We start from the raw sequence: 72,089 nt of genomic DNA, 5'->3' as shown, positions 1-72,089 counted from the left end.
GGCGTTAAACGATAGCGCTTGTTGGGAGGCAACCCAATTTTATTTTTATTCCTTGCTTTTTGCTCCTGTTTAGTAATAAATAATTTATCTAGCCTCTGTTTTGGTTTTGTTTTTTGTGTTTAATTAGTGTTTGTGCCAAGTATAACCGTTGGGAAGACTTGGGGAAAGTCTTTTTAATCTTGCTGTAAAAAACAGAAACTTTAGCGCTCACGAGAATTGCTGTCATTTTTAATTTGAAAGTGATATTTAGTTAATTATTTTTGCAGATGATTAATAGATAAATTCCTCACGTCCAGAAATTTATTTTAGAATTTTTGGAGTTCCAGATCTTGCGTTAGCTACAGATTACTACAGACTATTCTGTTTTTGACAGATTCTGTTTTTCGTGTGTTGTTTGCTTGTTTTAATGAATCTATGGCTAGTAAAATAGTTTATAAACTATAGAGAAGTTGGAAAACAGTAGTTTTAACACCAATATAAATAAAGAATGAGTTCATTACAGTACCTTGAAGTGGTGTTTTGTTTCCTTTCGCTAACGGAGCTCACGAGATTTTCTACTTTAAGTTTTGTGTTGTGAAGTTTTCAAGTTTTGGGTAAAGATTTGATGGATTATGGAACAAGGAGTGGCAAGAGACTAAGCTTGGGGATGCCCATGGCACCCCCAATATAATCTAAGGACACCTAAAAGCCAAAGCCTGGGGATGCCCCGGAAGGCATCCCCTCTTTCGTCTACTTCCATCGGTAACTTTACTTGGAGCTATATTTTTATTTACCACAATGTATGTGTTTTGCTTGGAGCATATTGTATTATTTGAGTCTTTATTTGTTAGTTTTCCACAATAATCCTTGCTGTACACACCTTTTGAGAGAGACAGACATGATTCGGAAATTGTTAGAATACTCTATGTGCTTCACTTATATCTTTTGAGTTATATAGTTTTTGCTCTAGTGCTTCACTTATATCTTTTAGAGCACGTTGGTGGATTTGTTTTATAGAAACCATTGTTCTCTCATGCTTCACTTAGATTATTTTGAGAGTCCTACAAAACAGCATGGTAAATTGCTTTAATTATGTTAGGCATTCAAGATTAATAATAAAATTTTCTTATGAGTGTGTTGAATACTATGAGAAGTTTGATACTTGATAATTGTTTTGAGATATGGATATGGTGATATTAGAGTCATGCTAGTTGAGTAGTTGTGAATTTGAGAAATACTTGTGTTAAAGTTTGTGATTCCCGTAGCATGCACGTATGGTGAACCGTTATGTGATGAAGTCGGAGCATGATTTATTTATTGATTGTCTTCCTTATGAGTGGCAGTCGGGGACGAGCGATGGACTTTTCCTACCAATCTACCCCTAGGAGCATGTGCGTAATACTTTGCTTTGATAACTTGTAGATTTTTTGCAATAAGTATATGAGTTCTTTATGACTAATGTTGAGTCCATGGATCATACGCACTCTCACCCTTCCACCATTGCTAGCCTCTCTAATACTGCACACCTTTCGCCGGTATCATACACCCACCATATACCTTCCTCAAAACAGCCACCATACCTACCTATCATGGCATTTCTATAGCCATTCCGAGATATATTGCCATGCAACTTACCACCGTTCCGTTTACTATGACACGCTCCATCATTGTCATATTGCTTTGCGTGATCATGTAGTTGACGTTGTATTCATGGCAAAGCCACCATTCATAATTCTTTCATACATGTCACTCTTGATTCATTGCACATCCCGGTACACCACCGAAGGCATTCACATAGAGTCATATTTTGTTCTAAGTATTGAGTTGTAATTGTTGAGTTGTAAGTAAATAAAAAAGTGTGATGACCATCAGTTTTAGAGCATTATCCAAGTGAGGAAAGGATGATGGAGACTATGATTCCCCCACAAGTCGAGGTGAGACTCTGGACTAAAAAAAGAGGCCTTAAAAAAAGAGAAAAGGCCCAAATAAAAAAATGAGAGAAAAAGAGAGAAGGGACAATGCTACTATCCTTTTACCACATTTGTGCTTCAAAGTAGCACCAAGATCTTCATGGAGAGTCTCTTATGTTATCACTTTCATATACTAGTGGGAATTTTTCATTATAGAACTTGGCTTGTATATTCCAATGATGGTCCTCCTTAAAATGCCCTAGGTCTTCGTGAGCAAGCGAGTTGGATGCACACCCACTTAGTTCTTTTTTGTTGAGCTTTCATATACTTATAGCTCTAGTGCATCCGTTGCATGGCAATCCCTACTCACTCACATTGATATCTATTAATGAGCATCTCCATAGCCCGTTGATATGCCTAGTTGATGTGAGACTATCTTCCCCCTTTTTTGTCTTCTCCACAACCACCATTCTATTCCACCTATTGTGCTATGTCCATGGCTCGCGCTCATGTATTGCGTGAAGATTGAAAAAGTTTGAGAACACTAAAAGTATGAAACAATTGCTTGGCTTGTCATCGGGGTTGTGCATGATTTAAATATTTTGTGTGGTGAAGATGGAGCATAGCGAGACTATATGATTTTGTAGGGATAACTTTCTTCAGCCATGTTATTTTGAAGAGACATAATTGCTTAAGTTAGTATGCTTGAACTATTATTATTTGTATGTCAATATTGAACTTTTATCTTGAATCTTTCAGATCTGAATATTCATACCACAATTAAGAAGAATTACATTGAAATTATGCCAAGTAGCATTCCACATCAAAAATTCTGTTTTTATCATTTACCTACTCGAGGATGAGCAGGAATTAAGCTTAGGGATGCTTGATATGTCTCCAACGTATCTATAATTTTTGATTGTTCCATGCTATATTATATCCTGTTTTGGACATTATTGGGCTTTATTATACACTTTTATATTATTTTTGGGACTAACCTATTAACCGGAGGCCCAACCCAGAATTGCTGTTTTTTGCCTGTTTCAGAGTTTCACAGAAAAAGAATATCAAACGGAGTCCAAACGGAATGAAACCTTCGGGAACGTGATTTTCGAAACAAACGTGATCCAGAGGACTTGGACCCTACGTCAAGACATCAAACAGGAAGGCATGAGGTAGGGGGCACGCCTACCCCCCCAGGCACGCCCTCCACCCTCGTGGGGCCCACGTTGCTCCATCGACGTACTTCTTCCGCCTATATATATATACCTACGTACCCCCAAACTACTAGAGACGGAGCCAAAACCCTAATTCCACCGCCATAACTTTCTGTATCCATGAGATCCCATCTTGGGGCCTTTTCCGGAGCTCCGCCGGAGGGGGTATCGATTATGGAGGGCTTCTACATCAACACCATAGCCTCTCCGATGAAGTGTGAGTAGTTTACTTCAGACCTTCGGGTCCATAGTTATTAGCTAGATGGCTTCTTCTCTCTCTTTGGATCTCAATACAAAGTTCCCCCCTCTCTTGTGGAGATCTATTCGATGTAATGTTCTTTTGCGGTGTGTTTGTTGAGACCGATGAATTGTGGGTTTACGATCAAGTTTATCTTTGAACAATATTTGAATCTTCTCTGAATTCTTTTATGTATGATTGGTTATCTTTGCAAGTCTCTTCGAATTATCAGTTTGGTTCGGCCTACTAGATTGATCTTTCTTGCAATGGGAGAAGTGCTTAGCTTTTGGTTCAATCTTGCGGTGTCCTTTCCCAGTGACAGTAGGGGCAGCAAGGCACGTATTGTATTGTTGCCATCGAGGATAACAAGATGGGGTTTATATCATATTGCATGAGTTTATCCCTCTACATCATGTCATCTTGCTTAAAGCGTTACTCTGTTCTCTTGAACTTAATACTCTAGATGCATGCTGGATAGCGGTCGATGTGTGGAGTAATAGTAGTAGATGCATGCAGGAGTCGGTCTACTTGTCTCGGACGTGATGCATATATACATGATCATACCTAGATATTCTCATAACTATGCTCAATTCTGTCAATTGCTCAACAGTAATTTGTTCACCCACTGTAATACTTATGCTCTCGAGAGAAGCCACTAGTGAAACCTATGGCCCCCGGGTCTATTTTCCATCATATTAATCTTCCAATACTTAGTTATTTCCTTTGCCATTTATTTTACTTGCATCTTTATTTCTCTATATCATAAAAATACCAAAAATATTGTCTTATCATATCTATCAGATCTCACTTTCGTAAGTGACCGTGAAGGGATTGACAACCCCTTTATCGCCTTGGTTGCGAGGAGTTTATTTGTTTGTGTAGGTGCGAGCGACTCATGCATGGCCTCCTACTGTATTGATACCTTGGTTCTCAAAAACTGAGGGAAATACTTACGCTGCTTTGCTGCATCACCCTTTCCTCTTCAAGGGAAAACCAACGCAGTGCTCAAGAGGTAGCATGCTTCAAAGTAGCACCATGATCTTCATGATAGAGAGTCCCCTATGTTGTCACTTTCATATACTAGTGGGAATCTTTCATTATAGAACTTGGCTTGTATATTCCAATGATGGGCTTCCTCAAAATTGCCCTAGGTCTTCATGAGCAAGAAAGTTGGATGCACACCCACTTAGTTTCTTTTGTTGAGCCTTCATACACCTATATTTCTAGTGCATCCGTTGCATGGGAATCCCTACTCATTCACGTTGATATCTATTCATGGGCAACTCCATGGCCCGTTGATACACCTAGTTGATGTGAGACTTTCTTCTCCTTTTTGTCTTCTCCACAACCACCTTTCTATTCCGCCTATAGTGCTATGTCCATGGCTCACGCTCATGTATTGCGTGAAGATTGAAAAAGTTTGAGGACATAAGAAGTATGAAACAATTGCTTGGCTTGTCATCGGGGTTGTGCATGATTTAAATATTTTGTGTGATGAAGATAGAGCATAGCCAGACTATATGATTTTATAGGGATAGCTTTCTTTGGCCATGCTATTTTGAGAAGACATGATTTCTTTGTTAGTATGCTTGAAGTAATATTATTTTTATGTCAATATTTAACTTTTGTCCTGAATCTTTCGGATCTGAATATTCTTGCCACAATAAAGAGAATTACATGGATAAATATGTTAGGTAGCATTCCACATCAAAAATTCTATTTTTATCATCTACCTACTCGAGGACGAGCATGAATTAAGCTTGGAGATGCTTGATACGTCTCCAACGTATCTATAATATTTTTATTGTTCCATGCTATTATATTATCCATCTTGGATATTTTATATGCATTTATATGCTATTTTACATGATTTTTGGGACTAACCTATTAACCTAGAGCCCAGTGCCAGTTTCTGTTTTTTCCTTGTTTTTGAGTTTTACAGAAAAGGAATACCAAATGGAGTCCACTTGATGTGCCAATTTTTGATGATTTTTTATGGACCAAAAGAAGCTTCCAGAGTAAAAGAGTTGGGCCAGTAGAGTCCCGGGCCGTCCACGAGGGTGGGGGCGCGCCCTACCCCCCGGGCGCGCTGCCCTATCTCGTGGACGACTCAGGGACCCCCATGACTTGTTCCCGACGTAAAAAATTCCTATAAATACAGAAACCTCCAGAAAATAACCTAGATCAGGAGTTCCGCTGCCGCAAGCCTCCGTATCCATCGAGACTAATCTAGACCCGTTCCGGCACCCTGCCAGAGGGGGGATCCCTCACCGGTGGCCATCTTCATCATCCCAGTGCTCTCCATGATGAGGAGGGAGTAGTTCACCCTCGGGGCTGAGGGTATGTACCAGTAGCTATGTGTTTGATCTCTCTCTCTCTCTCTCGTGTTCTTGATTCGGCACGATCTTGACGTATCGTGAGCTTTGCTATTATAGTTGGATCTTATGATGTTTCTACCCCTCTATCCCCTTGTGATGAATTGAGTTTTCCCTTTGAAGTTATCTTATCGGATTGAGTCTTTAAAGATTTGAAAACACTTGATGTATGTCTTGCATGTGCTTATTTGTGGTGACAATGGGGTATTCACGTGATCCACTTGATGTATGTTTTGGTGATCAACCTGCGAGTTCCGTGACCTCGTGAGCTTATGCATAGGTTTTGTCAAACGTTTTCATCTTGACTCTCCAGTAGAAACTTTGGGGCACTCTTTGAAGTTCTTTCTGTTGGTTGAATAGATGAATCTAAGATTGTGTGATGCATATTGTATAATCATACCCACGGATACTTGAGGTGACATTGGAGTATCTAGGTGACATTAGGGTTTTGGTTCATTTGTGTCTTAAGGTGTTATTCTAGTATGAACTCTAGGATAGATCGAATGGAAAGAATAGCTTAGTGTTATTTTACTACGGACTCTTGAATAGATCGGTCAGAAAGAATAACTTTGAGGTGGTTTCATACCCTACAATAATATCTTCATTTGGTCTCCTCTATTAGTGACTTTGGAGTGACTCTTTGTTGCATGTTGAGGGTTAGTTATATGATCCAATTATATCATTATTGTTGAGAGAACTTGCACTAGTGAAAGTATGAACCCTAGGCCTTGTTTCAACGCATTGCAATACCGTTTGTGCTCACTTTTATCATTAGTTATCTTGCTGTTTTTGTATTTTCACATTACAAAAACCTTTATCTACCATCCATATTGCACTTGTATCACCATCTCTTCGCCGAACTAGTGCACCTATACAATTTACCATTGTATTGGGTGTGTTGGGGACACAAGATACTCTTTGTTATTTGGTTGCAGGGTTGCTTGAGAGAGACCATCTTCATCCTATGCCTCCCATGAATTGATAAACCTTAGGTCATCCACTTGAGGGAAATTTGCTACTGTCCTACAAACCTCTGCACTTGGAGGCCCAACAACGTCTACAAGAATAAGGTGGTGTAGTAGACATCATCGACCCAGCCGCTCCAACATCTTCATCACCGGAGAGCGATTAGACACTCTATGTCTTCAAACTTTTTGGTCCTTACTGACAAAAGGGGGAGAAGCATATGAGTTGATAGTCTTCAAGCGGGTCCATATGGGTTGCTTATTTTTGCTAAGTTCTGTTGGGGAACATAGTAATTTCAAAAAAATCCTACGCACACGCAAGATCATGGTGATGCATAGCAACGAGAGGGGAGAGTGTCGTCCACGTACCCTCGTAGACTGTTAAGTGGAATTGTTAAGACAACACGGTTGATGTAGTCGTACGTCTTCATGATCGACCGATCCTCAGTACCGAACATACATCACCTCCGCGTTCAACACACGTTCAGCTCGGTGACGTCCCGCGAACTCACGATCCAGTAGAGCTCGAGGGAGAGTTTCTTCAGCACGACGGCGTGGTGACGATGTTGATGAAGCTACTGTCGTAGGGCTTCGCCTAAGCACCGCTACAGTATGAACGAGGTGGATTATGGTGGAGGGGGGCACCGCACACGGCTGGGAGAGATCAATGATCAACTTGTGTGTTCTAGGGTGCCCCCCTGCCCCCGTATATAAAGGAGAAAGGGGGAGGCCGGCTGGCCCTGTAGGGTGCGCCAGGAGGAGGAGTCCTCCTCCTAGTAGGAGTAGGACTCCCCTTTCCTACTCCTACTAGGGGGGAGGAAAGGAAGGGAGAAGCGGAGAAGGAAGGAGAGGGAGGAAAAGGAGAAAAGGGGGGCCGGCCCCCTAGTCCAATTCAGTTTGGGCTAGGGGGCCCGCGCGCCCTACCTCCTCTCTTCCACCACTTGGCCCATTGAGGCCCAATACTTCTTCCCGTATTCCCGTAACTCCCCGTTACTCCGAAAAATACTAGAATCACTCGGAACATTTTCGATGCCGAATATAGTCATCCAATATATCGATCTTTACGTCTCGACCATTTCGAGACTCCTCGTCATGTCCCCGATCTCATCCGGGACTCCGAACTACCTTTGGTACATCAAATCACATAAACTCATAATACCGATCGTCACAGAACTTTAAGCGTGCGGACCCTACGGGTTCGAGAACTATGTAGACATGACCGAGACACGTCTCCATTCAATAACCAATAGCGGAGCCTGGATGCTCATATTGGTTCCTACATATTCTACGAAGATCTTTATCGGTCAAACCGCATAACAATATACGTTGTTCCCTTTGTCATCGATAAGTTACTTGCCCGAGATTCGATCATCGGTATCTTAATACCTAGCTCAATCTCGTTACGGGCAAGTCTCCTTACTCGTTCTGTAATGCATCATCCCGCAACTAACTCATTAGTTGCATTGCTTGCAAGGCTTATAGTGATGTGCATTACCGAGAAGGCCCAGAGATACCTCTCCAACAATCGGAGTGACGAATCCTATTCTTGATCTATGCCAACTCAACAAGTACCATCGGAGACACCTGTAGAGCACCTTTATAATCACCCAGTTACGTTGTGACGTTTGGTAGCACATAAAGTGTTCCTCCGGTAATCGGGAGTTGCATAATCTCATAGTCATAGGAACATGTATAAGCATGAAGAAAGCAATAGCGGTAAACTAAAACGATCAAGTGCTAAGCTAACAAAATGGGTCAAGTCAATCACATCATTCTACTAATGATGTGATCCCGTTAATCAAATGACAACTCATGTCTATGGCTAGGAAACTCAACCATCTTTGATCAACGATCTAGTCTAGTAGAGGCATACTAGTGACACTATGTTTGTCTATGTATTCACACATATACTAAGTTTCCGGTTAATACAATTCTAGGATGAATAATAAACATTTATCATGATATAAGGAAATAAATAATAACTTTATTATTGCCTCTAGGGCATATTTCCTTCAGTCTCCCACTTGCACTAGAGTCAATAATCTAGTTCACATCGTCATGTGATTTAACACCAATAGTTCACATCTTTATGTGATTAGTTCACATCTCTATGTGACTAATACCCAAAAGGTTTACTAGAGTCAATAATCTAGTTCACATTGCTATGTGATTAACACACAAAGAGTGATCATGTTTTGCTTGTGAGGGAAGTTTAGCCTACGGGTCTGCAACATTCAGATCCGTATGTATTTCGCAAATTTCTATGTCTACAATTCTCTGCACGGAGCTACTCTAGCTAAAGCTCCCACTTTTAATATGCATCCAGATCGAGACTTAGAGTCATCTAGATTGATGTAAAAAGCTTGCATTGATGTAACTCTTTACGACGAACTCTTTTATCACCTCCATAACCGAGAAATATTTCCTTAGTCCTCTAAGGATAATTTTGACCGCTGTCCAGTGATCTACTCCTAGATCACTATTGTACTCCCTTGCCAGAAAGATGCTAATGTATACAATAGGACTGGTAAACAGCATAGCATACTTTATAGAACCGATGACTGAGGCATAGGGAATGACCTTTCATTCTCTTTCTATTTTCTGTTGTGGTCGGGTTTTGAGTCTTTACTCAACTTCACACCTTGCAACACAGACAAGAACTCCTTCTTTGACTGTTCCATTTTGAACTACTTCGAAATCTTGTCAAGGTATGTACTCATTGAAAAATTTTATCAAGCGTCTTGATCTATCTCTATAGATCTTGATGCTGAATGTGTAAGCAGCTTCATCGAGGTCTTTGATACGTCTCCAACGTATCTATAATTTTTGATAGCTCCATGCAATATTATCTACTGTTATGGGCAATATTGGGCTTTATTATCCACTTTTATATTATTTTTGGGACTAACCTATTAACCGGAGGCCCAACCCAGATTTGTTGTTTTATGCCTATTTCAGTGTTTTGAAGAAAAGGAATATCAGACAGAATCGAAATGGAACGAAATCAACTAGAGAAGCTATTTTTGGAAGGAAACACACCTGATGGACTTGGACCCCACGTCAGAAGATACGGGAGCTGCCCACGAGGGTGGGGGGCGCGCCCACCACCCTAGGGCGCGCCCCCTGCCTCGTGGGGCCCCTGTGGCTCCCCTGACGTGCTTCTTCTGCCTATATAACTCCATATACTCTAAAACTTCCAGAACAGAAAATAGATCGGGAGTTCCGCCGCCAGAAGCCTCCGTAGCCACCGAAAGCCAATCTAGACCCATTCCGGCACCCTGCCGGAGGGGGCAATCCTTCCCCGGTGGCCATCTTCATCATCCCGGTGCTCTCCATGACAAGGAGGGAGTAGTTCTCCCTCGGGGCTGAGGGTATGTACCAGTAGCTATGTGTTTGATCTCTCTCTCTCTCTCTCTCTCTCTCTCTCGTGTTCTTGAGACGATACGATCTTGATGTATCGCGAGCTTTGCTATTATAGTTGGATCCTATGTTTCTCCTCCCCCTCTTCTCTCTTGTAATGAATTGAGTTTCCCCTTTGAAGTAATCTTATCAGATTGAGTCTTTAAAGATTTGAGAACACTTGATGTATGTCTTGGTGATCAACTTGCGGGTTTCGTGACATTGGGAACCTATGCATATGGGTTGGCACACGTTTTCGTCGTGATTCTCCGGTAGGAACTTTGGGGCACTCTTTGAGGTCCTTTGTGTTGGTTGAATAGATGAATCTGAGATTGTGTGACGCATATCGTATAATCATACCCACGGATACTTGAGGTGACATTGGAGTATCTAGGTGACATTAGGGTTTTGGTTGATTTGTGTCTTAAGGTGTTATTCTAGTACGAACTCTAGGGCTGTTTGTGACACTTATAGGAATAGCCCAACGGATTGATTGGAAAGAATAACTTTGAGGTGGTTTCGTACCCTACCATAATCTCTTCGTTCGTTCTCCGCTATTAGTGACTTTGGAGTGACTCTTTGTTGCATGTTGAGGGATAGTTTTATGATCCAATTGCGTTAGTATTGTTGAGGGAACTTACACTAGCGAAAGTATGAACCCTAGGCCTTGTTTCCTAGCATTGCAATACCGTTTACGCTCACTTTTATCATTAGTTACCTTGCTGTTTTTATAATTTCAGATTACAAATACCTTTATCTACTATCCATATACCACTTGTTTCACCATCTCTTCGCCGAACTAGTGCACCTATACAATTTACCATTGTATTGGGTGTGTTGGGGACACAAGAGACTCTTTGTTACTTGATTGCAGGATTGCTTGAGAGAGACCATCTTCATCCTACGCCTCCTATGGATTGATAAACCTTAGGTCATCCACTTGAGGGAAATTTGCTACTGTCCTACAAACCTCTGCACTTGGAGGCCCAACAACGTCTACAAGAAGAAGGTTGTGTAGTAGACATCAAGCTCTTTTATGGCACCGTTGCCGGGGAGGTGAGTGCTTGAAGGTATATCTTTAGATCTTGCAATCGAGTCTTTTAGTTTCTTGTTTTATCACTAGTTTAGTTTATAAAAAAAATTACAAAAAATGGAATTGAGTTTGTCTCATACGCTTCACCTTTTTAATATCTTTCATGAGTATGATGGAAAGGATAATTGTGCTCAAGTGCTAGAAGAAGAAATCTCTAAAATGTTTGGCACTAAATATTTGAATGATGAGCATGATTGCAATGTTGTTAGTATGAATTCTTTGAATATCCATGATGCTAATGATGATTGCACTAGTTATGATGAAAATGCCTCCTATAAACATGTCAATTTTTGTGGAGTGCATGTTTGCAAGTACACACCAAATAGGGAAGATAGATATTGCAAGAGGCATAAATACTTAGAAACCAAATTGTTGCAAGAAGAGCTAGATGAATGTGCTGAAAATTTATTGTTTCTTAGTCCTACATGTGAACTTTGCAATGAACGAGATCATTTTAGTGCCCAATGCAATTTGTTTCATGATCGTATCGTGTCCAAAAATTGTGATGACTTGATTTCCCTTGCACATCATAATGAACTTAGTTTGCTTTTGGTTTATGAAGAAATTAAACGTAGAATTAAGGATATTCCAAAATTTGCCCTTGATAAAGTTCTTCATTTTGATATAGAGAAAATTTATATGTATTGTGTGGTGAATTGCATTGATAATCCTTATATTGCCAATTACATAAAGAAAAGAAAACAAATAGAGGATGAAGAGAATACTAATGAAAGGGAAGAGACTTCCCAATATCCTCCTATTATTTCTTATGATGAATCAGGTAACGAAGAGGAGCCTTCTATTCAACAAATCTCAATAATAAGGAGCTCCAAAAAGAGGATTGAACCCCCACATGATGTGGTGAAGAGGAAGAAAAGAAAAAGGAAGAGAGGTAAAAAGGTATCTCTCCCAAATAAAGTTGCTCCTATTATTATTGTGCCTCATGAAAATGAAGATGATACACTTTATGATGATCTCGTTATGCCTATTGCTTGTTGTGATGATTATGATTGGGAAGATAATGATACTTCTTATGATCTTGAAAATCTTTTTGGTACTTGCTTGGAAGAATATGATAATAATGTTTGCTATACTATTGGTGCTATCCATACTATTAACGATGAGAGTGATTATGCTTATGATACGAAAAGGCCCAAGGTTGGGGAAGCTATGTTTGATGAGGATGACATATTTGAGAATATATTTGCTGCAATTAATGTTTGTCCCAAGCTTGGGGATGCTACGCTTAATGAAGATGATATTTTTAGTATCCCAAGTTTTGTTATGCAAATTTATAATGATAATGACATGCCTCCTACTTATGATAATTATTGTGATGAGACTTATGCTATAAAAAGTACTGATTATATTTATAAAACTTGTCATGATTATGATTACCCCTTCTTTGAACATTACTCTTTTAATGTGGAAACAATTTATAGTATTCAAGTTTCTTATGATACTTCCATTATCCCGAATGAGAAGAATTTTGCTTATGTGGAGAGTAATAAATTTTCTATGCTTGTAGATCATGAAAAGAATGATTTAGGTGCTGGTTATATTGTTTAATTAATTCGTGATGCTACTGAAAATTATTATGAGGGAGGAATATATGCTTTTAGGAATTGCAATAATATCAAGTTTCCTCTCCATGTGCTTAAAGTTTTGAAGTTATGCTTGTTTTACCTTCCTATGCAAGTTGATTCTTGTTCCCACAAGTTGTTTGCTCACAAAATCCCTATGCATAGGAAGTGGGTTAGACTTAAATGTGCTAGTCATATTCTTCAAGATACTCTATTTATGTTTCAATTCTTATCCTTCATGTGAGCATCATTGAAATCATCATGCCCAGCTAGGGGCATTAAACGATAGCGCTTGTTGGGAGGCAGCCCAATTTTATTTTTGTTCCTTACTTTTTTCTCCTGTTTATTAATAAATAATTCATCTAGCCTCTGTTTATATGTGGTTTTATGCTTTTAATTAGTGTTTGTGCCAAGTAGAACCTTTGGGAAGACTTTGGGAAAGTCTTGTTGATCATGCTGTAAAAAACAGAAACTTTAGCGCTCACAAGAATTGCTGCCATTTTTATTTTGAGAGTAATATTTAGTTAATTATTTTTGAAGATGATTAATAGATAAATTCCTCAGGTCCAGAAATTTATTTGAGAATTTTATGAGTTCTAGAAGTATACGTTTGATCCAGATTACTACAGACTGTTCTGTTTTTGACAGACTCTGTTTTTCATGTGTTGTTTACTTATTTTGATGAATCTATGGCTAGTAAAATAGTTTATAAACCATAGAGAAGTTGGAATATAGTAGGTTTAACACCAATATAAATAAAGAATGAGTTCATTACAGTACCTTGAAGTGGTGATTTATTTTCTTATACTAACGGAGCTTACGAGTTTTCTGTTAAGTTTTGTGTTGTGAAGTTTTCAAGTTTTGGGTAAGGATTCGATGGACTATGGAATAAGGAGTGGAAAGAGCCTAAGATTGGGGATGCACATGGCACCCCAAGGTAATACTCAAGGATAGCCAAGATCCTAAGCTTGGGGATGCCCCGGAAGGCATCCCCTCTTTCGTCTTCGTTCATCGGTAACTTTACTTGGAGCTATATTTTTATTCGCCACATGATATGTGTTTTGCTTGGAGCGTCAATTTATTTTCTTAGGATTTGCTTGATATTATTTATAACAATGTTTTGCATCTTTTATTTCAATAAAATTGGCATTGATAGCCTTTACTATGCCTATGTTACAAGCATACATGTTGCTGTTTGAAAACAGAAAGTTTACTGTTGTTGCAATAATTCCCTAGAAAAGTCAGAATGTGATAAAATGTTGAAACCTTTTGAATATTAAGCTCTGATAAATTTACTACAGTGGGAATTTTATTTCATAATTTTTGGAGGAAGGGAAGTATGGATGTTGCAGCATTCTTTACAGACTATCCTGTTTAGGCAGATTGCTGTTATGTTTGCATTGTTTGCATATGGTTGCTTCTTTAATGATTCTATTTGAGGATAGGACTATTAAATATGCAGAGGCATTTAGTATGCAATGTTGAAAAATAATTTTAGTGATTTTCTACAGTAGAGTATGATAAGGTTTTTGCAATGGTTTATACTAACTTATCTCACGAGTCCTTGTTGAGTTTTGTGTGGATGAAGCTTTTGAGATTTAGGGAGACCGTGATATGAGAGGAATTAAGGAGACACAAAAGCTCAAGCTTGGGGATGCCCAAGGCATCCCAAGATAATATTTCAAGAAGTCTCAAGCATCTAAGCTTGGGGATGCCCCAGTTGGCATCCCACCTTTCTTCTTCAACAATTATCGGTTAGTATCGGTTGATCCTAAGTTTTTGCTTCTTCACATGATGTTTTCTATTCTTAGATGTCATTTTATTTTGCTTTGCTTTCTGTTTGAATAAAATAACAAGATCTGAAATTATTAAATGTTAGAGAGTCTTCACATAGTTGCATAATTATTCGACTACTCATTGATCTTCACTTATATCTTTCGGAGTAGTTTGTCATTTGCTCTAGTGCTCCACTTATATCTTTTAGAGCATGGTGGTAGTTTTATTTTGAAGAAATAGATGAACTCTCATGCTTCACTTAGATTATTTTGAGAGTCTTAAATAGCATGGTAATTTGCTTAAAATCCTAATATGCTAGGTATTCAGGAATAATAAAGTTCTCTTATGAGTGTGTTGAATACTAAGAGAAGTTTGATACTTGATGATTGTTTTGAGATATGGAGATGGTGATATTAGAGTCATGCTAGTTGAGTGGTTATGAATTTGAGAAATACTTGTGTTGAGGTTTGTGATTCCCGTAGCATGCACGTATGGTGAACCGTTATGTGATGAAGTCGGAGCATGATTTATTTATTTATTGTCTTCCTTATGAGTGGCGGTCGGGGACGAGCAATGGTCTTTTCCTACCAATCTATCCCCATAGGAGCATGCGTGTAATACTTTGCTTTGATAACTTCTAGATTTTTGCAATAAGTATATGAGTTCTCTATGACTAATGTTGAGTCCATGGATTATACGCACTCTCACCCTTCCACCATTGCTAGCCTCTCCAATACCGCGCACCTTTCACCGGTATCTTAAACCTCCTTATATCTTCCTCAAAACAGCCACCATACCTACCTATTATGGCATTTCCATAGCCATTCTGAGATATATTGCCATGCAACTTTCCACCATTCCGTTTATCATGACACATTCATCATTGTCATATTGCTTAGCATGATCATGTAGTTGACATTGTATTTGTGGCAAAGCCACCATTCATAATTCTTTCATACATGTCACTCTTGATTCATTGCATATCCTGGTACACCGCCGGAGGCATTCATATAGAGTCATCTTTGTTCTAGTATCGAGTTGTATCATTGAGTTGTAAATAAATAGAAGTGTGATGATCATCATTAATAGAGCATTGTCCCAAAAAAAGGGGGCCAAAAAAAAGAAAGGCCAAATAAAAAAAGAGGAAAGGCCAAATAAAAAAAGAAAGGCCAAACAAAAAAAATTAAAAAAATAAATAAATAAAAGGGACAATGCTACTATCCTTTTTCCACACTTGTGCTTCAAAGTAGCACCATGATCTTTATGATAGAGAGTCTCTTGTTCTGTCACTTTCATATACTAGTGGGAATTTTTCATTATAGAACTTGGCTTGTATATTCCAATGATGGGCTTCCTCAAAATGCCCTAGGTCTTCGTGAGCAAGCAAGTTGGATGCACACCCACTTAGTTTCTTTTTGAGCTTTCATATACTTATAGCTCTAGTGCATCCGTTGCATGGCAATCCCTACTCACTCACATTGATATCTATTAATGGGCATCTCCATAGCTCGTTGATATGCCTAGTTGATGTGAGACTATCTTCTCCCTTTTTGTCTTCTCCACAACCACCACTCTATTCCACCTATAGTGCTATGTCCATGGCTCACGCTCATGTATTGCGTGAAGATTGAAAAAGTTTGAGAACATCAAAAGTATGAAACAATTGCTTGGCTTGTCATCGGGGTTGTGCATGATTTAAATATGTTGTGTGGTGAATATGGAGCATAGCCAGACTATATGATTTTGTAGGGATAGCTTTCTTTGGCCATGTTATTTTGAGAAGACATAATTGCTTAGTTGGTATGCTTGAAGTATTATCATTTTTATGTCAATATGAACTTTTGTCTTGAATCTTTCAGATCTTAATGTTCATGCCTTAATTAAGAAGAATTACATTGAAATTATGCCAACTAGCATTCCACATCAAAAATTATCTTTTTATCATTTACCTACTTGAGGACGAGCAGGAATTAAGCTTGGGGATGCCTGATACGTCTCCAATGTATCTATAATTTTCGATTGCTCCATGCTATATTATCTACTGTTATGGGCAATATTGGGCTTTATTATCCACTTTTATATTATTTTTGGGACTAACCTATTAACTGAAGGCCCAGCCCAGATTTGCTGTTTGATGCCTATTTCAGTGTTTTGAAGAAAGGAATATCAGACGGAGTCGAAACAGAACGAAATCAACTGGAGAAGTTATATTTGGAAGGAAACACACCTGATGGACTTGGACCCCACGTCAGAAGATACGGGAGCTACCCACGAGGGTGGGGGGCGCGCCCACCCTGCCTCGTGGGGCCCCCGTGGCTCCCCTGGCGTGCTTCTTCTACCTATATAACTCCATATACCCTAAGACTTCCAGAACAGAAAATAGATCAGGAGTTCCGCCGCCAGAAGCCTCCATAGCCACCGAAAACCAATCTAGACCCGTTCCGGCACCCTACCGGAGGGGGAAATCCTTCCCCGGTAGCCATCTTCATCATCCCAGTGCTCTCCATGACGAGGAGGGAGTAGTTCTCCCTCGGGGCTGAGGGTATGTACCAGTAGCTATGTGTTTGATCTCTCTCTCTCTCTCGTGTTCTTGAGACGATACGATCTTGATGTATCGCGAGCTTTGCTATTATAGTTGGATCCTATGTTTCTCCTCCCCCTCTTCTCTCTTGTAATGAATTAAGTTTCCCCTTTGAAGTAATCTTATCCAATTGAGTCTTTAAAGATTTGAGAACACTTGATGTATGTCTTGGTGATCAACTTGCGGGTTTCGTGACATTGGGAACCTATGCATAGGGGTTGGCACACGTTTTCGTCGTGATTCTCCGGTAGGAACTTTGGGGCACTCTTTGAGGTCCTTTGTGTTGGTTGAATAGATGAATCTGAGATTGTGTGACGCATATCGTATAATCATACCCACGGATACTTGAGGTGACATTGGAGTATCTAGGTGACATTAGGGTTTTGGTTGATTTGTGTCTTAAGGTGTTATTCTAGTACGAACTCTAGGGCTATTTGTGACACTTATAGGAATAGCCCAACGGATTGATTGGAAAGAATAACTTTGAGGTGGTTTCGTACCCTACCATAATCTCTTCGTTCGTTCTCCGCTATTAGTGACTTTGGAGTGACTCTTTGTTGCATGTTGAGGGATAGTTTTATGATTCAATTATGTTAGTATTGTTGAGGGAACTTACACTAGCGAAAGTATGAACCCTAGGCCTTGTTTCTTAGCATTGCAATACCGTTTACGCTCACTTTTATCATTAGTTACCTTGTTGTTTTTATAATTTCAGATTACAAATACCTTTATCTACTATCCATATACCACTTGTTTCACCATCTCTTCGCCGAACTAGTGCACCTATACAATTTACCATTGTATTGGGTGTGTTGGGGACACAAGAGACTCTTTGTTACTTGGTTGCAGGGTTGCTTGAGAGAGACCATCTTCATCCTACGCCTCCTACAGATTGATAAACCTTAGGTCATCCACTTGAGGGAAATTTGCTACTGTCCTACAAACCTCTGCACTTGGAGGCCCAACAACGTCTACAAGAAGAAGGTTGTGTAGTAGACATTAGTCTTTCCTTGAAAAACTCTTTTCAAACACTCCTTTATGCTTTCCAGAAAATTCTACATTATTTCTGATCAACAATATGTCATTCACATATACTTATCAGAAATGTTGTAGTGCTCCCACTCACTTTTTTGTAAATACAGGCTTCACCGCAAGTCTGTATAAAACCATATGCTTTGATCACTTTATCAAAGCATATATTCCAACTCCGAGATGCTTGCACCAGCCCATAGATGGATCGCTGGAGCTTGCTCTCTTTGTTAGCGCCTCTAGGATCGACAAAACCTTCTGGTTGCATCATATACAACTCTTCTTTAAGAAATCCATTAAGGAATATAGTTTTGACATCCATTTGCCAGATTTCATAAAATGCGGCAACTGCTAACATGATTCGGACAGACTTTTAAGAATCGATACGAGTGAGAAAATCTCATCGTAGTCAACACCTTGAACTTGTCGAAAACATTTTGCGACAATTCGAGCTTTGTAGATGGTAACACTGCTATCAGCATCCATCTTCCTCTTGAAGATCCATTTATTCTTAATGACTCACCGATCATCGGGCAAGTCAATCAAAGTCCATACTTTCTTCTCATACATGGATCACATCTCAGATTTCATGGCCTCAAGCCATTTCGCGGAATCTGGGCTCATCATCGCTTCCTCATAGTTCGTAGGTTCGTCATGGTCAAGTAACATGACATCCAGAACAGGATTACCGTACCACTCTGGTGCAGATCTCACTCTGGTTGACCTACGAGGTTCGGTAGTAACTTGATCTGAAGTTACATGATCATCATCATTAGCTTCCTCACTAATTGATGTAGGAGTCACAGGAACAGATTTCTGTGATGAACTACTTTCCAATAAGGGAGCAGGTATAGTTACCTCATCAAGTTCTACTTTCCTCCCACTCACTTATTTCGAGAGAAACTCCTTCTCTAGAAAGGATCCATTCTTAGCAACGAATGTCTTGCCTTCAGATCTGTGATAGAAGGTGTACCAAACTGTCTCCTTTGGGTATCCTATGAAGACACATTTCTCCGATTTGGGTTTGAGCTTATCAGGATGAAACTTCTTCACATAAGCATCGCAACCCCAAACTTTAATAAACAACAACTTTGGTTTCTTGCCAAACCATAGTTCATAAGGCGTCGTCTCAACAGATTTCGATGGTGCCCTATTTAACGTGAATGCAGCTGTCTCTAATGCATAACCCAAAATGATAGTGGTAAAAATCGGTAAGAAACATCATAGATTGCACCATATCTAATAAAGTACGGTTGCGATGTTTGGACACACCATTACGCTGTGGTGTTCCAGGTGGCGTGAGTTGCGAAACTATTCCGCATTGTTTCAAATGAAGACCAAACTTGTAACTCAAATATTCTCCTCCACGATCAGATCATAGAAACTTTATTTTCTTGTTACAATGATTTTCCACTTCACTCCGAAATTATTTGAACTTTTCATATGTTTCAGACTTATGTTTCATCAAGAAGATATACCCATATCTTACTCAAATCATCTGTGAAGGTCAGAAAATAACAATACCTGCCGCGAGCCTCAACACTCATTGGACTGCATACATCAGTATGTATTATTTCCAACAAGTCTGTTGCTCGCTCCATTGTTCCGGAGAACAGAGTCTCAGTCATCTTGCCCATGAGGCATGGTTCGCAAGCATCAACTGATTCATAATCAAGTGATTCCAAAAGCCTATCAACATGGATTTTCTTCATGCGCTTTACACCAATATGACCTAAATGACAGTGCCACGAATAAGTTGCACTATCATTATTAACTTTGCATCTTTTTGGCTTCAATATTATGAATATGTGTATCACTACGATCAAGATTCAATAAACCATTTATATTGAGTGTATGACTACAGAAGGTTTTATTCATGTAAATAGAGCAACAATTATTCTTTGACTTAAATGAATAACCGTATTGCAATAAACATGATCCAATCATATTCATGCTTAACGCAAACACCAAATAACAGTTATTTTAGGTTCAACACTAATCCCGAAAGTATAGAGAGTGTGCGATGATGATCATATCAATCTTGGAACCACTTCCAATACACATCTTCACTTCACCCTTAACTAGTCTCTGTTTATTCTGCAATTCCTGTTTCGAGTTACTAATCTTTAGCAACTGAACTAGTATCAAATACTAAGGGGTTGCTATAAACACTAGTAAAGTACACATCAATAACATGTATATCAAATATACCTTTGTTCACTTTGCCATCCTTCTTATCCGCCAAATACTTGGGGCAGTTCTGCTTCCAGTGACCAGTCCCTTTGCAGTAGAAGCACTTAGTCTCAGGCTTAGGTCTAGACTTGGGCTTCTTCACTTGAGCAGCAACTTGATTGTCGTTCTTATTGAAGTTCCCCTTCTTCCCTTTGCCCTTTTCTTGAAACTAGTGGTCTTGTCAACCATCAACATTTGATGCTTTTCTTGATTTCTACCTTCGTCGATTTCAACATCATGAAGAGCTTCGGAACCGTTTCTGTTATCCCTTGCATATTATAGTTCATCACGAAGTTCCAGTAACTTGGTGATAGTGACTAGAGAACTCTGTCAATCACTATCTTATCTGGAAGATTAACTCCCACTTGATTCAAGTGATTGTAGTACTCAGACATTCTGAGCACATGCTCACTAGCTGAGCTATTCTCCTCCATCTTGTAGGCCAAGTGCTTGTTAAAGGTCTCATACCTTTCGACATGGGCATGAGACTGAAATACTAATTTCAACTCTTGGAACATCTCATATGCTCCGTGGCGTTCAAAACGTCTTTGAAGCCCCGATTCTAAGCCGTAAAGCATGGTGCACTAAACTATCAAGTAGTCATCATATCGAGCTTGCTAAACATTCATAACGTCTGCATCTGCTCCTGCAATCGGTCTGTCACCTAGTGGTGCATCAAGGACATAATTCTTCTGTACAACAATGAGGATAATCCTCAGATCACGGATCCAATCCGCATAATTGCTACTAACATTTTTCAACTTAGTTTTTCTCTAGGAACATATCAAAATAAACGGGGAGCTACATCGCGAGCTATTGATCTACAACATAGTTCTGCAAATACTATCAGGACTAAGTTCATGATAAATTTAAGTTCAATTAATCATATTACTTAAGAACTCCCACTTAGATAGACATCCCTCTAATCATCTAATGATCACGTGATCCATATCAACTAAACCATAACCGATCATCGCGTGAGATGGAGTAATTTTCAATGGTGAACATCTCTATGTTGATCATATCTACTATATGATTCACGCTCGACCTTTCGGTCTCAGTGTTCCAAGGCCATATCTGCATATGCTAGGCTCGTCAAGTTTAACCCGAGTATTCTGCGTGTGCAAAACTGTCTTACACCCGTTGTAGATGAACGTTGAGCTTATCACACCCGATCATCACGTGGTGTCTCGGCACGACGAACTTTGGCAATGGTGCATACTTAGGGTGAACACTTTTACCTTGAAATTTAGTGAGAGATCATCTTATAATGCTACCGTCAATCAACGCAAAATAAGATGCATAAAGGATAAACATCACATGCAATCAAAATATGTGACATGATATGGCCATGATCATCTTGCGCCTTTGATCTCCATTTCCAAAGTACCGTCATGATCTCTATCGTCACCGGCATGACACCATGATCTCCATCATCTTGATATCTATCAATGTGTCGTCACATGGTCATCTCGCCAACCATTGCTTTTGCAACTATTGCTATCGCATAGCGATAAAGTAAAGCAATTGTATGGTGCTTGCATCTTATGCAATAAAGAGACAACCATAAGGCTTCTGCCAGTTGCCGATTACTTTAACAAAACATGATCATCTCATACAACAATTTATATCTCATCATGTCTTGACCATATCACATCACAACATGCCCTGCAAAAACAAGTTAGACTTCCTCTACTTTGTTGTTGCAAGTTTTACGTGGCTGCTACGGGCTGAGCAAAAACCGTTCTTACCTACGCATCAAAACCACAATGATATTTCATCAAATTAGTGTTGTTTTAACCTTCAACAAGGACCAGGCGTAGTTACACTCGGTTCAACTAAAGTTGGAGAAACTGACACCCGCCAGCCACCTATGTGCAAAGCACGTCAGTAGAACCACTCTCTTGTAAGCATACGCGTAATGTCGGTCCGGGCCGCTTCATCCAACAATATCGCCGAACCAAAGTATGACATGCTGGTAAGCAGTATGACTTGTATCGCCCACAACTCACTTGTGTTCTACTCATGCATATACCATCTATGCATAAACCTGGCTCGAATGCCACTGTTGGGGAACGTAGTAATTTCAAAAAAATTCCTACGCACACGCAAGATCATGGTGATGCATAGCAACGAGAGGGGAGAGTGTTGTCCACGTACCCTCATAGACCGTTAAGCGGAAGCGTTAAGACAACGTGGTTGATGTAGTCGTACGTCTTCATGATCGACCGATCCTCAGTACCGAACGTACGGCACCTCCACGTTCAGCACATGTTCAGCTCGGTGACGTCCCGCGAACTCACGATCCAGTAGAGCTCGAGGGAGAGTTTTGTTAGCACGACAGCGTGGTGACGATGTTGATGAAGCTACTGTCGCAGGGCTTCGCCTAAGCACCGCTATAGTATGAGCGAGGTGGATTATGGTGGAGGGGGCACCGCACACGGCTGGGAGAGATCAATGATCAACTTGTGTGTTCTAGGGTGCCCCCTGCCCCCGTATATAAAGGAGCAAGGGGGGAGGCCGGCCGGCCCTGTAGGGCGCGCCAGCAGGAGGAGTCCTCCTCCTAGTAGGAGTTTCGTTAGCTCGAAGGAAAGGAAGGGGAGGGGGAGAAGGAAGGAGAGGGAGGAAAAGAGGAAAGGGGGCCGACCCCCTAGTCCAATTCGGTTTGGGCTAGGGGGGCGCGCGCCCTGCCTCCTCTCTTCCACCACTTGGCCCATTGAGGCCCAATACTTCTTCCCGTATTCCCGTAACTCCCCGGTACTCCGAAAAATACCCGAATCACTTGAAACCTTTCCGATGTCCGAATATAGTCGTCCAATATATCGATTTTATGTCTCGACCATTTCGAGACTCCTCGTCATGTCCCCGATCTCATCCGGGACTCCGAACTACCTTCGGTACATCAAATCACATAAACTCATAATACCGATCGTCACAGAACTTTAAGCGTGCGGACCCTACGGGTTCGAGAACTATGTAGACATGACCAAGACACGTCTCCAGTCAATAACCAATAGCGGAACCTGGATGCTCATATTGGTTCCTACATATTCTACGAAGATCTTTATCGGTCAAACCGCATAACAATATATGTTGTTCCCTTTTCATCGGTAAGTTACTTGCCCGAGATTCGATCGTCGGTATTTTAATACCTAGCTCAATCTCGTTATTGGCAAGTCTCTTTACTTTTTCCGTAATACATCATCCCGCAACTAACTCATTAGTTGCATTGCTTGCAAGGCTTATAGTGATGTGCATTACCGAGAGGGCCCAGAGATACCTCTCCGACAATCGGAGTGACCAATCCTATTCTTGATCTATGCCAACTCAACAAGTACCATCGGAGACACCTGTAGAACACCTTTATAATCACCCAGTTATGTTGTGACATTTGGTAGCACACAAAGTGTTCCTCCGGTAATCGGGAGTTGCATAATCTCATAGTCATAGGAACATGTATAAGTCATGAAGAAAGCAATAGCAGTAAACTAAAACGATCAAGTGCTAAGCTAAAAAAATGGGTCAAGTCAATCACATCATTCTACTAATGATGTAATCCCATTAATCAAATGACAACTCATGTCTATGGCTAGGAAACTCAACCATCTTTGATCAACGAGCTAGTCTGGTAGAGGCATACTAGTGACACTATGTTTGTCTATGTATTCACACATGTATTAAATTTCCGGTTAATACAATTCTAGCATGAATAATAAACATTTATCATGATATAAGGAAATAAATAATAACTTTATTATTGCCTCTAGGGAATACTTCCTTCAAGTTCTTACAACTCTCGTTCTTGAAACAATTTGGCTTTTGAGTTGTAACACTTAAACTTGATGGTTGTCTGCCACTTTTGCTGCTACCTTGTGATGCGATGATAAATTCTGCATTAAGTCATTCTACAGACACCCATTTCTCATTTTGCATGTCATTATCTTTATTATTCTTATGTATGCACAATGAATTGTCTTCATATGTTGAAGAGGATCTCCACAAAGTAAAACCTGCCATGTGCATTTGCATTCAAAAGCAAACTACTTATATGCACATCTTTAGGGGGAGCCTTTTCCAACTCATGAAGACAATGCCCATGTACTTTAACTTTCACATACTTTTATCCCCGTTGAAAACTTTAATGAGTTTGTCATCAATCACCAAAAAGGGGGAGATTGTAAGTGCATCTAGTGCCACCCCTAGTTGGTTTTGGAGTATTGACGACAAATGTGGTTGAGGGACTAATGTGTTTGTGGGAATTGCAGGACAACACAGGTAATAGTCCCTCATTGGTTCGGTTTGTCTGCCAAAGATGACCCCTAAAATGTATGAAGACATTGAAGACAATGATGGTTCGTGAAGACATTCACGGTGAAGATAATGACTTGTGAAGACATTCACTTGAAGACGATGGAGTGCGAAGACATAGTTTCTTTCGTAGTTTCCTTTTCTTCTTTCTTGAGTCATAGGAACCACCGTACTGTTAAGTGGGGTCCAAGTGAACAAAGTCAGATGACTGATTTGATGCTGAACCAAAATCCTATGTCTTCGAGCGAAGATAATGAGAGCAAATATTATCCAGAGTTGGATGAGTCAGATTTTCTTGTAGCCCAAGCCAGGCTGCCACGTGTGTTTAAAATCCGACTGTTGGACACGTGTCGGTTCCTTAGTGACCCACGGTCATTTCAGACTTATCTTGTCAGGTTGCCTCCAGGCTATAAATAGCCCACCCGCTACACCATAAATTGGTGCCTGCTTAGAGTTAGTGCACGGCTTTTTTCGTTTAAGAGCAACCCACCTCCAAAGTCTTCGTGAGAAAGATACTTGTGAGGACAAAGCCCAAAACACCGAGAGCCAAAGAGTGTTAGGCATCACTGAAGTATTTTTGTCCGCGTGACCTGAAGACTTGTTACACTTGAGGACTGTGCATCCTCCAGCCGGTTAGGCGTCATGTTCTGAGCATCCAAGAGTCATTGTGGATTGCCGGTGAACGGAGTCTGTGAAGGTTTGGTAGTCTACCTTGAAGACTTACCAGAGTGATTGGGCGAGGGCTGGGTGTCCTTAGCTCAAGGGGAATAAGGCGAAGACACGACCTTCTGAGTTCAATCTCAGCCTCCCTAACCAGACGTACGGTTGTCACAGCAACTGGAACTGGTCTACCAAATCCCTGTCTTCTCCAAGCAACTGGTTCTATCCCCTACTTCGTTTACATTTCAGTTTGTCTTCGTGAAGTTGTTGCTTGTCTCCCTGATCTGTTTGACTTCACTATGTGAAGACTATTATATGTTTGGCTTCATACTGTCTTCCATTCTGATCCATACTACCTAGCTGCTATTAGTCTTTGTACTTTCATCATACTGCTTACTTGAGTATGGCTTTTCTAGTGTAGTTCATCTTCCGCTACATATCATATAGGTTCATTTCAACTGTCTGTCTCCAAAGGCCTCATGTTTTGAAGACTTTCATAAAAATCGCCTATCCCCCCCCCTCTAGTCAATAACTAGCACTTTGAAATTATATCTACACTTTGGCTATATGGGTAAGTTAATTTTCTGATGGTTCATTCTTTTATCAAGATCCATGCTAATTTTTTTCTTGTGTTATTTCATGGCTTCTTAGGCTGATTTTTGACTTGCTCTTGTTTGTGACAAGTTGATCATTTTTCTTAGGATGAAATTTTGACTTGCCCCTGTTTGGGGTAAGTCAATTTTTCTATTGGTCTTTGAAGCCCGTTACACATTGCCTAAGTTTTTGTTTGTATGTCCTTTTGTTTTTTGCTTTTTTTAGTCGCTTTCTCTTTTATATATATGGTTATTTTTGACATGTTGGATGAGTAAAAATGTACACACGCGGCGTGAGTACTATACAATATGTGTGTAAATTCAATTCTTCTTAAAGGGTAATACCAATGCCACTAGTCCATCTATTCTTAGAAAACTTATTTTATTTTATTTTTGAAATTTTATTTCATTTTCCTTCTTCTTTAAGGTAATACCAATGTCACTAGTTCATTCATTCTTAGTAAACTTCCTTTTGCGAAATTTCACTATTATATGATATGTTCATTCTTACATAATATATATAAAAAATTCTATGTAAATTATATGCAAAGTTTCTTATTATTTTATTTTATTTTTTATTTTTTTATAAAGGGTAATACCAACACCATTAATTCGTTCTTCCTTAAAAACTTCATCATTTTGATTTTAGTTTTAATTTTTATTTCTTTTTTACTTAAAGATTAATGCCAATGCCACTAATTCATTTCTTCTTATTAAACTTCTTTCTGTGAAAATTTCACTATTATATGCTTGCACTTACCTATGATAAAAGGGTGCAATGTCTATGTAAATTGTGTGTAAATTTTGTCGTTATTTGTTTTATTTTTATTATAATTTTTCTTAAAGGGCAATACCAATGCCAATAATTCATTCTTCATTAAAAACTTTATTTTAGTTTATATTTCATTTTATTTCTTCCTTTAGGCGCAATACCAATGCCATTAATTCATTTCTTCTTAGGATACTTCTTTCTGTGAAAATTTACTATTATATGTGTATTTGAATATTACAAAAAGCATATTTTCTTTATAAATTATGCAAATTTCGTCATTCTTTGTGTTTCTAATTTTTTTTAATTCTTCTTAAATGGTAATACCAATGCTATTAACTCATTATCCCTTAGGAAATATCATTATTTTGTTTTAGTTTCTTTCTTCTTTAAGGGTAATACTACCAATGCCACTAGTTATTTACTCCTTTGAAACTCTTTTTTTTGTGAAAACTACATCATTTTATGCTTATTCTCGCGTCTTTTAAAAAAGCACAATTTCTGTGTATTATGTGAAAATTTTGCCCTTTTAGATTTTTTTTCTAGCTGCTTTTTCTTCTAGGGCAATAGCAATGCCACAAATTCATTCTTCCTAGAATTTTTTTTAGGTTTAAAAAATTTCCTTTCTTCTTAAAGGGTAATACCACAGCCACTAATTCTTTCTTTCTTAGAAAACTTCTTTATTTTGATTTTGATTTAGTTTTTATTTCATTTCCCTTCTTCTTTAATGGTAATTGCAATGTCACTAATCCAACTTCTTATTTGTGAAATTCCACTATTATCTGCTTGTCCTTGCATATGATAAGAAGGCAAGTTCTGTGTAAATTGTGTGCAGATTTTTTTTGTTATTTGTTTTATTATTTTTCATTTTTAAATGGTAATACTAATGATATTAATTCATTATTTTTAGGAACTTTTTTATTTTTGTTTTCTTTCTTTCTTCTTAAATGGTAATACAAAAATCACTAATTCATTCTTTTCTAGAAAACTTCATTACTTTGATTTTTTAAATGGTGGTACCAATGCCACTAATTCCTTCCTTTTTAGAAAACTTCATTTTGTGAAAACTCCACTATTATATGTTTATTTTTGCATACTATGATAAGGCGCAATTTAGGTGCAAACAATGCGCAATTTTTTCACTATTATATGCTTATTTTTGGGTGTATTATAAAAAAGGCACAATTTCTATGTAAAATATGTGCTAATTTTTATTATATGATTTTTTTCTGAAACGAGCTTCTATCGCAATTTTCTATGTGCTTGACTGAAACTATTTTGGGATCAATCAACTGAAATTCATTTTGAGCCGATTGAACTGTAGCCGATCCCTTATAGATTGCTCGCACGTGGAAATGCCTGCCCTTAGATTAGTGGATTTCCACGATACGGGCAGTCTGCCGCACACGCCAGAAAAGTGGTGACCTAGCAGTATGTCTGAAGGCCGAAAAGTAGAAAGGAAGAAATGGAATCCGATCGAGAGCGAGAGGGCGTCAACAATTCGAAGATACCAAAAGCAGAGTCGGCTGGTAGTGCGGAGCACTGGAATGGTGATGCGAGCAGACGATGCCCACTGAACTGATACGACGACGACGACGGCGATGAAGTTGCGTGTGTTTTCCATGTGTTTGCAGGCATGTGATCCAGATCGTATATCCCGCTCCCTCCTGTCCCGACGGCATTTGTTCGTGAATGGTCAGGAATCGGAGCAGAGACGGGCCCTGATAGACTCCTGACACCCCCCCCCCCACATTTGAACAACATGCCCTGGTGGATGCTCAGAGAGAGAAAGCCAGATTGACCTATCGTCGAGCTTGAGGCTAATTTTTTTTTTTAAATAATACATTTTTAATTAATTTTCAGAAATAATACACGGTTTTGATATTTTTCGAAAATAATACGGCCTCGTCTTCCTGGAGGACGACTGGACCTAATCGTCCTTCAGGAAGATGATTAGTTCCAGTCGTTGTAGCGACCTGACCTCAAACGGTCAAGCATCTGTGTATCTGTGCCATCCCTGGTTCGGTATGCTGGCACACACAGTACATCAATGTATATATCAAAGTGCAATCACATGTATAAATAACGTAAAACTGATATATATAGCTCAAAAGTCTCAACGGAAACAACATAAGGGTGTGGAGTCCATCAACGCCAACGGCAAGTTGAGTGTAGACCGTAACCCTACAACGTAACTCCTACTCGTCGTAGAAAATTCCTGCAACATAAGACGTTGCAGCCCTGTAGGTCAGTACATTGAATGTACTGGCAAGTCACATCATAAGATTAATGAACCTATTTGTACATGCAATTTGGCTGGTGGAAAACTCTAGGTTTAGTTTTTGCATAAAGCTAGTTTTCCCTAGCATAAAAGATATTATTCTACCACTACTGTATAGCATAGGATGAGTTGGTAAACCCAACTCAATCCATTCCCAAAGTTTCATTTAAAACCCAACTGTTTATTTAATAGTGATGAGATCTCCCAGCATTTCCACTACTAGATGCTCAAGTTGTCCGTAACCGGGGACACGGCTAATCGATTAGGTTTCAACACTCTGCAGAGGTTTGCACACTTTTCCCCACAAGACTCGATCGCCTCCCTTGAAGTTCTCGCACTGCCTGGCGTTTGAGAACAGGATGACCGAGACATAGTCTTTCGAAAATGTTCCCCCTTAACCCACGGATAGGTCGATACACCTACATCATTCTACATCTGCTAGCCTATCCCGGAAGAGGTCACACTATCTACTCAACTAAGCCAGAGCCCATTTTGGCTTGTGGCTGCACACGGAAGCTTCTAGACATGAGAATATGATTGATCTCTCTGAGCATGGGTGGCCGACCACTAGTCGTGCACCACCATGGATTAACCATGCATGCTCCCACTATACTTCGCCACCATTCAAACCAAATACCGCCCAGGTAGTTCATTTACAAGTCTTGGTCCTGATTACTACTTTGTCACTCATGTCTCGCCATGTTCGCTTCCCAAACCACGTCTACATTTAGCGAGGCAAAAAAAAGACTTACACGGTGGTGACAAGGATGTATAGATCAGACCTACCTCAAATGAACTACTAGGTAACGGCATAGCCATCTGGCAGCAATAAATCCTACCATGCAATCCTACCACAAAAGGACTAAGTGCATAATATAAAACATAGGTAATTGAAGGAATGATCAAATGTGAACTTGCCTGGTAATAGTTGATGAAGACGATATCGCTCTCAAAAATTTACTTAATAGAACTATTCGTCACTCTCCGATGAAAATCTATAAAGTCAAACATTGCACTCACATAAGCAATCATTTCAGAGAACCAAGAAGAACATGCAAAGCAAAAGTCTTGGAAAACCAAATGAACATTCAACACACTTAACTAGCATGGAAATATCCTAAGTGCAAAACAACATGTGACATAGGGTGCAAAGATGTGATGTGTACTAAAGTGCATACATGGCATAATAGTAAAACTATCATAGACAGACCATTTTTGTGTGGAAAATGTGTGACAATGGTCCAAGTGGCAGGGTTTGGCTACCGTGACATGGTGCAACAAGAATCACATCAATCGAAGCTACGGTTTAGGAGATATGGCCAATTGAAGTTTGAGTTCAAATCTGAATAAAGTTCAAATTTAAATTTGGCCAAAAGTTTTCAAAGTTAGTTTTCTGGATAAAGCTATTCGAGACGAACATTTTGCCGCTGGTTTTGTCGGATTTGTATCTACGGTTAAAAAGTTGTGGCTAATCTAAGTTTAGGGGCTAATATGCTAATTCCAGGGACTGAACGGTGAAGAAAAGTAATCACGAACAGGTCCTGGCCATGTGGCAGATTTCTATGGCTGCAAGTTGTTCGCTGTGAGGCTTACATGGCGAACAGCCGCTAAATAGGAAAAAAACAGCAACCGCGGCTAAACTAAAGAAAACCAACAATCGGTTTTAATCAAAACCGTTCGGTTTAAACGAACCGCGGTTAACCGATCAAATACTAATAAATAAATAAAAAAACTAAACGAAGCGAACAGGAGGGTTCTCTTACGATGGCGACGACGACGAACAGGGACGGCGGCGCTGGCGTCGGGCGGTGGATGGGGCGGCGGCTGCGGTGCTCCTCGGCGGCGGGGAAGAGGACGGACGGGACGGGCGCGAGGGGGGCAGTCCGGTGGAGGTGACGGTGCGCGTCGGGGTGGCCGGGATGGGTGGAGAAAAGGGCAGCGGCTCCGTGCTCCAGCGAGGACGCAGGTCGTCGGGGCGGCGTCTCTGGTGACCTAGGGACAAGAGGAGGATGTCAACGAGATGCGCTTTGACTCGGGCAACAAAAAGAAGTAGTTGGTGGAGGCCGGGGTGGCTCACGGGCGACGAAATCCGCCGGTGAACTAGCACGGCTTCGGCGAGATCCAAGTGGCTACGGCGAGCGATGCGAGAGGCTAGTGACGACGTGGAGTGGCAGAATGGAGAGAGGAGGACGAGGGGCTTTTATATGCGCGGGGAGGGGTGCTCGGGGCTGCGGATATGCGTTATCCAAGCGCAAGGCGTGCGACTGTTGCGGGCGGTGAGCTCGCAAGCTCTATCTGAACGGGAGGAACGGGAGGTTGGAGATGATACGGGCGGGCCCCATGGGTCAGCGATAGGGAAGAGATGAGCGAGGGAGAGAGACGTGAAGGCGAGCGAGCGTTGGCTCTCGGGCGCGGGGCTGGGCCGGTCGGCCAGTCGGGCGCGGCTGGCTCCTGGGTCGAAGTTGGCCAGCGGCTGGCTGGGCCGCGGGGTGCTCCTGGGCCGAGCTGGCCTCGGTCCAGGTGGTGTGTGTGTGTTGTTTTTTTTTGTTAAAAAACACAAAGGAAAACTGTAGCAAAATAAAAAATAAAAATTTTTACATAGGCATATTTTATATCAAAATGCTCAGAAAAATACCAAGAATAAGATGAACTATTTTCCAAGTTCAAATAAATTCCAAAAAAATCCATAAAATTCAAACAGTGCTACCATTGCATTTAAAATCAATAAAATCATTTTTGAAATAGCAACATGATGTCAAATTTATTTTCTCCTAATTTTCTGTTGAAGGGAATCATTTTACCCTTATTTACATTTATTTATTTTTAGGAGAAAAATAATTTGAATATAAAACTAAATAACTCCCAAGAGGATTTTGAATTTGAAATTTGAAACAACTTCAAAAGGAAAATGAGTTCCAAATAACTTCAAAGTGACTTCCAAATTATTTATTTAAAACTCCCAACTCTCTTTCTTCAACTTTGAAGAAGTCATTTTATCTTCCCTCATGAACTCATTGAGTTGCTTAAAGTTTCTAAGTTTGGGTTTCAAATGGAATTCAAATCATTTTCAAACCCCTTTTCATTTCTTTAAATGGAAGAAGTCATATTAACTTCACTCTAGGATCTTGTGATGAAATGAATTTGAATTCTTCGAGATCAAAATGCAAGATGAAAGTTTTGGGAAAGTCCTTTTATTCCCTCTCATTCAACTTTCAAAAAGTTCCAATTTCCACTCAGTTTCACACAATCAATCACACAAAAATCAAACAAATAATCACAATTATTTATTTAATATAACAGTCCAAAATTTAGAATTTTGAGATGTTACAACCTCCATGTAGATGATTAGTTGTCGCAACACAACGAGTGGGTGGACATGTATTCGACTCCGGCACCATCTCCCACACGGGAAACACAGTATGACTAGGAATGGTTTGAGCTTCCTCCCTATAACGTGCGGGCACCCCACAGATATATGTGGCAGACGCCGCCTACACCACCTCCACGATGTGGCTGATGCATGTCTAGCACTATATCTATCTATGTACGCGAGAGACATATGCTACCTATGTATGCGAGAGACATATTTCTACCTATGTATGCGAGAGACATCGAAATTAAATGGTATGACTTAACTTAGATAATACAACACTTTTATAGATAATTAAAATACAAGTACATCGAAATTAAACGGTGCAACTTAGCTTAGATAATACAACATATAAACTACATGAAGACATCATCGTCATCCTCCGTCGATGCAGCACTCTTGCCCTTCGACGACGAGGCACTCTTTCCCTTCGATGATGAGGCACTCTTGCCCTTCGACAATGATTCACTCTTGCCCTTCGACGATGCAGGTGTCTTGGCCTTGCTGCTCGGCATGAAGATATCGTCTTCGTCTTCGCTTTCCTCAATCCATAAATAAGTATGCTCTCGGGCAGTCCTTAGGAAAGTTGCACTCTTATGTTGTTGCTTCTTCCACCTAACATGCAACCCGAGGAGTTCTTTCCGTATCTTCTCAAAGGTCCTTGCAGGCTACCCGCACCTACTTAATGCATGAGCCAACTCATTCAGTATGGTGTCACTACTGATAAGTTCGTCCCATTGAACTATCCTATTGTCTATCTCGAAATTGATGGCTAACCTCAGAAGACATTTCGACATACTCGGATGGAAACTATGATCGAAAGGATAATGAGGACGGGACATCTTGACGAGACTACAATGCACTGCTTACCAATCCTTTCTGTGTGGGAGGGGGGTTTTATAAGTCGAGAAGAGAAATATGGCGGGAACGATGGCGAGAACATAAGGGGTGGCGGGAAATAAGTTGGCGGGAAAGAAGATGGCGGGAAATAAGTTGGCGGGAACTGCAGGGTTCGCGGGAAAGCAGATGGCGGGAAACAGAGGTTGGGCTGGAAAGAAGATGGCGGGAAAGAAGATTGCGGGAAAGACAGGTTTGGTAGGAAAGAAGATGGCGGCAAAGGGTTCCCGGGAACACGGTTATGAAAAAAATTTGTGAACTAGGCCAGGAACTCATCATCTACATGAAGGACGACTGGAGCTAATCATCTTCCTGAAAGACGACTGGAGCTAATCATTTTCCCGATGGACGACTCGAGCTTAATCATCTTCCTGGAGGATGAATAGGTCCAGTCATCCTCCAGAAAGACAAGGCTAGTATTATTTTCGAAAAATATCAAAACCGTGTATTATTTTTGAAAATTAATAAAAAGTATTATTAAAAAAAATAGCGAGCTTGAGCTGGGTCAAGCTCATCCACGGCCAGGCGTGGTGTTTATCGGTCCGGAGAGCAGGGTGTGGCTCAGTCAGCACTATACATGGCCATGGGAAGCCCGGCCCGGCCAGCCCGGCCCGACACTGCTCCCGAGCCGGGCTTGGGCCTAGATTTTGAGCCTGATGGCCGGGCCAGCCCCGGGCCCGTCGTTTGTGCACCATTCTAAAGGTTGGGCTAGGCCGACCCGGAGCCCGACGGGCTTTTACATGTTCGGGCCGGGCTCGGGCTCAAAAAATAGGCCCGGTGGCAGGGCCGGGCCAGGCCCAGGCCTGGGTTTTTTGCGTCAGGCTTGGCTAGGCCCGGCCCGAAGCCCGGCCCGGCCCGAGGTATGGCCAGGTATAGTCAGCACCGGTCACGAATTACCCACCATGCACCAGCACCACACATCACTGAGGAAACTGACGCCAGGGAGCTGCAAGAGGATAAGGCAATCGTGTCCCCGTGGCTCCGTTTCCTACGGTACGCATGCAGCTAGCACATCCGGCCGAAGCTCTGCTCTCAGCTCGACAGCAATGGCGATAGCCTGCAAGTGCAGCCCCGCGGTGAGGCTGCTGCCGAACCCGATCACGGCACAGCTCCCGGGAGGCAGGAGCCACGGAAGATGCAGATGCAGAAGCCTTGCCGTTCACGCGCAGCTCCCGACCGAGGATGAGTACCCCGCTGAGTCACCGAAAAGGGTCCAGGTTACACAGGTGAATTACTGATCTACTGATAGTCGGTCGTAGGATAAACTCGTGGGCTGCGGTTTGAACTTGAAAGGCCATCATCTGCTGCTTGCGTGCTTCGATCCAGAGCCTCAGGAGGAGCCGCCGGAGGGGACCCGGCGCGCGGCAGAGCCTGATCTCCGTCGGGACGACGCGCGGCGGAGGGGATGAGTGGAGCAGCGACTTCGAGCTGACGCTCCGGCAGCTGAGGCTGGACGACCTGATCGAGGACGGGCAGGGCGACGCCGACGTCCTGGTGCACCTTCTGGTCCAGCAGGTAACTGAAACAGAAAATATGCACCGAGCAAGTGAGCAGCTGACTGATAGTTCTAAGATCTTCATCTGCTTACAGCACACCCAGTTCGGAATGTCGATCAAAGGGCGAGTGGTCACATCGCTCACCAAAATATGCGATTCCTGCTCCGCCCCATACTGCACAAAGGTACACCACACCGCGGATCACCTGGAAAAATTTCCACTGAAAGATGGCGCATTTGGAAACTGTTCAAGTTAACTGAAAGCATTGGATCCTGGCACCCCGTTGCAGATTGATGAGCAATTCGACATCACGGTGCTGTCTTCCTCCAGGAAGGATCAGAGCGGGTTGCCTGAAATCGGAGACAGCGATCCGTCAGTACGTGATATGATTTACCTAGCTCTGATGCTATATATAATTACCGTAACCATTACGACTATTTCTTTTAGAACAGGTCATCTACGTGAAGCCAGGAACAGAAATTGATATCGACTCGTCAATCCAGGAGACAATACGACTAACAGCGTCAGCCAAGGTTTGCACTTGCAGCATGTCATGTCGAACTGTCGACTGTCGACACACAACCTCTTACAGTTTTACTGATTATCATCATTCAGAGTTCATGTTCGGAGGCGTGTGAGAAGTCTCCTGTCGTGTGGAAACGTAAGTGCTAAGACGAGCTGCAACAACTAGTACATTGGATTGGTTGCTTTTACTGTACATCGCTGTAACAGTTGTTTATCTTGTGAATTTACAGGTGCTGGTAACCAGAAGAAGCGGTACAGCCAAACGTGGTCAAAACTTCTTGATCTCAAGAGAAGTCTGGATAAGGCGCCCAGCTAATTAAATTACTGTTGGCGATGCAGTTTCAACTCGACGCCACTGATTATCTGATACGAAAATGCTACAGTGTGATATATCGAACAAAAAGCTTATGTGACCGGATGATTAATCAATGGACATGGTTATCCAGTGATTGCTTCTCTCCATAATACTTTAACTGTATACTCACAGAGACTACTGTACTAGACTATAACAAACCATTTTTTCTCTTTCCTCAAATATATTTCCTGTGGGAAACTATGTATGAAATCAGAATATTCTTTTGAGGAATATATGAATTCACAACTCATTCCACAACTACGGCTTATTTTTCAAGTCTACTGATTTTTCTTCCAAGGATTTACTCACCCATGCTCCCGCTCACACTTTTTTTTGGAGAGAATGTTCAGCGCATATCATAAAATGTTCCACGTGTATTTAAAAATTGTTCATCATACTCCCTCCATTCAAAATAAGTGTCTCAAGCTTAGTAGAATTTTGTACTAAAGTTAGTACAAAGTGAAGACCCTTATTTTGGGACGGGGGGGTATATCATAAAAATGTTCAATGTGTATTTAAAATTTGTTCAGCGTATATCACAAAATGTTTAATGGTAAAAAATGATATATTTTTTGATCTGCCGCTATGTTTAGTTTTTAAATATTCATGCGGCCTATTAATCAGTTACGTTTGGCAGCTCACCAGGTAATGAACACAGGGAGTTGCTATGTGACGCGTTCTGCGTCGCTGTGCTTTCGCACAGGCACGTCGTTGCCGTGCGCTGATTGGGCCGGCCCATTGCAGTGCGGCGCAAAAAACAGTTTGGGCGCAATCGCTAGGAAACGAACACAGGACTGCCGACTTAAATTCGCACGCTACTAGCCACAACGATGGATGAGCTCGGTTGGCCAATGTACAGCGGAAAACTAAGTGAACTAAAGAAAGTACTCCTATAAGACTTGACACTGTTTGAAAAATATCCTTTGCAATTTTCCAAATTTTTGAACGTACGATTTTGTTTCGGCAAAAGCAAACAATTTTATGATATCACGATTTTTTTTGAATTTTGAACATTTTCAGAATTTCTGAACAATTTTCTAAAGCACAAACATTTTTTAAAATTTGAGATTTTTTTGTGAAATGGAGAACAATTACTGAACAAATTTGGAAGCACAAACATTTTTGAATATGTGAACAAAAATTTGAAATATAAAACATTTTTTTAAATCTTCGAACAAAATTTGTAAAACACGAACATTTTTTGCAAAAAACGCAGCCTTTTATTTGAAAATATCCTGGCATTTGTTGGAAAGGCAAACAAATTTCGAATATTTTGAACATTTTTAATTTTGAATTATTTGAACATGTGTTGCAAAAACGCGAACATTTTTTAAATTTTGAGAAGAATTTGGGAGCCGCCGAACAATTTTTGGAAACGCGAAAAAGTTTCAAACATTTTTATTAGAAAAGAAGGACAAAAGGAAAAACAAATAGAGACACAAAAAAACAGGAAAAACATAGAAAAGAAAGAAAAGGAAACAGAACAAGGAAAAAGAAAAAACAGGAAAAGGGAAAAAAGGAAAACCAAAAAATAGAACAAGGGAAAAATCGGTTCAGGAACCTTCTAGAAGTTTCCAAAAACTGTGGACGACTAAAGCTGAAACGGGCTGTCCCAGTCGAAGGATTGCTGGATGTTCCCGAAACCTGCACAGTTTGACGCAGAGTGCGTCCAATAGGAAATTCCATGAACACATACCCTGGGGTGCGAGTTCGATTTCTCAAGGAAGCATGAATTTTGGGATTTTAGTAGGTGCTCGCCATGAAATGGGCCGGCCCATGCGCCCCGCGTGAAAGCTCAACTATTTCACGCTAACGAGCGTTAGGTAGGAGCTCGCCTTCCCCCAAGGCGTCTGTTAGCCTACTATTTGAGCCGCTGTCATGTGAGAAATTTAGGTCCCCTTGCCTTTGGTTGTCATATTGGCACTAAGAAGTGGGGGGGTCTTCGGATCTAGGGATGGCACCCGCAGGATTTGGGTACGGGTGGAGCCATCCCATACCCTTACCCATCATCCCAAACCTTACCCATCACCTGTACCCATACCCGTTGATGGATACAATTTTTTCCCATACCTGTCACCCATCAGGGTAAGTGGTTACCCGCGGGTAAAATTACCCAGATTTGCAACACACCAATTTGAGCATTATATAGTCATAAACAACAACTTATAATATTAATAATAATTTCTAAACAACAACACATCAAGACATGAACACATACTCGTTCGTGGGCTAGCTACTGTGGTGCGGCGGCCTAACATGAATGCATGATGAGGTCTTGTTAGGGTTGTCGGATTTATGTACATATATTATGTTTAATATGTGGATAATAATATATAAGGTCTATTTGTCAGAATATATGCGGGTATATGGGTACATGGGTATGGGTTATACTAAATCATACCCATACCCACTATACCCGATGGGTATGAAATTTTCCTATTTATGTACCCATGGGTATCCTTTTGACCCATACCCATGCTTTAATAGGGTTTTTACCCGCAGGGTTTGCGGGTAATGGGTACCCATTGCCATCCTTATTCGGATCTTCAAGACCTCTATGTTTGTCGTCAACGTCTAGTGATCATCATAGTTTCTGAGAATAAATTTTCTCTCATCTTTTTTGGTGGTATCATGAGATTAGAGAGTTTTTTGTCTTCGCAGTTTTGATTATTCGGACCTGATAAGTTTATATTGTTGTGTCAAGCTTTTTTTTTGGTTTGATTCTTTGTGAAGGTGAAATCTTTATCGACACCACGTGAAGATATAATAATTCGACGATCTGCACTTTTAAGGAATCATCCCCGACCCAAGTATGTTCATTGATCAAGGCTTCCCATCTTTTTGGATGGGCGACTCAAGGCGCTTTTCAAAATCATTATTGGTAATGTTCGTGCGGGTGACATAGCGACAACATCGTTGATCCAATTCAATTGCAACCTCTTTACCTAAGTCTTTGAAGTATTTCTTCGAGCAGAAATTGATACCATGAATAAGGTGTTTTCAAGAGATTTTATTGTAATTCTTAGTCGTAGGAGTTACTTCGTGTTTTTCCGATATTAGGTTAAAATCTGTGTACCTGTAATTACCATGAGTATGAATAAAGTTACGTATGTTTCTTAGAAAAAACTTACCCAAGCAAGTTCTTAAAAAAAAGGACACTTGCCCAACGAAGAAACAGATCGGCTCCGCTCAGGCCAGGGCCAGCGGCTGCCGGCGGCCGGTCGACCGCCATGATGCATCAGCGCCGTGAGGGACGCAGACGCAACCGCTCCCAGCCGAGCCGATAGATTCCCCACTGGTTTCGAGGCTGATTCCAGCGCTCCGTCGCCGCTCACGACTTGCAGTTGTGGCGGATGTGGGGAAGCAGAGGCTCAAAGGGGATGCGGGGAAGCAAAGGCGTGGGGAGAAAGGGCAGAGCTCTAGCTCGAGAGCAAGCAAGTATGTTCATCCTGCCTTTACTCCGTGCCGATGCGCCTTTCCAAATATGCACCGTATTCTGTTTAGAATGGCCTCGAACTGCAACTCTGCAAGTGCTCTTGTTCACATAGCTGAAACTCTGAACTTAATCAACAAGACTAGAGATAAGACAATTTGCAGTATTATAAAGCAGTGAATTGTTTACACCATGAGATACTTCTAGAAGCAAACTAATAAAAAAATACTTTACATAGTAGCCTGGACCAGATATCTTTATACACAACCGATTGTGCTTATCAAAAGAAAGTATTCTAACAGTATTTAGACAAGCTATCACTACTCGACCTCATATAACAAAACAATCTAACACCATTTCAACAGCTATGACTAGTTCCCGAGGAATGCATCCACTTTGGCATTGGTGGCCCTTGACAAGAACTTCATGCAGATTGGAGGGTTCACGTTGGCAAGAGAAAGAAAGGCCTGCGGCAGGGCCCAGATCCCGTCGCCGCACATCAAGCCAGATGCAACTGCCGGTGCGAACGCCTGCGCCTCAGCCTTGTTCATCCATTCCCAGCAAAAGAGTATCACACTGCCGATGCACATGTCCATGGCGAAGTATGGTCCAAGGTAGAACGGGATCGCGACCGCCATGGGGATCGGGACGAACTTCGCCACCTTCGCGGGCACACAGTCTTTCAGGAGATTGACGGCGAATGCAGCAGCAAAGAAAATGTAGCATAGCATGAGGCAGTTCTTCGGGAGAACGGACAGGCCATCGACACCCAGGATCGCCATGTTGCGGTACATGATGGCATAAGGTGCTGGGTAAGCGCTATCGCTGACGCCAATGTCGAAGGACTTGTAGAAGAGCCAGAAGACGCAGGGGGCGATAACACAGCCCATGGCAGTGCCTGCCACCTGGCTGATGAACATGGACCTTGGTGAGGCTAAAGTCAAGTACCCGGTTTTGAAGTCTTGCATCAGGTCAGCAGCTGTTCCCACAATGTTCATCATCACACCGCAAGCGGCCAGCCCGACGAGCACGCCACCGTGCGAAGCGCCTGCCCAAGCACCGAACACAAAGATCCCAAGCTTACCATAGGTGCTGGCCAGGGACCAGTCGGTCAGGCCACATCCATAGGCATTGCAGAAGGCCAGGATAGGCGCAAAGACATATGCAACCAAAATGTGGTACCACTTGAGCTGTGGGATGATGAGCGGAAGGCAACCAGTCGTTATTGCTGCAATAATGACATAACCCCCAATTGCAACTCTCTTGGGAATTTGATCCTTCAGGAATAGTTCATTGCGGCGTTTGTCATCAAAAGACTCAGCTTCCACGGCAGCGACAGGAATTCCGTTGTTAGAGACAGGAAGTGATTTCGATTTCTTCTCCTTATACATCTCGTAGAAAGCCTTCACTGTTTTGCCAAATACCTTCAGGAAGTTATACAGGCCGTCCCCAAGGATTACTGCTATGGTTATGAACACCTGCGATGTTAAGATGTTATTAGTTCTCAACAGTTACATGTGGTTGTAAAAGCAAAACGTGGCAGCCTGTGTCAAAAAAGCCAAGTACCCTGTAAGCCTGCAGTCCATGTAGACTGCTCTCTGGAAGAGAGTCAGGATACCAACTTCCTTTCTTGCTGCTGATGAGTGGCCACATTATGCCCCACGACAAGACGCCTCCAGTCAGAAGAGATACATTGACAATGTAGGGGCAGATCATTCCCACACCAACGTAAGTAGCCGAGAAATCAAAATAGAACCTGGTTGATGCAAATAGTAGAATTTGAGGACACACGTATGGCATAAGGATATATATGATTCATAACAATTGTAGCTGATGCTGAAACCAAGATGATGCTAACCTGTTCTTGTAAGCTTCAAGGCCAAGTGATGGGAAGGAACTGAATCCACAGTCATTCCCAGCAGTGTAGAACCATTGGAAGAAGGCCCAAACGAAGCTCATCGAGAAGTACTTACCCAATGTACGAACTTGCTTCCTGAAATAGGCCAGGCATTCTGTCAGTCAATACTTCTTGTGGCTTGTACATATTGTAGAAACAACCAGCAAGGTGGATAGAAATGCATGTTACTCACTTTGCAAGCTCGGCGCCCTGGGGTGTGTGGAATCCATTGATAAGGTAAGCAGTTGCGGTGCCACTCGGATATGTCAGCTTGTAGTCCACAATCATAGTCTGCAACCAAGTATTCCAGTTGGCAACCGCGGCAAGTATTTTTTTAATATACTGTGTATATGAAGAAAGTATTGGGGAAGTGGAGTTTCTACCTTTCTCATGGGCACTAGCGCAAAAAGCCCGACAAAGCTGACGAGGAACAGGAATCCTATTATCCATCCGAGATGGGGATTCTTGATGTTCAGAGCATCGTTAGCCTCTGTTACTTGCTTAGCTATGGTCTCGCTCAGAGCAAACAGGTAACTGCCAAACCCACCTGTTCAAATTCGAATTAATATTGAATCAGAACATGGCCTACAGTATTTCAAACATATTAACAGTAGCAATTTTTATTTTGCATAAAAAATTCCATGCAATGAGCAAACTAAATCAACCGTGGCGTCAGGAAGAGCATCAAAAAAAAAAAACTTCAAACGTGATCTAGCATAAACGCTGGGAAAACAAGTGCATTGAATTAGATAACAAGAAATGATTATTTTGTGGGTCAACATTCCAACATTATGACATTGTATTTTTCCTTAGACAAATTTTGTGCGTAATGGCAGAATTAAAGTAAAATCTTCATATCTACTCTCTCTGACCTAAAATAATGTCACTGATTTAGCCGCGGCACTTATTTTGAGACGGATAGAGTAGCATAAATACATCTATGGTGGGTGTCTCTTGATCAGTGTTGAATCAGAAACCCTGCTAGTACTCACCATAAGTGTGTATGTGTGCTCATGTTCTTTATAATCACAAAAAAAGGAAGAACAATAGTACTAGCCGGACTAGATGGTTATATTGTGGTTCGTTATTCCAAAATTTTGGAATTGCCAGTTTCCTTTGCAGAAATCTTCATGCAATGGCAAAAGCCACAAACCTAAATCTATTTTTGGCGTCAGGAAGCAGAGCCAAAATATTCATCTACGACGGTAGCATATAGCATAAACCACATGAAACTTAGATTATTATTATTATTATATTTGTATAAAAAAGCAGATCAAGATGTGCTATTTTTCCGGTGTGGTTGAATTAGCTAAATCAAGCAAAAATAGCACGGCTTCCTACAAGCCCAAAAAAAAAAAGAGCAGACGCACCAATCTTCCTATCGAGGGCGCGGAAACGGAAGGAACAAAAGACGGGCGGGAAGCTAGTTCAGGTTTTTACCGCTGTAGGGGATGCCGTAGGCGGCGACGACGCAGGTCTGGATGACGGTGTTCTCCTGGCGCGTGAAGGGCTGCTTGAGGAGCCCCATCCTCTCGATGGCCGACGTCCAGAGGCGGACGAGGAAGAAGCCGAGGAGGCTGGCCGAGACGTTGAGCGACGGGATGATGCCGGTGGTGAGGCCGAGCTTCATCACGATGATGCTGAACATGACGGCGACGAGGAACCCCACCACGAAGGCGCGCACCGTCAGCTGCTCCCGCCACGTCGGCACCGGCTTCTCCAAGAACGCCCGCTCCACGGATGCCTCCTCCTCCGCCTCCCCGTCGTCATTGCTCCTGACGTTGCGGCACCGGAGGAGGTTGCCCGTCTCCACCGCGTCGGCGTCCTGGGCTGCGGCCGCCGCTGCTGCTGCCGCGGCTGCGGTGGCGTCCGTCGCCATGGCTTCTCGATCTTCTCGGGGTACGTACGACTGTTTGCGGTTCCACGGGGTGGCGGGGCGTCCGCGTATATATGGAAGGCCGTTGAGATCTCGATGCCAGCCGTGTTCCGTTCTGTTGCGGGGGTTTACCGGCCTTCCTATTGGAACCGGAATACAACTGTGCCCTGCCTTTTTTATCGGAAGAGGTATCCGAAGCTGGCACGATACGACGCCCCACGGCCTCCTTCAAAATTCTATCTCGCGAGTGAACAGAAACCGGAACGACCTCTCGAACAAAACCTACCAAGTTCCGTTTTCTTTTCTTCATCAAATCAAGCCGATACATAAAGAACCCGATTACTAGTAGCAATCTCCAACCCATCACGGAAAAGAACCGCGATTCTTGTTTCTCGATCGAGGCGATTTTGTCTGTCTGCCCGGAGAGCCAGCGATGGAACTCGAAGTAGGGCCGTCGGAGTCCGGCGGCCTGGCGGCGCTGGCTGCCGGCCTCGCGAGGCGCCTGGCCGAGGAGAACTCGGAGAGCAACCTGGTGTTCTCGCCGCTGTCCATCTACGCCGCGGTCGCGCTCCTGGCCGCGGGCGCCCGGGGCGCCACCCTGGACGAGATCCTCGGCGTCCTCGGCGCGCCGTCTCGCGCCGCGTTCGAGGTGTTCGTCTCCCTCGTGGCGGAGCAAGCGCTCAGAGACCAGTCTGGCTCCGGCGGGCCGCGCATCGCGTTCGCGTGCGGCGTGTGGAGCGACCTCACTTGCGCCCTGAAGCCAGCCTACCGCCACGCCGTCCTGAGCACGTACAAGGCCGAGGCCAGCACCGTCGACTTCCAGAACGACCCGGAGGGAGCACGCGGCCAGATCAACGAGTGGGCCGCGCGGGCGACGCAGAACCTGATCGGCGGCGTCCTCGGCCCGGAATCAGTGACGCCGCTCACCCGCGTCGTGCTCGGCAACGCCATATACTTCAAGGGGAAGTGGCAAGAGCCCTTCTGCAAGAGGGATACCGAGAGCAAGCTTTTCCACCGGCTCGACGGCCGCGCCGTCGACGTGCCCTTCATGCAGAGTTGGGAGCCCCAGTTCATCGCCGTGCACCAAGGGTTCAAGGTGCTCACACTCCGGTACCAGACGCAAGCTAATCTAACTCCGCCCGGGTTCCCCTCTGACGGTAACATGTGCGCACGGTTTTCTATGTGCATCTTCCTTCCGGATGCCCTCGACGGCTTGCCGGGCCTGGTTGACATGATAGCATCCCAGCCTGCCGACTTCCTGGAAAAGCACCTGCCGGAGGAGAAGATCGATGTTAGGGAGTTCCGGGTGCCCAAGTTCAAGCTGTCCTTCCATGGCAGCGTCGTCGACATCCTCAAGAAGCTGGGGCTTCAGTTGGCGTTCAGTGATCAAGCCGATTTGTCTGACATGGTGGAGGACGATGAATCTGGCTTGCCATTGGTCTTGAACGACGTAATCCACAAGGCGGTCATCGAGGTAAACGAGGAAGGCACCATAGCCGCGGCTGTGTCCATAGATGAGATGTTATTCGGTGGTGTTAATTTCATGCGTCCGCCACCTCCTCGAGTAGATTTTGTAGCCGACCATCCGTTTGCGTACTTAATAGTGGAGGAGACAACCGGCGCAGTTGTCTTTGCAGGGCATGTCCTTGACCCCTCCATCGAGAGCTAGGTCAATCAAGGACGACGCCTGATTCTGTTTCGGCTTGGCCCACGTAGAGGAGGAATAACATTGTCTCATACTAGTTTCATGCTAGTTTACAAGCCATGGAATTTTTCTTTATTCGTCTGTGTAATTTAATTTCAACAGAAGTTGTGCGTGCAACAGTCATCCTTTTGGATAAATCGACCTTTTTTAAGTTTTTAGTTAAACGGTCGATATATCGACCTTTTTATGTAATTATGTCCGAACTTGAATGAAATCGATCATGTTTGTTTAAATTTTATCCAGTTTGTTTAGATCTATCTTGTTACGCAAAGCCAAACATTTATTTTCCGAGTTCAACCGACGCACGCACATTCCAACATAGGATGTTCTATAAAATAGACGACTTGATAGCAGTTCAGGAATTAAAACGAAGGTTCAGACACACCTCAAAACAAAAGACAGTAGAGCAGACACTTCTACTGAAACGCACTGTCGCCACTGACATTGCCACGAGGAACCTTCAGGAGTTTTGCGTCAGACAATTCTTCAGCTGGAATACCGCACTCATTGACGCCCAGGTGCTGCAAAACCTCTAGCAGTCGAGGAGGTAACAACAGACACAGGCTCAGCTGGAGTTCAGAGCATGGCAAACCAGGCACCCTCCTAGGCTTAACATGGGAGATTTTCTTCTTAGTATCTGCCATTGAGGCCTTGAGGGGGCATTGAATCCCATATATATCTAGTCGCCCTGTTGCTACGTCGAACTTTAGTTTGACGGTGTTTACGGGAGACAGCAGAGTCCACTTCCATCACATCAGAACAACCAGGCAGGCTCAACTGAGAGGAAACAGATAACATATAGGAGTAGTTGCTCACAGTCGTTTCAGAGATCATAGGAATGTCCAAAGTGTGCAGCTGATTGTTTAGGTTTCTCATCCTAGTTTCAGAGATCACAGACCAAGAACCAGTCGAACAGAACACAGTGGAAGGGCGTGTATTATTGAAGAATGGTGTCTCAATGAGTAAAGATAAAAAAACGATCTCGGGCTCGGGCTCGTGCCGTGGTAGCGAGTAGTTAGCATGCGGTCTCGGGCTCGTGCAGCCGTGGGTTCTGTTGTAACGTTGTAAAAACCCGCCATCTTGGCATCTTCTATCTATGATCGTGATACGTCTGCTTGACGTATCCTTGAAAAAAAAAGGGTCTTATATTGTGGGATGGAGAGAGTAACATAGTTTGCATCAAAGAATCTCTTAATGGAAAAGCAAATCAAACTAATTAGAAATTGACATGATTCGCATTGATAAAAAGGAAGCAAATAATTTTTTGGGGTAGAAAAAGAATTATATCACACAAAAAAAGAGTTGAAAAAATAAAAAAGAAGATGAAAGAAATTTGGGTTCAGTACCGCTGTTTATCTAAGCATATAGTTGTTGCTGCTTCTTAGTGCTGTATAGTCCCTTATCCACTTGTTAAACATTGTAGGCTGTGATGCCACTTTCCAGTTCTCAATCATATCATCTATATATTTTTCTTTGCATATTGTCAATTCCATTACAGTCTATATTATAAATATTAAGTCTACACCTGAACTTACTGAACAAGCAGGAATATATGGACATTATATGTTGCTAATCCAGGCAATTCTTGGGCATTGTCCGCTGTGATGCCATTTTCCAGCTCTCAATCATATCATCTATATTTTTGAGTTGATGAGGTATAACATGGACATAGTGCCTACTGTCTGGGGTATTAAACTTGAGAGCGAAGAAACATCTGAATCCAAATCCAATGACGCGAGCTTGAAATATTCAACCTCATAGAAAAAATAGTCGTGGGTTTTAGGAAAAGGTAATTCTTGGGCGGGAGCTTCTGGAGGCACTGCCTGGCGCTGGAGGGAAGTTGAAGATACCTCGGCGTGGTCGGCCAGCGCCGCCAACTCCCTCGCCCCTTCACGCCGCACGCGCATAGCCAGCCGACCAGCCGTAGTCGCCCATAGCCAGCGCTTCCCTTGTTAGCCATAATCTTGACTATTAGCGCATGCGTTAGTTGTCACTCCCTTTCCTCCGTGAATAGGTGTACATCTAGATTTTATCTTAAGTCAAAGTTTTAAAACTTTGACTAATTTTATAAGGAAAGTGACAGCATTTATGACACTAAATTAGTATTACTAGATTAGTTTTGAAATGTAGTTTCATAGTGTACTCCCTCCTTCCATCTATATAGGGCCTAATACATTTTTTGAGACTAACTTTGACCAAATAAAGCAATAATATATGACATGCAACTTACACAAAGCATATCACCAAATTCGTATGTGAAAGGAGTTTCCAATGATATAATTTTTACATTATGCATCTCATGCACTATTAATCTTGTCAAAAGTCAAATGAGGTCTAGAAAAACACATTAGGCCCTATATAGATGGAAGGAGGGAGTACCAATTTGATGTCATATGTGCTACTACTCTTTTATATTCAAAATCTTAAAACTTTCTTCTGATTCAACGCCGTGATACACTCAGGATGTTTACGACACCTACCCATTAATTGCTCTAACTTCTCATGGTTCACCCCTAACTATGCCCGCTTCTATGAAATTCCAAATTATGTTTGCAACTTGGGATAAAAACTAGATGTACATTTATTCACGGACGGAGGGAGTAGCTGATTAGCCGGCCGTGAGTTAGTGGCCGGTTGGGGTGGCCGGGTCATACGTGCATGTATAGCTAGCTTTTTTTGAGGGAAGGCCATCATGGCTAGCTTTATTGAATTAAACAGGGATTATATCGTCCAGCAATTTTGAGAATAACAAGCCAGGAGGCTCGTTTGTCCAACTACTAGTAATCTTATTACAATAAGAATAGTTAGCTAGCACATGCGCCGCTTCGTTACATTCACGATAACAATGTTTAAAGACGACTTTCCCAATGGAAGAGGAAATATCCACACATTCTGCGAATATTGCCGAATTTGCATCCCACCATGTTGTGTGTCCCACACACGCATCAACGACAATCGTAGAGTCCGATTCCGCTTCCACCCGCGGCATACCTAAGGAATTAGCAAGCGCCCGTCCATCTCGCATTGCCATTGCCTCCACATTAACCACATCTGCTGCATATGAAATGAATTTGCATTGTGCAGCTAGAAAATTTCCTTTAGCATCCCGGTGATGACATACTTTGGGTCTGGTTTTTCCATCGTTGTACTACGACCGCACTCTTACAATTAGCAACATGATAATTATTAGCAATTGCCAGAACAGACATTGACCACCTCATGGGAGTAGGAGTCCCATCATGTGTGTGTTGTCTTCGGATCCACCAAAGATACCAACCACCCACTGCTATGATTTGTTTAACATCCAGATTCGGTTTAATGAGAGCTGGACTATCTGGTGCAAGAAGGATATGTTTCAAAATGACCGATCCAGACCGGTCTACTCTCCTTGCCTCGTCCACTTTGTCCAGAACACCCAGCCGACTCCATAAATCCCTTGCATGAGTGCACTCAAACAGCAGATGCCGCACATCCTCTGCACCCCGATGACAAATTGGGCATGCTCCCATCGAACCCACGTGCCGGTTGCAGAGTATGGATTTTAAGGGCATAATTCCATGTAACGCGCGCCAGCAGAAAATTTGTATTTTCCGTGGGATGTTCAGCTTCCACAATGCACTCCACACCGCCGGAGAAGTGGACCCACTCGGCCTCTCCATCACATTTGCATTTCCCTGAAAAGTTTGAGTCCATTGCACCCGGTATGCTGATCTGACTGAGAATATACCCTTCCGGTCAGGATGCCAAGCGATAAAATCATCAAAAGCGTCATAGCTCAATGGAATCTGAAGTATTCTCCTTGTATCAACAGGGTTAAAGATGGATCTAATCAAATCTTCATCCCATGTGTTTGTATTAGGATCGATGAGTTCATCAACTGTAGATAGGATTGTGTGTCCCCTTGCTGTAATGACCTTCCTATCCGGACTTGCTGGAATCCAGGGATCTCTCCATATATGAACATTTTCTCCTGTACCAATCCTCCATACGTACCCCAACTTGAAGGTTTCTAGTCCCTTCATAATACTTTGCCATGTAAAGGAAGCACCATTTTTAAGGGTTGCCTGTAAAAGGCTGCTATTAGGGAAGTACTTCGCTTTTAGAATTCTAGCGCATAATGAGTCGGGGTTTGTAATAATCCTCCAGCACTGCTTTGATAACAATGCTAAGTTGAAGGAATATAAATCTCTGAAGCCCATTCCTCCCTTGGCTTTAGGATAGCACAGTTTCCACCAAGAGTACCAATGCATCCTCTTATGTTCCTCATCATCACCCCACCAGAACTGGGAAATTAAGTCAGTTATTTCCTTGCAAATTCCTTTAGGGATACCGAATACAGACATGGCAAACACATGGATCGCTTGTGCCACTAATTTTAGTAAAATCTCCTTACCACCAGTAGACAGTTGTTTCTCCATCCATCCCATTAATCTTTCTTTAGTCTTCTCAATGAAGTGCCTGAAACAGTCACTTCTATCAGCCCCTACCAATGCTGGAAGGCCCAGATATTTATCAGACAATGCTTCAGTGTCAATATGTAGCTATTCACACACTTCAGTTTTGGATACAGTAGGAGTATTTGGACTGAAGAATACACTAGATTTGGACAGACTCACCAATTGCCCTGAACTCTGACAGTAGGTCTCCAGAACATGCTGTAAGGAAGCTGCATTTAAAACATCCGCTTTCATAAGAATTAGAAAATCATTAGCAAATAAAAGGTGTGATACTGATGGTGCATTTTTGCACACTCTAAGTCCCTCTATGCCACCAGATTCTTCTTCATACTGCAATAAACTAGAAAGCCCTTCCGCACAGAGAAGGAATAGATAGGGAGAAAGTGGATCCCCTTGTCTAATGCCCCTGGTAGGGGTAAACGTGTCTGTCTCTTGAGAGTTAAACCTCACCTTGTATCTGACAGAACTGGCACAAGCCATCATTATTTCAATCCATTGCTCATGGAATCCCAATGTTAACATCATATCATGTAAGAAGGACCATTCCACCCTATCATAAGCTTTGTGCATGTCAAGTTTAACAGCACACAGTCCTGTCTGACCAGCCCTCTTGTTCTTAATCTTATGCACACATTCATAAGCAATTAATATATTATCAGTGATCATCCTCCCGGGAACGAAGGCACTTTGTGTAGGGGAAATTATCTCAGGCAAAATAACCTTCAGTCGTAAAGCCAGCATTTTGGAAATAATTTTGTAAAGCACATTACAGAGACTGATGGGTCGAAATTGAGTTACCAGCTCAGGTGCATCAGTTTTTGGAATCATCATAATGGTAGTATCATTCCATTCTGTCGGAATCTTCCTAGAATTGATAGCCAAAAGAACCTCCTGAGTAATTTCATCACCAATTATATGCCAATATTTTTAAAAAAAGATTGCATGTAAACCATCCGGACCCGGGGCCCAGGTCCCCAATACTGAAAACTGCCTTCCTCACATCCTCAACAGTGTACAGAGCCATTAAGAAGTCATTCATATGTTGAGATACCTTCCGCTGCACCTTCTGAAGAATACTAGGATCCGTATGCTGCACCTCTGATGTAAACAGGTGAGAAAAATAATCTAGGACACGAGAGTTCAGTTCTGGCATACCTTCCAACCAATTTCCATCCGCATCTTTTAGTTTCTTTACAAAGTTTTTCTTTCTTCTAGCAGAAGCAAAAGCTTGAAAGAAGCCTGTATTGCGGTCGCCCCCTTTCAACCAATTAGCTCTGGACCTTTGCATAACTTGTATTTCTTCCAATTCAAGCAAATATTCAATCAGTTCTGCCAACTCTTTCCTCTTTATTTCATTGTCATCAGACATTGGTCCAGCCATGACTTCTTTGAGATCCCGTTGGGCTTTCCGGAGTCTCTTTCTAGGTTTTTTGAGAACCCGCTGATCCCAATCATGAAACTGTGCATGCATCAGGTTAAGTTTCTCATAAATATTCGTAGCATTCGGTTCAGCTACTACCTTCGCCCATGCTTCTATTACAGCGGCATCGAACGTACTCTCTCGTAGCCATCTTGCTTCGAATGTCCTAGTCTAACCATTAGTCGCACCCTTCGCATGGAAATAGTAATCTGTATCAACAAGAAGAGGCCGGTGGTCTGAGTGATTTAATTCCGTATTTACCAGTGCAGTATGGGGGAAGATCGATGCCCAAGCATCATTTACCAGCCCTCTATCCAGTCGCGCACGAATTCTGCCTCGACGCCATGTGGATGGGTCTCCAATGTAACCCAAGTCTCGCAACTCACAGTTCCTTATTGCTTCCTGAAAAGCGTTCATATACTGGACTGGGCGAGGGTTCCCGCCATCCTTCTCTTGTAACGTACTAATCTCATTTAGGTCACCAATCAATAGCCACGGGAGATCATGGGCACTATGAAGCTGGCGCATACGATCACATGTCTTATATTTATCTTCCCACCGGAATTCACCATACATCCCGGTTAATCTCCAAGTTTGATTGGTCCCATCATTGACTTGAACATCTATATACATAGGATCAAGATCTAGCCTCTGTATATGAATCTCCTTCCAAAACATCAACAATCCACCTTTTCTTCCATCACTAGGGCAGACAAGCTTTTGATCCATCTTCAATCTTTTCCTCAAACACTCTGCCGGATAGCTGTCTAAATGAGTTTCTGATAAGAACATCACATCAGGAGCCCAGTTGCGCTGGACATCCACCAACGCACGTACTGCTGGGGCGTTTCCAAGGCCATTGCAGTCCCACGCCAATATCCTCATTTTTCTTTTCTCAACAAACAACCTCCACAAACTAGAACAGTCCAACACGGAATCACTCCATGATGGATTGTAGAGAAGTCATCCAACTTAAGAGTCAGATCTTACCAGCCATGTTCCTCCGAACTAGCGATGGAACAGATAAAAACGAATCTGCTGTAGCCCTGGAACCACGTAGGTAGAAGCTCACAGCAGATAGAGAAAACCAGCCACGACACCTCACGGGCGTCGTCTGGGACAATGATCGCCGGCCAACGCGCCGCCGCCCCGACAGCGGCCAGCGGCGGCCTGGCAAAACCCTAGTCGCCCTGGTAATCGCCTGTCCCAGAGAAAAAAACCAGTTTACATGATTGCCGCGTCCTATGCTGTGCATGTACAGCTAGCTAGTAGTGCATGTTGTGGGTTGGTTAGTATACGTGGTGGTAGTGGCACAAAACCATGGATGGTTTGTTTGCCTGGCTATGTGCATGCGTGGCCGAGTGTGTACTGACTGAGGAGATCCGCGGTGTGTTGCCGAGCCAGAGTTCGAGCTCCAGGAAAAAAACGCCCTTCGTGCCGCAATGACGTTCGCCGTCTAAAAAAATCAGTGTGCTCCCTCCTTCATCTTCGTCTGTGCGAGTGAGAGAGAGAGCTGTGTTAAATGATAGGCTTGATAGTTAGTTTGTATAGTTAGACGTGACACATAGGTCACGATATTGTGTGCGTGTGTATCTTGTAATCAAGGCAGGTTGTCAGGAAGATATTGATCCTATCTCTTATATAGCTTGGAGGATGGGTCAAGACTCCAACAACCTGCCGCCGCATGTACTCTTTGTGCTATATAAACACGCAGGCGTCCCTGCAACGACGCATACGCTTACCGCAAACTAGTTCCTTTTACATGGTATCAGAGCCTCTCTTGAGCTCATCCATGGCAACATCTTCAAGTACCTTCCCATCCTCTCCATTCGCACACGTCGTCTCGGAGAAACTCACCAAGGGCAACCAGGCGCTATGGCGGGAGACGGTGCTGTCCGCCATCCGCGGTGCTCAGATGCAGAAGTACCTCAACGTCGATCATCCGGTGCCGCCCATGGAGCTGGAGATCACGGACTCCGACGGGAAAACCAAGAAGAAGACCCCCAACCCGGGGTTCCAAACCTGGTATGCACAAGATCAGCAAGTTTTCTCATATCTTCTGACAACGCTGCCCCGTGAGATGGCAATTCAGGTCGCCACCTGCCACACCTCAGCCGAGCTGTGGAACACGGTCCAGGGGATGCTCTCCTCATAGACCCGTGCCGCGACCGTGAACGTGCGGATCGCCCTCGCCAATCTTCAAAAGGGAAACAACTCCATCACGGACTACGTCGGCAAGATCTGAACCCTCTGTGACGAACTTGTCACAGCAGGCAAAAGGGTGGACGAGGAGGACGTCGTCTCCCACATCCTGGCCGGGCTTGAAGAAGACTTCGACCCGGTGGTTTCAGCCATGTGCTCCCGTGTGGAGCCAGTCACCGTGCCAGAGCTGTACTCACAGCTCGTTAGCTTTGAGACACGGATGAATCTTCGCCACGAGGATCCCAGTCCTCGGCGATCGCGGTGACACGCGGGCGTGGTCGCGGCGGTGGTGACCGCGGCCGCGACAGACAAGGTGGCGGCAACTCTGGTGATGATCGCGGCCGTCCCTACACCAAGCAAAACGGTCGCGGTGGAGGCGGGAGGGGCAACTACAACAACTCTGCTCCTGCCCCCAAGGTGGTGCGCCAGATCTGTGGCAAGCCAGGCCACCCAGCCTGGAAGTGCTGGAAGCGCTATGATGAGTCGTGCCAGGGAGAAGAAGAGAAGTCTGCCAACATGGTGACCCCACAGTACGGGGTAGACTCCAACTGGTACCTGGATAGTGGCGCAACCGACCACATCACCGACGACCTGGAGAAGCTGACGGTGCGGGACAGGTACAGCGGCGGCGAACAGATCCATACTGCAAGCGGTTCAGGTATGGCTATTCACCACATTGGTTATTCAGCTATTCACACTCCCGATCGAGATCTCCACTTAAACAAAATCCTTCATGTTCCAGAAGCTAATAAAAGCCTAATTTCAGCTAGTCGACTTGCCACCGACAACAATACCTTCGTTGAAATTCATCCTCGATTTTTTCTTGTCAAGGAATAGGGTACGAGGAAGGTTCTACTTCGAGGCAGGGGTAGACGAGGTCTCTATCCTGTCAAACACGTGGGGGGAAACGCCAAGAAGCAAGTGCTAAGTGTCATCAAACTGTCCTCAGATAGGTGGCACCGGCGTTTAGGTCATCCTTCTTCAGTTATCATTAGAAAGATTGTTAGCAACAATAACCTCCCATGTGATAATTTGTTCAATAATGAGTTTGTATGTGATGCTTGCCAAAAAGGCAAAAGTCACCAGCTACCTTATCCAAAGTCAATAAGTGAATCAAAGTTTCCCTTAGAACTTGTTTTCTCTGATGTTTGGGGACCTGTTGTTGAAACAGTAGGGAGAAAGAAATTCTATGTAAGTTTCATAGATGATTTTAGCAAGTTCACGTGGATCTATCTCATTAAGCATAAGTCTGAAGTTTTCCAAAAATTTCATGACTTTCAAAACCTTGTTGAAAGGCAATTCAATCGCAAAATCCTTACTCTCCAAACAGACTGGGGTGGTGAGTACGAAAAACTCAACTCCTTTTTCACAAAAATTGGCATATCTCATCATGTTTCTTGCCCCTACGCTCATCAACAGAACGGCTCGGCAGAACGTAAACACCGGCATATAGTTGAGGTTGGTCTATCTCTTCTTGCCCAAGCTTGCATGCCCCTAAAGTTTTGGGATGAAGCCTTCATTGCTGCTACATACTTGATCAATCGTCTACCTAGTAAGGTTATCAACTTCGAAACTCCTCTTGAAAGATTGTATCATGAAAAACCCAACTATTCAGCTCTTAGAATCTTTGGTTGCGCTTGTTGGCCTAATCTTCGGCCATATAATAAGCACAAGTTTCAATTCAGATCTAAGCAATGTGTTTTTCTCGGATATAGCAATCTTCATAAGGGTTTCAAATGTCTTGATATCTCTACAGGACGTGTGTATATTTTCAGGGATGTAGTCTTTGACGAAAATATATTTCCCTTCTCCACTCTACATCCCAATGCCGGAGCCAGATTACGTTCTGAAATTCTCTTATTGCCGCCAGAACTCTTGAATCCAACTGATCAGGGGAGTGAAAATAGTACTGATGATCATTTGTGTGATAGCCTTACTAACAATGGTGGCAACGGTGGTAAAAAAACGCAGCCCCAAACCGTGATTTTATGCAGCAGCAATAGGTTCATATACAGCCAGGCGCAGGACACGAGGAGGATCCGCCTGCTGACGCTGATCCCGACGGATTTGGCGCAGAAAACGATCCCGAGGAGGATCTGGTGGCGCCACAGACGCTGCCCCCTCCAGATTCCGCGGCGGCCCACTCAGCGAGCGACACGTCGTCTGGGTCCTGTCCCCGGTCGGGCGGCGCGGTGGATTCCTCTCCCTCACGTGATAGTTGTCGCGGATCGAGTGGGGGCAGGGACCCTGTCACCCGAGGCAATGATGGTAGTCGGACGGTGGACCGCGTGCTGTCGGCTGGCGGTGGGTCGCTTTCTCCAGGCCCACAGGCGCGGGATCGGAGCCAGCCCAGGCGCGCAGCAGCCGAGGAGGATTCGTCTGCGCTGGCTCGGTCTGATCCAGTATGAGGTAGCGGATCGGGATCTTCTGCGCCTGTTGACTCTGCGCCACAGCATGTAACAACAAGATCACAAAAAGGTATTGTAAAGCCTTCAACATACAAGGATGGGACGGTCAGGTATGAAAGAAATTTCAAGTTTGCAAATTTTGCTTCCACTGGAGAACCACATAATTTGACCGAAGCGTTAAACAATGCAAGTTGGAAAAATGCTATGAATATTGAGTATGATGCACTCATGAAAAACCAAACGTGGCACTTAGTTCCTTGCAAGCAAGGGAGGAATGTTATAGATTGTAAATGGGTATATAAAATCAAGAAAAGACCTGATGGCACAATAGATAGATACAAGGCTAGGCTAGTAGCTAAAGGCTTTAAACAATGATATGGTATTGATTATGAGGACACCTTTAGTCCAGTTGTTAAAGCTGCTACTATCAGACTTGTTTTGTCTGTTGCTATTTCCAGGGGATGGAATCTTCGCCAATTGGATGTGCAGAATGCGTTCTTACACGGCGTTCTCGAAGAGGAAGTCTATATGAGACAACTGTTGGAAATATGCCCTAGAGGCAATAATAAAAGTATTATTATTATATTTCTTTGTTCATGATAATTGTCTTTATTCATGCTATAACTGTATTATCCGGAAATCGTAATACACGTGTGAATACATAGACCATAATATGTCCCTGGTAAGCCTCTAGTTGACTAGCTCGTTGATCAACAGATAGTCATGATTTCCTGGCTATGGACATTGATGTCATTGATAACGGGATCACATCATTAGGAGAATGATGTGATGGACAAGACCCAATCCTAAGCATAGCACAAAGATCGTGTAGTTCGTTTGCTAGAGCTTTTCCAATGTCAAGTATCTTTTCCTTTGACCATGAGATCGTGTAACTCCCGGATACCGTAGGAGTGCTTTGGGTGTATCAAACGTCACAACGTAACTGGGTGACTATAAAGGTGCATTACAGGTATCTCCGAAAGTGTCTGTTGGGTTGACACGGATCGAGACTGGGATTTGTCACTCCATATAACGGAGAGGTATCACTGGGCCCACTCGGTAATGCATCATCATTATGAGCTCAAGGTGACCAAGTGGTTGATCACGGGATCATGCATTACGGTACGAGTAAAGTGACTTGCCGGTAACGAGATTGAACAAGGTATTGGGATACCGACGATCGAGTCTCGGGTAAGTAACATACCGATTGACAAAGGGAATTGTATACGGGGTTGATTAATCCTCGACATCGTGGTTCATCCGATGAGATCATCGTGGAGCATGTGGGAGCCAACATGGGTATCCAGATCCCGCTGTTGGTTATTGACTGGAGAGTCGTCTCGGTCATGTCTGCTTGTCTCCCGAACCCGTAGGGTCTACACACTTAAGGTTCGGTGACGCTAGGGTTATGAAGATATGTATATGCAGTAATCCGAATGTTGTTCGGAGTCCCGGATGAGATCCCAGACGTCACGAGAAGTTCCGGAATGGTCCGGAGGTAAATAATTATATATAGGAAGTGTTGTTTCAGCCATCGGGACAAGTTTCGGGGTTATCGGTATTATACCGGGACCACCGGAGGGGTCCCGGGGGCCCACCGGGTGGGGCCACCTATCCCGGGGGGCCACATGGGCTGTAGGGGGTGCGCCTTGGCCTGTATGGGCCAAGGGCACCAGCCCCTATAGGCCCATGCGCCTAGGGTTTTCATATGGGAGGAGTCCCACTAGTGGAAGGCACCCCTGAGTGCCTTGGGGGGGAGGGAAACCTCCCCTGGCCGCCGCACCAAGGAGATTAGATCTCCTGGGCTGGCGCACCACCCCCCCTTGGCCCTCCTATATATAGTGGGGGAGAGGATGGATTTTATACCTTAGCCTTTGGTGCTTCCTCTCTCCCCGTTACGTCTCTCTCTCGTAGTATAGGCGAAGCCCTGCTACTGTGACGCCCTGCATCCATCACCACGCCGTCGTGCTGCTGGATCTTCATTAACCTCTCTTCCCCCCTTGCTGGATCAAGAAAGGAGGAGACGTCATCCGTTTCGTACGTGTGTTGAACGCGGAGGCATCGTCCGTTCGGTGCTAAGATCATCGGTGATTTGAATCACGTCGTGTTCGACTACATCATCCCCGTTCTTTGAACGCTTCCGCTCGCGATCTACAAGGTACGTAGATGCATCTAATCACTCGTTGCTAGATGAACTCCTAGATGGATCTTGGTGAAACCGTAGGAAAATTTTTGTTTTCTGCAACGTTCCGCAACAACAACCACCTGGGTTTGAAGATGGTTCTAAACCTAATCATGTGTGCAAGCTGGACAAGGCTTTATATGGTCTCAAACAAGCCCCTAGAGCTTGGTACTCGAGGCTAAGCACTAAACTACAACAACTTGGGTTTCGAGCTTCCAAGGGAGATACTTCTCTGTTCTTCTTTAAAAAAATGGAAAGGTGATAATATACATGTTAATTTATGTTCATGACATAATTGTTGCTAGTTCATCTTCAGAAGCCACCTCAGCATTGTTAAAACAGTTGAAAAATGAGTTTGCTCTTAAGGATCTAGGAGAGCTTCATTATTTCCTAGGAATTGAAGTTAAAAAGGTGCATGATGGTATAGTACTAACTCAAGAAAAATATGCCAGAGATGTAATCAAGCGTGTAGGTATGAAAGACTGCAAACCCTCCAACACACCCATGTCTACAACTGAAAAATTGTCATTGCATGAAGGAGTGTTGTTGAGTCCAGAGGAAGGAACAAAGTATAGAAGTATAGTTGGTGCACTTCAATATTTAACCTTAACAAGGCCAGATATTTCCTTCTCTGTTAACAAGGTTTGTCAGTTTCTACATGCTCCTACCACAGTACATTGGATAGCTGTAAAAAGGATTTTGAGGTATCTTCAAGGAAGTGTTGAAACAGGGCTGAGATTATGTAAGTCTTCTTCAACAGCAGTGAGTGCCTTTTCAGATGCTGATTGGGCTGGATGTCCTGATGATAGGAGGTCCACTGGTGGTTTTGCTATCTTTCTTGGTTCAAACCTCATATCCTGGAATGCAAAGAAACAAGCAACTGTGTCCCGATCAAGCACAGAAGCAGAGTATAAATCTCTGGCAAATGCAACTGCTGAGGTGATGTGGATAGAAACTTTGCTTAATGAATTGGGCATTGGGAGGTCACATGTCTCTCAGTTGTGGTGTGATAATCTTGGAGCAACTTATCTTTCTGCAAATCCTGTATTTCATGCAAGAACAAAGCATATAGAAATTGATTATCATTTTTGTTCAAGAAAGAGTTGCACAGAAACTGTTGGAAGTACGGTTCATTCCAACAGGTGATCAAGTTGCTGATGGTTTTACAAAACCCTTGCAAGCTCGACAACTTCAAGCCTTCAAGAATAATCTAAACCTTCACATGTTGCGATTGAGGGAGGATGTTAAATGATAGGCTTGATGTTAGTTTGTATAGTTAGACGTGACACATAGGTCACGATATTGTGTGCGTGTGTATCTTGTAATCAAGGCAGGTTGTTAGGAAGGTATTGATCCTATCTCTTGTATAGCTTGGAGGATGAGTCAAGACTCCAACAACCTACCGCCGCATGTACTCTTTGTGTTATATAAACACGCACGCGTCCCTGCAATGACGCATACGCTTACCACAAACTAGTTCCTTTTACAAGCTGGTCCGGGGTATATATGTCCAAACACTGCTGTCATCCATCATCGAGTGCCATTCCAGGACCTCGCCACTCTGGGAAGGGCAGGAGCAAGGTGGAGATCGCCGCCTGCCGACGCGGCATCTGAGGAGGTCACTGGATGTGATTGGTGTTTTATGTAGGCAGATTGTGATTTGTGAATCTGCTGAGCATAAGTATTCTACGTACGATATTAGGAAAAAAGGAGTGGAAAGGAAAGTCTGTTTGTGATTTGTGATTTGATTCGTGATTTCTTAATCTACAAGCAGGCAAGGAAACTAGCAAAGGAATCCTCGATGAGCCAGACTTGTCACATATACACCGAGCATCACATAAATAGAGTCAATTCTTGTGACCAGTGGCGTAGCTAGGGGGTGGCCAGGGTGGTCCATGGATCACCCTGGAATTCCCCCATAGCTTATGTATAGTGTAGTAAAAACATTTCGTTTAAAATAAAACAAAATTTGTGTAAATATTTCTATTACCGGACCACCCTGACAAATCGGGCTGGCTACGCCACTGCTTGTGACTAGCGTGCATCACGGTGAAGAACCGATCGTCGTTTCTCTACGAGATTTTCTCTCCGTCTCGATCTCGAAAGCAAGCGATGGAAGTGACGGGGGACACGACGCCGTCCTGCTCCGGCGGCCTGGCGGCGCTCGCGGCCAGCCTCGCAAGCCGCCTCGCCATCACGGTGAAGAACCGATCGTCGTTTCTCTACGCGGTTCTCTTTCCGTCTCAAAAGCAGGCGATGGAAGCGACGGGTGTGCCCTACTGTAGAGTGACGGGGGACACGACGCCGTCCTGCTCCGGCGGCCTGGCGGCGCTGGCCGCCAGCCTCGTGAGCCGCCTCGCCGAGGACGACAACGCGGGGAGCAGCAACCTGGTGTTATCGCCGCTGTCCATCTACGCGGCGCTCGCGCTCCTGGCCGCCGGCGCCCGGGGCGCCACCCAGGACGAGATACTCGGCGTCCTCGGCGCGCCGTCCCGCGCCGCGCTGGACGAGTTCCTCTCCGGCGTGGCGGAGGACGCGCTCGAGGACCACTCCGAGTCCGGCGGGCCGCGCGTCGCGTTCGCGTGCGGCGTCTGGACCGACCTCACCTGCCCGCTGAAGCCAGCCTACCGCCACGCCGCCGCGAGCGCGTACAAGGCGGACGCCAACACCGTCGACTTCCGCGACAATCCGGAGGCGGCACGGGGTCAGATCAACGCGTGGGTGGCGCAGGCCACGGGTAACCTGATCGGCTCCGTCCTTGGCCCGGGATCCATAACGCCGTACACCCGCGTCGTGCTCGGCAACGCTATATACTTCAAGGGCGAGTGGGAGGATCCGTTCTACAAGGAGGCCACCGCCAACAAGCTGTTCCACCGTCTCGACGGCCGCACCGTCGACGTGCCCTTCATGCAGAGATGGAGCTCCCAGTTCATCGCCGTGCACAAAGGGTTCAAGGTGCTCAAACTCCGGTACCAAATGGCTCAAGGGCAAGATAATCCGTCCGTCGAGTCACAGTCTCGATCTCTCCGGTACCAAATGGCTCAAGGGCAAGGTAATTCGTCCGTCGAGTCACAGTCTCGATCCTTCCCCTCGCGGGTCATACTAATGCATGCATAACATCTGGCTAACTTGTTGACAGGACGGCACGCCGATCGTAACAAGCGCACACAGTTTTCTATGTGCATCTTCCTCCCTGACGCCTTCGACGGCTTACCGAACCTGGTCGACACCATAGCATCCCAACCTGGCTTCCTGCACAGGCACCTACCCAAGAGGAAGATCGAGGTTAGGGAGTTGCGGGTGCCCAAGTTCAAGCTGTCCTTCCACAGCAGCGTCGTCGCCATTCTGAAGAAGCTCGAGCTTCAGTTGCCGTTCAGCGACCAAGCCGATCTGTCTGACATGGTGGAGCGTGATGGATCTGACTTGCCATTGGTCCTGAGTGATGTCATCCACAAGGCGGTCATCGAGGTAAACGAAGAGGGCACCGTAGCTGCTGCCGTCTCCATGATGTATGTGGACATAGGATCTTCTGTCACGCGGCGGCCGCCGCCGCCGCCTCCTGTGGATTTTGTAGCCGACCACCCGTTTGCGTACTTCATAGTGGAGGAGGCGACCGACGCAGTTGTCTTTGCGGGGCACGTTCTCGACCCGTCCAACGAGGACTAGGTCGTCTTAGTGACTCAGGCTCATACTTTTGTTTTTTGTTCCCGTGATGAATGATGATTTTGCTTTGATTTGGATCCGGATCCTGGTTGGCGTAACAATAATGATGTGGTTTCACGTTGTTTTTTCTATATGATTATTATGTGAATGTACTCTGTTCCTTTTGTTTCATTTGATTTTCAAGAGAGGAACTGTGTGCATGGCAGTCATTCAAGTAGTAGCTTTGAAGCGTTTAATTCCACCATGTCACACGGGCGAGCAGCGGAGCTAGGCATGCGGGAGATGTAGGGGATTTTCCCCCCGCTGTGGGGTGGGGCGTTGCGCTAGGCGAGAGGGCCGGCCCACTCCATGCGACCCAAGAGCGCGATCTAGCGGCACGGGGGACCGCCCCGATCAGGGCTTCCGAGCAGTGGACCGAAGCCTGGCATTGGATAGCCTAAACATGCAAATGACAATTTCATAAACACCTTTCTCTATTCACCAAATGTTCTTTGGAGATAACAGCTCTATAAGGGAAACCCACATACCTTAGGGAGAAAGTGAAGCTTACTGCCTTTGATAAATACATAGTTGAACAGAATCTATTTTGCGGAAATAGCACAACTTCTCTAAATAGGAAAGATGCCGATTTCATAAATAATGATGGTGTGGCACATATAACATTGGTGATATACAAACTCACAACTTCCCAACCTACAAAACCGTATCCATAACAGAGATCAAAGATCAAAATATAACGAACCTATTAACTTGAAAAAAAAGATCAAAAAGTATCTGCCTCATGATAGTGATTGCATTCTGAAGCTTTGAAGCCTAAAAACTATCGGTACAGTGTAACCAATCAGAGATAGTTGCCGGGCATTCATATCACTCCCATAATCCATAACATAACTTTAGCTTGCATGATTGCATTGCACCCAGCCCTGCTGGCTGCTGTCTTCTTCTATAAGCTCCGATGTGCCTAATCCAAATAACAATTATCTTTGGATTAAGGAAAAATGTCACATGCAAGACGGTATAGAAAAGTAAACCAGATATCATACGTCACGAACGTCAATTCCATCCAAGTAAGATGTGTACAATAGGATCATCCTCATAATTCATCAATCAGATGTTTCAGGTGCATTAACTTGAGACATCCTATCTGAGTAGTCAAGTAGAGATTTGTAAATTGCCATGTTGGTTGTTGGCTGTAAAGAGCAAAAGCAGCTGCATTCAGTCAAGAGTATTAGGACAAAATCCTTATGAACGGGGATATTGTAGTATCACTGAATGATTGTAAACAGTAACCGAAACTTGCATCGAGTAGTCAAGTAGAGACTTCAGACCACCCTTGTTATAAAGAGTGAAAGTAGGTGCATTCAGCCCAGCGTATTAGGACAAAATTATTATGAACAGTATATCGTAGTGAATGATTTTATAAATAGTAGTAGTAACTATGCCATGCATCCATCACTTCAAGAAATTGCTGCTGTCGAAATCATCAATTTGATCAATTTCTTCTGTAACCAGGAATAGATAATTGCATGTATAATAAAATGAAAATGATTGAATGGACACGTCCAGCTCGCTAAGCCTATGACAATAAGGCTATTCTACTACCAAACAGGAGGTGTCAGATCTGTTGGCGAGGATTCACTTCCGTTGTGGTGACAATAAGGTAATCTTACTGCCTCTAGTAAACTTGCAGACATGAAGCGTGCCACAACAACTATCTTCGGATTCTAAAATAAATATGCACTACGTATCAATTAGAGTATATCTAGCACCTGCATCCAGAGAAAACTTCAGGAATGAAGGGCCACTATTTTTACTGAATCGTGTTTACTATAACCAGAAGGGCTCTTACATCATAGGTTGAAAAACTATTTATCCTGGTCACATAAGAATTACAATACTACAGCACTCCATAAATTCCAGAACATATAATCTCAAGGAATTCATTTCACTGCACTATTACTCAGCAAGCCAGCATGCATTTTAAACTTGCAAGACCATAATCAGCAGGTGCAATGAGAGGCAGAGAGCTTGTAGTCAATGAACCCGACAATGAGATATGAATATCAAACCAATGTTTCATTCAAGTGAGACCTGCAACTCCATTTAACACGCCAAGCAGGAGAGGAGAGGGCACCCTAGCTCTTGCTTCTTCCTTTTTCCAATGCAGAGCAACTTCCTGTCTGATCCACCATCACAATTTTGAAAGGACCAGGACGGTGGTCCATCAGGTCTTAGTGCATTGTGTGATACTGAAGTTGCATTTCGAAAAGAACCAACAACAACAGATATCAAAGATTAAGCCAGAATGCCAGATCCATCTTGTATGCAAGAGGCAAAATCTGAAAGATCATACTCACTCTGCCACCATCTTGCATACAGAACAACTTACAGAATCTGTTACTAATGATCTAGTCATACAACTCAGAAGCATAACAGAAACTAACAAAGAAGGATATATGATGATTCCACCTTGGAGAAACAGCAACACTGATCCCCGAGTATTTTTCACCTATGAGCAGGCACTCGGAGCTCGCCCCCAAAGCAGCCACCATCTGGTACGGCGCCCGCTGTTGGGGACTACTCACCTCTGTCCGGGATGAGCTGAAGACGTTGCGGAGGCCGGCGCCCTCGGGGTGGGCGGCGATGCCGAAGAGCGCCACGCTGGGGAGCGGAACCTCGCGCAGCCACCGGCGGTTTGACGCAGCGGAAGGGCCGAGGGCGCCGGAGACGGCGGCGCGAGGCAGGTAGAGTAGCTAGCTAGGGTTTGGAGCGAGCGAGTGGCGACGGTTAGGTCGGACCCAAATCAGGAGGATTGCGATTCCTGTTTGGTCGCTCCCGGTCACGGGCCCACGATTCGGTGACTGACTAAACACAACGGGATGGGGCCGACACTCCGGCTGCTCGGCCCGCGCAGCCGCTGCTGCCTGGCACGGCCGTCGCCGGAGCCCGGAGAGACGAGCGCCCCACCTCTCATCTCAGAAACGAAAAAAGATTTTTCTTTTTCTTTTTGGCGTAGCAACCAAAAAGAAAAATGATACTACTTAGAAGGAAAAAAAACTATAGAGTGGGCCGCACTGGGTCGAGCCCATAGGCTTCATACTAGAGAGAGTTAGAGAGAGCCCAATCCCTTTTCTGTTAAATTCCGTTGCTCTTCTTCGTCCTCTCCCGCTCGTGCTCCCTTTTCCTCCCTGTCTCTGCAACAGCCACAGCCCTCCTCCTGCTCCTGCTCCTCCTCCTCCTCCTCCTCGCTCCGATCGTACCCTCTTCCTCCCCCCGTTTCCCGTTTCGCGCTTCGCAATGGCTGATCGGGAGACTCCGGGGAGTCCGAGCACCACCTGGGTGCAGGGGTTTCGCCTGTTCTTGGGCCGCCTGACCAAGAACCGGCGAGGCGCCAAGGTAGGGCACGCCGGCCCCGGTGAGCCCACGCTTGTCCCTCCGCCGCCCCCGCCGCACGACCCCGAGGTCGTGGACGCCGTCGCGGGCGACGAGGCCAAGGCCGAAACCAACAAAGGGCGCCGCCGCCGAAGGGGCAAGAACAAGAACCAAGCCGCGATCAATTCACCGGAGCTGAAGCAAGAGGGTCAGGACGATCCCGCCTCCCAGGACAGCACGCTCGCCCCTCCAGTCATCATCATCGCCGCCGCCCAGGAGATCCCCGCGGTCGTGCCCGCCGTCGTCGTCGAGGAGGCCCGAAGGAGCAAGGCCAAGAACCAGGCCCAAGGGACGCTCAAGCAGGAAGATGCGCTGGGCGAGCGCGGGTCGTTGGCCCCTCCGGTCACCATCGCCGCCACCCAGGACCAGGAGCTCCCCACCGCCGAGACCGACACGGAAGGTTGGCAGATAGTAGCAGGAAAGAAGCGGCATGGCGGACGGGACGAGCGTCCTGCCCAAGGACTCGCCCCTACCGCCCAGCACAGGCATGAGCCCAAGAAGCAGCCGCCGCGCTGGAGCTGGACGGCAGGCCCTTCTCGCCCGACGCCTCAGCATCATGCTCCAGCGTACCCTGCGTCGACTCGTTCCAAGCCGACTCCGCCGCGAATCGCTGCACAGGTACGATCGCTTGATCCTGCTCATGTTCAATCTTCAGTAATCAGCTGTACGCATATCGGTTCAGATACTTCATTTCAGGTTTCAGTGTGATGTTTTCGTCAGATACTTCCTTAGTGATTGTTCAGAAACTTCACTTCAGATATTTTTGATGCCAATTGGAAAGAAAATGCTTATGTTGATCCCCTTAACATCAACATCAACATCAACTTATATGTTATCAATCTATGGTCATAAGCTAGTCGTCTTTCTGCTTAACATCAATATGATGTTCTGTTCAACAGCAGCCGCGCTGGACGCCTTCTCGTCAGACGCCTCAGCGTCACGATCGTCGATCTCCTCCGTGCCCTGCCGCTGCTTCGGCTCCTTCCAATTCCAAGTCCACTCCTCCGCGAATTACTGTCCAGGTACAATCGTTGATCCTTCGATCTTCACTAATCTGTATGCATATGGGTTCAGAGAATTCACTTTCAGGTTTCAATGTGGTGTTTCGTTAGTGCATCGCCTCAGTCGACTTCAGATATTGTGTTAGTGCAACTCAATATGATGTTCTGTTCAAGCATACCAGCAAATGCACTCACTTTTGGTTTGCTTTCCTAAGCTGCTGACTTTTCTTCTGATATCACCTAACCACGTGAAAATGGAGCTCTCCAAAGCTCTCTGTACCTCCAAATTAACTTCAGGTTTCAATGTGGTGTTTCGTTAGTGCACCGCACAATTAACTTCAGATATTGTGTTAGTGCAATTCAATGTGATTTCTGTTCAAAGCATACAAGCAAATGCACACACTTTTGGTGTGTTTTCCTAAGCTGCTGACTTTTCTTTTGATATTACCTGACCAAGTGAAAATGGTCCTCTCCAAAGTTGTCTGTACCTTATGCTCAATTCCACAACATTGTCTGTAGACAAAGCTAGTCATGTTTTATCATTCTCTCTTTCTGCTTAACATCAACTAGTATGCTCCTAATGTTGTACAAGCATACAACTACAAGCTTAAGGTGCAATTCAGTATGATGTTCTGTTCAAGCATACAAGCAAATGCACACGCTTTTGGCTTCTTTTCCTAAGCTGCTGGGTTTTCTTTTGATACTACTGCTATAATGGCCTGCACCAGTTAGTTGCCCCTGTAGTAAAATCCTTTAATTAATATTTCGAGTCAAAATGTTGTACATATATGATTAATTAATTATGGTAGCACGTACAAATTGAATATTTCTTGAGTGCGGGCTGGAGTGGTAGAGAGCCGTGCAAGTACTGAATCAAATGATAATTTTGTAGCATGGTAAAAGAGAAGAAGAAGATGATGATTTGGGTATCGAGAGGATGGACGAGGAGGAGGATAGTGAAAGAGAAGAAGAAACAGGTGATGAGGAGTATAATGGAAGAGAAGAAGACGATGAGATGCATCTCAGCTACTGGATAAAAAATAAGGAGATCAAGAGTAAGGATAAAAGTAAAACTTTGTGCCTAATTTGCTACTTGGAGCGGAGGGACCCGGTTGCTGAAATTGCCAACAAAGAGATTGAGGTCCCTTTCTCTATCTGTTCTGTCTTATCATCTATGAATTACCAATATCATATTGTCACATATATCTAATCACCAAAATATGTTTATCTTCCCTTTAGATCGAGCGTCATCTCAGAAAAGTTCACAAGATGCAGAAGAGGAAAGGTTATCGGTGCCAAAGTAAAGGTTGCTGGGTGAGAGCTAGAAACAGAAGAGATATCGGCAGGCACAAATTTCTATGCCACAATCTATAGAGATTCTTGAGCTGTTCTTCAATCAGTTTGGATAGGAGTATCAGCCATGACAATACTCTCAAATCTTACCTTGAATTCCGGTTGATTGTAGCAGGTTAATGAAGCACTGCAGTACTAATTAGTCAGCTCGGGTAGTAAACTCATTGATGTACTATGAATTTTGGGTTGTGCTTTGAATCTGGTATAGTGCCAAAACAGGGAATATGTTCTGTTCTAGATCATGCATTCTATACTTCTTACATTTAGGCTTTGACTCTTTTGTTCATAAAAACAGAAACTCTCAGTTTTTAGGGCGTGAGAGCGAGGTGACAAAAAGAGAATACAAACCGGTTAAGGCTTCTGACTCTTTGTGCGTGAAAACAGAGAATCTTAGGTTTACAGTGTGAGAGCGACATGACGAAATCAGAATACAAATTTTCAACAAGTACTAGTTCTTGTAATTTAATTTCCTTCATGCGAATTGTGCGGTCGACGTATCGCCCGGCAGCTCCTCCTTGCGCCATCTTTTGAAGGTCGCCAACAACATAGCATCCATCTATCTGTGCAGAGAAGCACATGAAACAGAAAGAACACCGTTAGCTTCAACAGCACCAAAAAGCTGTGGGATTGGTTAGAAGTATCGATCACCACCACCCAAAAAACAATAACAGATAACAGATAACTCTGCCCAGACCTTTAGTGATCACTGAAGACAACCTGCTTCTGCTTATAGAATTGCAGTACAGCTGAAACTGAGTAAATTGCATAAAACCACCACTTTAAGGGGTAGGTTTGCGAAAAATACTAGGATACATTTTTGCTGCAGAAAACACCACATCTCGCGTAATGGTCTTGCAAAAACCACTGATCGGCGGATCTAGCTCTGTTAAGTGAGATTATGACATATCGGCCCCTTTTTTGCCTACATGGCGTAACATTTCGTGGTAGATCAATTTTAGTCTAAATTTACAAACTAGTCCATATATTTTGCACAGACACCCCTAAATCAAATAGAAAAAAGCAATCAGCTCCCTCCCCTTCTTCCCGTCTCCTTCCTCCCTCCACTCTCTTTCCCCCGCACGGCCGCCGTCGTATTCCCGCCACGGTCGTCGTCCTCCCGAGCTCGCACCGGAGCAAGCAGCAACGGCGGAGCTCCAGCACCGTCCTCGTATTCCCGCCACGGCCGCCGTCCTCCCGAACTCGCACCGGAGCAAGCAGCAGCGGCGGAGCTCCAGCACCCCCCTCGTATTCCTGCAACGGCTGCCGTCCTCCCGAGCTCGAGATCGATCTAGGGAGATGGGGCATGTGTGGAGCAGTGCGGCGGTGGCGCGGCTTGTAGAGCGGCGGGCGCGGGCAGAGCAGGGCGGCGGTGGCGCGGCTAGCATGGAGGGGGCGCGCGGCCGGGCAGAGGCCAGGAGCGCGGGCGACCGGGCAGGAGGTGAGCGCGGCGGCGCAGGGGCGCGCGCGGGCGGCCGAGCAGGGGCGCGCACGGCCGGCCAGGCAAGTGCGGGAGTGCGGTGGCGGCTGTCTGTGGTCGCCGGACAGGGGAAGGCCTTGGGCAGCACGGGGGAAAATTGTTGAGGGGGTTTTCTCTTTTTTACCCATCTAACATTTTTTTTTGGTAAAACGGTATGCCACGTCAGCGAAAAGTGGGACTCATCTGTCATAAACGCACTTAAACGAGCCAGATCCGCCGATCAGTGGTTTTTGCAAGACCATTACGCGAGATGTGGTGTTTTCTGCAGCGAAAATGTATCCCAGTATTTTTCGCAAACCTAGCCCTCAAAGTGGTGGTTTTATGCAATTTACTCGCTGAAACTGGTATCTAAAGATGATACCACTGGTTTTAAACTCAAGTAGAACAGTCAGCTTAGAGCATAGCGGAATTATAGTTATCAATTGTAAATCTAGCTAGTATAATGCCTTCGCAAATTTGTTCCTCCAATGTATGTATACCTTGAGCTAAATTCTTGAAAGAACTTGGGAAAATCATATGCATGTTGCAGAAATCATTTAACATGCCCGAAATCATTTAACATATGTGAAACTTCCAAAGTTTGGGGCATTTGCACATGTGACACATGAGATTGGCTCTGCATAGGTCATCCAGTTTTCATAATGAAGAGTTAAAGACAAAGAGAGGAGCATAAATTGCTAAAACAATGCATACGCAGATGCACACACACACAGAGACACAGAAGGTTCATAATCCACTTTTCGGAAAAAGAAAGAAGGTTCATAATCCATGTTCAAAATTAGAAAAAAAATTGACAGATCGTATGCATCACAGATGTTTGTAAATTATCACACAGAACTTCACAATTTCTTATACGGATGGAAATTCTTTGTAGTGGAACTTTTGAAGTAAAAAACTACAGGGACAAAATAGGTGATGTATGCTGAGACATGAATAGTGAATTTGCTACTCAGTATACCTTGTTTTACTGTAGAAAGTTGTTAAGGTCCAATGCATACAACACAGAGAACTTCATACTTATTCATTTTACAATTAAGCGATGCTTTGAACAGACTTTCAGTCAAAATTTTGAAAATATGACTGATATTTGTTCCAAATATTTAGATCGAAAACTTGAAAATCATAGTATAGCTTTGTCTTCGAAACTTGGGTTTTGTACCTATATCACAGTAGAAATTAGTGGCTAAAGTTGCATCACGAAGACCATCTTATTGTCCAAAATGTATTTTTTTTGGTGAACCAGATTGCCAGAGGGGGTATCAAATATATCTGCATTATATATCCACTGTGGGGTGGCGATTAATTTTTAGCGAGCTTGAGTTGATATTAAGAATAGGTTCATTCAGTTATCATGAATAAATAATTTATAGAACATAAAAGAAAGCAAAGCTTGGCAGGATCGAGGAAGTTTATTTAACATGAATAGATTTTTTGTCAGTTTCAGGGCCTAATCCGAGTCTACACTAAACTTCGACTTGTTTACCTAAATGTTGCAATTCACCATCACAAGCTCTTTGAAGAAACTTTGCAGCTAGGATAAAGAAGCTGCATCATTCATCCACAGTATCTTAACAAGGAAATAGTAGCAGAGGCATAAACAGTTAAACATGGCAGAATGATCAACAAATAATTGGCACGCTAAAAATCAAAAGGGAAAAATGCTACCGCTGTATGTTTTAATGAGCATGCCAACAAAAACCCACTCACAGTACTGCTCAGTCTGAAGTATAGACCCCAAACTGTTGTAGTGTAATCTTGACAAATTTAAAGTAGCACATGAAAACTATATTGTAATCACATATGTTGCTCTTCAATCTTAAATTTATATTTAGTTCTGATTTCTGAATAGGGACTGGCAGTGGCACTAACTACATGCGCCAACAATGTCTAGTAATAATAATGTCAATCATTTGTGGCTAGTATGTAACATGCAAAACATCACAATCTAATAAATGATTCAAGCGCAATAAAGCAACAAGGTAATCAAAATATCCCTTACTCAAGAGAATAAAGAAGATATTGGAGAAACAATACTCCGTCAGACATGCCTGTGGGTAGATAGAGACCAAAAACTATGATTGTTGTACGATAGCACACATAGGAAAATACACCAAAAGATATTTCTATTTCTGATCGTTATTTCTTGAACATGCTTAAAAAATGCTTGACTGAAAAACTATTTTCATAATTTGGACGAAGTAAAATTCTCCCCTAGCAAATCTTTGGATTCAGGTGTAAATGCCATGAACAGAGTAAGTCGACTTTTCAGCTAGATTTTAAAATACAACAAATCCTAGACACTGCAAGGATTCTATCTAAAGAAGAGGGAAACTATTTGTGCACCATATATATCTTAATTTTTAAAAGAGTAGATTGTAAGCAATATATCAACTACAAATGTTTAGTATTGTGGACAGATGTACTATCTATACCAATATAAAAAGAGCGACTTGCGAGATCCAGCAGCGATTCAATGATTGGATAGCCGATCTCGGTATCCGAGAGTTAGATAGGGTGGGGCAAGGTTTACGTGGACAAACCGCCAGTTGGACCCAACCCAGAGTGTCCTTGACCGCGTATTCGTGTCCCCGGAGTGGGAACTTCGGTTCCCCCTTGCGTGCCTGTGGACCATCACCCGCATCGGCTCGAACCACGTGCCCCTGCTTCTTTCCTCCAGTGATGACCGTCCTAGGCCTCCCTCGAGGTTCCGCTTTGAATCCTTTTGGCTTCGGCAACCCGGATTCATCGGAGCGGTGAACAACCATTGGGTGGCCGCACGGTCGGAGCCCCATCGTCAGATGTCGGCTGTGGATGAGTGGCACTTCCTGGCTAAGCGATCTAGACAATTCATGAAGGGGTGGGGAGCCAATTTAGGTCGTGACCTCAAGATCCATAAGGGGGCCCTTCTCACGGAGATTCAAGTCCTGCACCTGAAGGCTGATGTTGCAGGCTTGTCTTCGGAGTCCCCAAATTACCCACCCGAACCAGACCGTGTTCATTAAGGGTCGGTATATCTTGGATGAGATCCTGGTGCTCCATGAGGTTATTCATGAAGTCAAGAGGAAGCTGATACGTCTCCAACATATCTATAATTTTTTATTGTTCCATGCTGTTATATGATCAATCTTGGATGTTTTATATACATTTACTAACAACTTTATATTATTTTTTGGGACTAACCTATTGACATAGTACCTAGTGTTAGTTGTTGTTTTTTGCTTATTTTTTTACTTTGCAGAATATCAATACCAAACGAAGTCCAAATGCCACAAAACTTTTTGGAGATTTTTTCTGGCAGGAAACACCCAAGAAGCTTCTGGAGGGCACGAGGGGACGCTCGTGGGGACCACTAGGCAACAAGGCACGCCAGGGACCTCAGGTGCGCCCTGGTGGGTAGTGGGGCCCACGGGCACCCCCTTGACCTACCTCCACCTTTATAAATACTCTAAAATCCCCAAAACCCTAGGGAGGTCGACGAAACACTTTTTCCGCCGCTGCAAGTTCCAGAACCATGAGATCCAATCTAGAGGCTTTTTCCGCACTCTGCCGGAGGGGGAAACAATCACGGAGGGGTTCTTCATCATCCTTACTGCCCCACCGATGATGCGTGAGTAGTTTACCATAGACCTACGGGTCCGTAGTTAGTAGCTAGATGGCTTCTTCTCTTTTTTTGATCTTCAATACAATGTGTCGTGGTTCTAACTCTGACAGTGATGTAGGGGGGTGAGTATGGAGAGGCTAGATCCTAGCTATTGGGAAGTCGTTACACGCGAGGTTTACGAGTTCAGGCCCTTCTCGGAGGAAGTAATAGCCCTACGTCTCGGAGCCCGGAGGCAGTCGACTGAATTATGCGTGTATAGATTACAGGGGTGCGAACCCTGCTTACTGAGGAGGGGGGTGGCTTATATAGAGTTCGCCGGCTCCCTCCTGCCCCCAGTAACGCAGGGTTTAA

At 43.7% G+C, this 72,089-nt stretch overlaps 3 protein-coding genes and 1 pseudogene across 3 annotated transcripts; 3 read left to right on the top strand and 1 right to left on the bottom strand.

The window, feature by feature from the left end:
* Positions 1 to 34,168: 34,168 nt before the first annotated feature.
* LOC125552007 (large ribosomal RNA subunit accumulation protein YCED homolog 2, chloroplastic) lies at positions 34,169 to 35,892 on the top strand. Its single transcript, XM_048715450.1, has 7 exons — positions 34,169 to 34,481; positions 34,582 to 34,770; positions 34,846 to 34,935; positions 35,041 to 35,127; positions 35,204 to 35,284; positions 35,367 to 35,412; positions 35,507 to 35,892. Exons 1-7 carry the CDS (start codon positions 34,302 to 34,304, stop codon positions 35,590 to 35,592), a joined length of 759 nt encoding a protein of 252 aa, XP_048571407.1. The 5' UTR covers positions 34,169 to 34,301; the 3' UTR covers positions 35,593 to 35,892.
* A 3,458-nt stretch (positions 35,893 to 39,350) lies between these two features.
* LOC125553938 (probable metal-nicotianamine transporter YSL11) lies at positions 39,351 to 42,813 on the bottom strand. Its single transcript, XM_048717586.1, has 6 exons — positions 42,402 to 42,813; positions 41,345 to 41,508; positions 41,155 to 41,252; positions 40,923 to 41,057; positions 40,631 to 40,820; positions 39,351 to 40,542 (listed from the first exon to the last, which is right to left on the bottom strand). The coding sequence occupies exons 1-6, from the start codon at positions 42,607 to 42,609 to the stop codon at positions 39,436 to 39,438; spliced, it is 1,902 nt and encodes a 633-aa protein (XP_048573543.1). The 5' UTR covers positions 42,610 to 42,813; the 3' UTR covers positions 39,351 to 39,435.
* Positions 42,608 to 44,506, top strand: LOC125554794 (putative serpin-Z8). The gene is made up of 3 exons (XM_048718210.1): positions 42,608 to 42,860; positions 43,287 to 43,369; positions 43,445 to 44,506. Exons 1-3 carry the CDS (start codon positions 42,608 to 42,610, stop codon positions 44,504 to 44,506), a joined length of 1,398 nt encoding a protein of 465 aa, XP_048574167.1.
* Positions 44,507 to 59,323: 14,817 nt separating this feature from the next.
* LOC125554793 lies at positions 59,324 to 60,877 on the top strand (annotated as a pseudogene).
* Positions 60,878 to 72,089: the final 11,212 nt, after the last annotated feature.

Source organism: Triticum urartu, chromosome 4 (assembly GCF_003073215.2).
Source record: "Triticum urartu cultivar G1812 chromosome 4, Tu2.1, whole genome shotgun sequence".
NCBI lineage: Eukaryota > Viridiplantae > Streptophyta > Magnoliopsida > Poales > Poaceae > Triticum > Triticum urartu.
Note: the sequence above shows the minus strand (reverse complement) of the source record. Positions and strands in the feature narration are given on the sequence as shown.

Excerpts from the sequence above, each read along its gene's own strand:
- LOC125552007 (XM_048715450.1), top strand. The coding sequence starts at position 34,302 with ATGGCGATAGCCTGCAAGTGCAGCCCCGCGGTGAGGCTGCTGCCGAAC. Across the intron at positions 34,771-34,845 it reads TGCACCTTCTGGTCCAGCAG|CACACCCAGTTCGGAATGTC; the intron begins GTAACTGAAACA and ends ATCTGCTTACAG. Across the intron at positions 34,936-35,040 it reads CCGCCCCATACTGCACAAAG|ATTGATGAGCAATTCGACAT; the intron begins GTACACCACACC and ends ACCCCGTTGCAG.
- LOC125554794 (XM_048718210.1), top strand. The coding sequence starts at position 42,608 with ATGACGGCGACGAGGAACCCCACCACGAAGGCGCGCACCGTCAGCTGC. Across the intron at positions 42,861-43,286 it reads GGCTTCTCGATCTTCTCGGG|GGCCGTCGGAGTCCGGCGGC; the intron begins GTACGTACGACT and ends AACTCGAAGTAG. Across the intron at positions 43,370-43,444 it reads AGAACTCGGAGAGCAACCTG|ATCCTCGGCGTCCTCGGCGC; the intron begins GTGTTCTCGCCG and ends ACCCTGGACGAG.
- LOC125553938 (XM_048717586.1), bottom strand. The coding sequence starts at position 42,609 with ATGTTCAGCATCATCGTGATGAAGCTCGGCCTCACCACCGGCATCATC. Across the intron at positions 41,509-42,401 it reads CTACGGCATCCCCTACAGCG|GTGGGTTTGGCAGTTACCTG; the intron begins GTAAAAACCTGA and ends GAATTTGAACAG. Across the intron at positions 41,253-41,344 it reads CGCTAGTGCCCATGAGAAAG|ACTATGATTGTGGACTACAA; the intron begins GTAGAAACTCCA and ends ACTTGGTTGCAG.